Source organism: Aethalodelphis obliquidens, unplaced genomic scaffold, assembly GCF_003676395.1.
Source record: "Aethalodelphis obliquidens isolate GAN/ISIS:26980383/991018 unplaced genomic scaffold, ASM367639v1 scaffold132, whole genome shotgun sequence".
NCBI classification, from domain to species: domain Eukaryota; kingdom Metazoa; phylum Chordata; class Mammalia; order Artiodactyla; family Delphinidae; genus Aethalodelphis; species Aethalodelphis obliquidens.
Genome location: NW_020838076.1, coordinates 480570 through 552658, shown reverse-complemented (window position 1 = coordinate 552658; position 72089 = coordinate 480570). Strand labels below are relative to the sequence as shown.

The following is a 72089-nucleotide window of genomic DNA, read 5'->3' as shown; positions in this document are numbered from 1 at the left end:
GCACCCAACTCCCCCACCTCCACATCTGCCTCGCCTGGGCTGACCTGCTCTTCCACCTCAACCTGCCTAGATGGCGCTGTAATCTTTAAGAATTGTTTTCTTGGGCTTCCCTGGTGGCGCAGTGGTTAGGAATCCGCCTGCCCATGCAGGGGACACAGGTTCGAGCTCCAGTTCAGGAAGATCTCACATGCTGCAGAGCAGCTAGGCCCATGCGCCACAACTACTGAGCCTGCACTCTAGAGCCCGCGCGCCTAGAGCCGATGCTCCGCGACGAGAGAGGCCACCGCAATGAGAGGCCTGCGCACGGCAATGAACAGTAGCCCCCGCTCGCCGCAACTAAAAAAAGAAAGCCCACGCGCAGCAATGAAGACCCAACGCAGCCAAAAATAAATAAATTAATTAATTAAGTAAAAAAAAAAAAGAATTGTTTTCTTTTAGAAACAGGGGTCATGCTATGCATTTAAACTTTTCTAATTTGTTCTCACTTAAAATATGCCATGAAAGTCCCTCCAGATCAATAGCCATATCTTGTATTACATTTTAAAATTCAACGTTCTAACCCATGAAAATATATTGAGTGTAAATTGGGAGGTGCTGATTTAACAGTTTAATTTTTCCACAAATATCTAATTTTCCCACAGCATTTAATCTTAGTACTGTTTTCAATTCTGTCAATTCTTGATCCAAAACCATATGGTTTTAATTTGGTAGTCTTATAATTCCATTTTAATATCCAGTAAGAGAAATATCTCTCATTACTCTTTAATTGCATTTTGTGAATGAATTACCCAAAGCTGACACAGGTGACTGTTTAAGTTTGAATTTATTTTAAACTAAACGAAATGTACTTCCATCCGGAGATGGTTCAAAGCCAGCCACCTGTGGCTAGTGGTTGCCATCTTGGGCAGCACAGAGGTAAAACATTTCTAACGCAAATGAAATAAAAATCAACATCTTAAATGCATAATCTTGCTGTACAGAAATGGAGATATATCCCTTGATTCAAAGCTTTGCTAAATCCCTCAGCAACACTGTAAAGCTGGTTCTTTGAGAAGATAATCAAAATTGATAAACCATTAGCCAGACTCATCAAGAAAAAAAAGGGAGAAGACTCAAATCAATAGAATTAGAAATGAAAAAGGAGAAGTAACAACTGACACTGCAGAAATACAAAAGATCATGAGAGATTACTACAAGCAACTGTATGCCAATAAAATGGACAACCTAGAAGAAATGGACAAATTCTTAGAAATGCACAGCCTGCCAAGACTGAACCAGGAAGAAATAGAAAATATGAACAGACCAATTACAAGCGCTGAAATTGAAACTGTGATTAAAAATCTTCCAACAAACAAAAGCCCAGGACCAGACGGCTTCACAGGCGAATTCTATCAAACATTTAGAGAAGAGCTAACACCTATCCTTCTCAAACTCTTCCAAAATATAGCAGAGGGAGGAACACTCCCAAACTCATTCTATGAGGCCACCATCACCCCGATACCAAAACCAGACAAGGATGTCACAAAGAAAGAAAACTATAGCTTCTTGAAGGTACTTTGTTGTTGTTATTCAAAGAGCGGGTGTTATCTGATTTTTAGAGGTGGGAGAATTTGAGATCTGCAGAAACTGAGGGGCTCGGTAGGAACACACATGTGCATTCACATTTATCTTGCTGCGTATTTTCCTTGATATTTTACTTACGTTAGTATCACTTGCTCATCCTAAGGGATGCAATGCTGCAAAGATGCAGGAGCAGACATACGGTGGTCTCCCCGACCCTGGTCGTCCACGGCCGCCCATCCCTCACACCCAGTGTGATCTGCTGCTCCGGCCTGGCCTTCCCTGCTGGGCAGCTCCGTGGTCTCCAGCTGGGAGCGGGGATCTCCCGCTGGGAGCGCGGATGGGCAAGGCCTGAGTCACGCTGGGCGTCGCGTCCTAGTCTGCAGGCTGCTCTATGACTTGTTCTGATCACTGAGGAGAACCCCGTGCACCACGCTTTTATGCTTCATGTTGTAAAGTGCAACTCCTGATCCTGTGCCGAATCTTTTCAGACGTCTCAAAACACTTTCCGGATTTTTTTCTGAGAATTTTGGTGAGACATGGAGATTAACTTGTCCATTCCCCCCTCCCCCCGCGTCAGCCACAAACATTCCAAATGATTCCATATGCCTGTTGTCCACTGAGTTCCATTCTGATCCATTGTCCGTGTCAGCACCCATGTCTCCCCAGTACTATCTTCACTGTAGAGCACAATTTGCCACGGTCAGTGCCCCTCATTCCTTTGCTTTTGTGGCCAATTTCATGAATCGTCTCACCACCTTCTTGTGGCAGGCAGGGTTTAATACCGTTTGGCACATAAATCATTTGGAATGTCCTGCCTGCAAGAGCAGAATTCCAGTTGAGAGCCGTGGGCGCTGGGCTGCCTGGACCCACGCCAGGCAGTGGGGCCACGTGTGTTTGTTCCCTCCTTTCAAGCCCTCGTGCAAGTTCGAGGGTGTCTTCATTCTTGCTCTGGACACATCTGAGCTGGCTTCTCACTGGGGTTTTACATCCTTTCTTCCTGTTGTGAACGGCTGCTCTCCACGCTCTTTGCTGTGTCTTCTCTCCTGTCGGCCCACCTTGCTGGACCAGCTTTTGAGTTCTCAGGGAGTTTCACTTGATGTTCTTGAGTTTTCAGGGGGTAAGTTTATCCTTTCCGTGGGAGGCATTTGGTGACCTGATCCTGGAGAAAAGCCATCTCTTCACAAACAGGAGGGTCTGGATGTGGCCAACCTGGCAAGTAAGGCAACAGCCCTACTCCGGGGAGTCCCCAGCCCCCAGCACTGCCCCCTTTCTGTGCACCTGCGTTTGCAGCTCCTTGGTTGACATGATAGGGACCTTCCTCCACGGGATTGGCACTTGGGGAGGGGGATGGTGGTGGCCCCTGGCCCCCCAGGTACTCAGGGCAGCAGCGAGAGACCCCAATGTACTAGTGACCTGTTGGTGAAAAGAACTGTCACTAGACCCTGGGGGTGAAATGGAGCCTGTAAGGGGCTCATCTCTGGTGCTCAGAGCCTGGCAGGTGGGCTCTTAGTGAGAAAACATGGTTGTAAAGTGGTTAGTTAGACCCCAAAACAACACTATAATCATCCCTCACTTTTTTTTTTTTTTTTGCGATACGCGGACCTCTCACTGTTGTGGCTCTCCCGTTGCAGAGCACAGGCTCTGGATGTGCAGGCTCAGCGGCCATGGCTCACAGGCCCAGCCGCTCCGCGGCATATGGGATCTTCCCGGACCGGGGCACGAACTCGTGTCCCCCACATCAGCAGGCGGACCCTCAACCACTGCGCCACCAGGGAAGCCCCATCCCTCACTTTTTTATGTCAGTTCCCAATTTACAGAACTGTTTTCACACTTGTTGGCTCACTTTGTCCTCACAATGAAAATTAAGTTAGAAGTAATAACAGAATCCACTTATGCACATGTACATTAGAGTATAGTGCAGTGTTCAGGTGTATTCAGTGAGCATCAGATGAGATCATCCTGGTCAAAGCGCTTCATGCAAAGTCTGATACTTCAGCAAACATGGGACAAATGCCTCATCTTATGGTTATTTCTCCGCTTCTCCTCCAGCCCCCTCCCCTCCTCTCCTAATGTCCTCCTCCTTTCTGTCTCCCTTCCTTCCATCCTCTCCTCTCTTCTCTCCCCTGCTCTCCCCTCTCCTCCTTCCCTCCCTCTCTTCCTTCCTTCTTTCTTCCCTTCCTTCTCTCTCCTCTTCCCTCCCCTTCCCTCCTCTCTCCCTCTCTTCTCAAGTCCTCTCCTCCCTTCCCCTCCCTTCTCCCCTCTCCTACCTTTTCACGCTCCTCCCTTCCTTTCCTCCCCTTTTGTGAACCTTCCTTCCCTCCTTCTCTTTCCTCTTCACTCCTCCCCTCCCCTTCCCCCTCCTCTCCTCTCCTCTCCTCTCCCTTCTCTGGTTTCTTCTTCACTCTGGTCTCCTCTCCTTCCCTCCCCTCTTCTCTCCTGTCTCCTGTGCTCTTTCCTCTCCCCTCTGCTTTCCTCTCCTCCTGTCTCCTGTGCTATTTCCTCCCCCCTCTGCTTTCCTCTCCTCCTGTCTCCCCTTCCCTGCTCTTTCTCTTTTATTCTTTCCTTCCTTCCTCCAACCTCTTCCCCCCTTCTTTCTGCTACTCATTCTCCTCTCCTCCCACTGTCATTCCTCTCTTCCTCTTCAGCATATTCAAATATATCGATGATTTTATTTTGTCCTGCTATGAGGTTCAACATGTTGTTCATAATGATATCTCACTTAATATTACTCCAAAGCTATTACCCTTGGAAAATACTCTTTCATGTTTTAACATTCAATTGATTAACCTATGAGGAATGCATTTGAGTATGTGAAGAGAAGAATATTTTCTGGCCTTTTCCCCACAAATCTAGTATTTCCCTTATTCCATTGTAACTACCAGTTCTGTTCCAATGATATCTCTGAATTCTTTAGTCAACATTTTTTTTAACTTTGTGATAAGCATACTTAACATGAGATTTACCCTCTTAAATGTTTATGTACACAATATTGTTAATTATAGGCACAGTGTTGTAAGCCGATCTCTAAAACTTATTCATGTTGCATAATTGAAAATCTATACCTTTTGAACAGCAATTTCCTATTTCCCCCATTCCCAGCCCCTGGTAACAATACCTTATATAGTACCTTGATTCAGAATTTACTGTCTGGTATTGAAAATGCTCATCCATTGACTCAAAATATCTTTTTAATTTTTTTGTAAAGTTTTGATTTTTTCAATATTGTCACTGAAATCTTAATGACAAATTTATTCTGAGTGGAGTTTTTCCCCTTTGTGTATTCTAGTTGATTACTGCTGGTATATAAGAAAACTATAGATTTAAGTGTATATTTTTAATTTTTCTGTCCAACTTTAAGAAATGGCTTGCTAGTAGTTCTCATTGTTTTGCAATGAATGCTACTGAATGTTCTATATTGTTAATGTTACCTATGTCTTAGACACGTAGCCAAGAAACATACTGGATCATCACATTCAGTAAATGCTGTCTATGAGTTCTGAAACTGAAAATTGTTTCAATCTCCTTGCTTTTGGGTTTATACGACATTTCTCATCCCACCACCCCAACCATTTCTTTTACTCCAGATTGTTTCAACTGTGTTCCGAGAAGGGCCTCAGGTAAGTATGCTTTGGGAGGATTTAGGTGCCAACTGATCAAGGAATGTTTCTAGTAACCACATGAAAACCAATCTCACTAGGAACAATTCTGTATAAGTGTCACTGTCTAATAGAAACCTGCAGAGACACACACACAATTTTAAATTTTCTAGCAGCCACATTTTAAAAGTACAAAAGGAGCAGGTTGAAACAACCTTAGTAATCTATTTTTATTTACCTGGATACATCCAAAATATAATTTCAACGGGTAATCAATATAAAAGGCATATCCACAAAATATTTTCCTTTCTTTTTTCACACAAAGTGCTTAAAATCTGGTTTGTATTTTTACACTGAACATCATATCTCCGCTTGGACTGGCCACGTTTTAAGTGCTGGTAGACACATGTGGCTAGTGGCTACCATACTGAACAACATGGTGGCACTGTAGTGGTGATTAAGCTTAGCTAATGGGTTGGATTGTTCACAGTGCTCATAAGCTAAGAGCCAAGTATATTAGTTCTCAAGGACTGAACAAACTACTATCAATAAATTTGTTCTGTTAGATGTGTCACTGCATATTAAAATTATGTCTAGATTGTGTTCGGTTTATAGCAGTATTTTCATGTGTGTTGGCTCTTATTTAATCCTCTTAACAGATCACTGAGGCAGAAGTAATAACATTATCTGTCATGACTTTTATTATGCAGATTAAATGAGCAGAACCACATAAAAGCTCTTAGCACAGTGCCTGAAATGTCACTGAGAACTTGGTAAATGTTAACAATTGTCATCTTAATTGTCATTATTAGTCATAAGGCCAGAAATTATCCCTTTTTACAGACTGGGAAGCTTGAGACTTGAAGACTTTAATTTGTTTAATGTGGTAGAAGCTAAGTTTAATTTTTTAAAATGCATGAAATTTTAATTAAAAGACACTACTTGCTTATTCTAATATTTGAGACAATTCACAACTATATAAAGGAAAAATATTAGTAATCAATTCCTAAACCCAGCCTCAGCCATTACCAAAATCCGTGTACTCATCTGTCCACACTGTTTTCCTTGCTCACACAACGATCTACTAACTCATATGTACACACGTAAGGCTTTTTTAACCCACCTCATTTTTGTTTGTGCAAGTATGTGCTCATTCTATAAGAACATTTCTCTGCAACTTGCTTTCTTTCCTTAACAAGAGATATTGTATGTCCTTCTTGGGATCAATGGGATTTTATGGCTCATATTTTATACTCTATCTCTTTAACCCATATGGAATTTATTTGGGTAAATACTACGAATGTGAGATTTTTTAACTTTACTTGTGTGAGTGTGTGCGTGCGTGCACTAATATGAAACTGGGCTTTGTAATATTTGAGCTTTCGATTTTGTTATATTTATCCTTCAGTCACTTCTTTTTTGTCCAGTTTCATTAAGACATAATTGACAGGGCTTCCCTGGTGGCACAGTGGTTGAGAGTCCGCCTGCCGATGCAGGGGACACGGGTTCGCGCCCTGGTCCGGGAAGATCCCACGTGCCGCGGAGCGGCTGGGCCCGTGAGCCATGGCCGCTGAGCCTGTGCGTCCGGAGCCTGTGCTCCGCAACGGGAGAGGCCACAGCAGTGAGAGGCCCGCGTACCGCAAAAAAAAAAAAAAAAAGACATAATTGACATACAACACTGTATAAGTTTAAGTTGTACAGCATACTGATTTGACTTACATATATCATGAAATGACTACTGCAATAAGTTTAGTGAACACCCATCATGTTATATACATACAAAATTAAAGAAATAGAAAAAAAATTCTCCTTGTGATGAGGACCCTTAGGATTTACTCTCTGAACAACTTTCATATATAATGTACAGCAGTGCTAATTATATTGATCATATTGTACATTACAGCCCTAGTATTTATTTATCTTATAACTGGAAGTTTGTACCTTTTGACTATCTTCCTCCAGTTCCCCCTCCCCTTCAGTCACTTCTTGAACCAGATACTCATTGTTTTAATTATGATAGCTATACCCTGCCACTTGGTATTCATTCAACAAATATTTGTTGGTGCCAATTACATGCCATCATTAAACAAAAGAACCAAGAATACTTGTCCTCAGAGAACTTGCATTCTACGAGGATGGAGGTGGCACAGGTATAAGTAAATTATCTACCATTAGAAAGTGATGAAGGTCAAGGGGAAAAAATACGCATCCACGTTAAAGGGGATGTGGAGTTCTGGTATGGGGACTGGTTGTAAAATGAAGGGAAGTGATCAAGGGAAGTCTTGAAGGGTAAGAGAACATGCCACTGCAAACTATGCCACTTTGATATTTTGATTATTTTGAGCTGTAGGCTTTTGAAAACAATAGCAACTTTAGGAAGAGGCTTTTTCTGAACTCCCCTTATCTGCCTATTGACAGATCCTCCAAAAGGAACTCAACTGTCATAGACCCTCTCCCTCGGAGTTTCGTCAACCAGGTAAGACTGACTTTTATCACAGGATAGGAGGCTAGAAGTCAACACTACAGCCAGACACACGTTCTCACAAACCATCATACTTCCCATCTATTCTTCTAACGGTCCCTGCACCTTTCTTAAAAATTATTTACTCTCCCCTAAGAGGCCTACATACCATCTCCGCCTTCCCTATTAAGATGGTATTTAAGTCTGAATTCTAAGCACGTCTGAGTTACTCTCCCTGAGTATCTCGGAGGTATACATGTTAATAAACTTGCTTGCTTTTCTCTTGTTAATCTGTCTTTTATGCCTTGGGTCTCCACCAAGAACTCAGATGGGTAGAGAAAAAATTATTTGTCCTCCTCTATAGTCTCAATGAGAAGGTGATTTCTGAGCAAATATCTAGAACATGTGAAGGATGTGAGAGAGGAATAACATGAGCCAGCATAGAAGAGCACACCTAAGGAACATCCTATGCAAATGCCCTGAGGAGAGTGGCTGCCCGGCTCTAAGAACACCAAGGCCAGTGTGGCTGGAGTGCACACTGGGAGAGTCTTTAGGGATGAAGTTCAGGAAAATAAAGGGAAGCTCGTTAAACAGGGCTCTGTAAGCCACTGCACTGACTGGCTTTTAATCCTAGTTCAATAGGGGAGCCACTGCAGGTTTGGTGCTGCAAAGTATTTATCTGACTTACTAGTTAAAACAATTATTTTGTATATATTTTTAAAAGGAGTGCCTACAGGTTTTACTAATGAATAGAATGTCCAGTATTTCAGATAGAGAGGTCTCCAGTTCAAGGAGAATGTGGGACTGGTTAGGAGATGAGTTAAATTTAATATGATTGTTAGCCATGCACATAGACATGCTGAATAGGCAAGGGTGTCCTCTGGAGTTCAGGAGGAAAGCTTAAGTTGGAAATATAAAATTAGGTGTCATTAGCATACAGATGGTATTTAGAGCCATGAGGCTGGAAACATTCATTCAGGGTGTGTACGGAGAGAGAAAAGAGGTGGGATCCCAGAGCCGAACCCAAAGGCATTCCAAACTTATGACAACAAGGAGGAGAGAATCCAGCGAAAGAGACTAAGAAGGAAAAGCCAGTGACTTAAGCAGAAGACTAAGAGAAAATAAGTGCCTTGGAGGCCAAGTGAATAAAATGTTACCAGAGGGGATACACCTTAGCATTAGGTTTCTTTCTGAGTTGAAGGCAAGGCTGTAAATTTGATTGTGGTGATGGGTGTACACCTCTAAACTGACTAAAACTCACTGAATTGTACTACATGAAACCAGTGAATTTTATGGTATGTAATTTATACCTCTAATTTTTTTTAAAGACCAGGGCTGCCATGTTCAGCCACACTACCTGCAGTGCTCTACTCAGGAAGGTGGCCTTGCATCGATGACAATGTGAGCTGCAACTTTCTGAGTGGAGAAATGCTCAACAAAGTAACACTGGGGGTGGCCTTGGGAACACAGTGGGAGTAAAGCACAGAGCTGCTCTCGCTTGAGTCCCTGGTAGAAAAATTAATAATACAAATGAGTGAGTGCATGCATTGGGGTGAAACATTTTTTCCTTTGCCTCAGGCTATGCTATGGCTCCACAGAAGGCTGGCTGACCCCAATTTTTTAATATTAATTTCCCGTCTCTATGTGTTTCCCTCTGTCTGAAACTGTATCGGGATTTCTCCCCAGAAACAATCCTGAATCCGTAAAAAATGACAGAGGATGCTATGAATTTGACCCTTAAAACCCTTCAGTGGGGCTTCCCTGGTTGTGCAGTGGTTGAGAGTCTGCCTGCCGATGCGAGGGACGCGGGTTGGTGCCCCGGTCCGTGAGAATCCCACATGCCGCGGAGCGGCTGGGCCCGTGAGCCATGGCCGCTGAGCCTGTGCTCCGCAACGGGAGAGGCCACGACAGTGAGAGGCCCGCGTACAGCAATAAGAAAAAAAAAAACCTTCAGTGAATGGTTAATTGTGCAAATTAATTCCTGGTAAAATATTATATGAGAAAGTAAAGACTAAAGCATCTGGAAACATTCTAGAAAATACTCACTATCTGAAAAACGTCTGGGAGAAACCGCAGCAAGGCCGGCTTCTTAGCAGTTGCAGCCGTAACAGGAAGCTTATTCCTTTCTATGGATGGGGCAACAAGTTGTCTTGCAGGCGCGAGGGCGCCTCCTTGGTCCTAAGAAAACTAACTTATCGTCGCCCTCGCTGTGGACTAGGCGCCGACATTGCGGAAGGACCATGCATGCGCTCCGACCACGCATGCGCTCCACGCCGGCCAGCAATAGCGGGTTCGAGCGCTCCCTGCTGGCCGTTTGGGCACAGCGCAGGAAGCTTGAACCTAGTTGTTCATCGGTGGTGGTGTCCCTTCTTGGTGGTCCAGGTGAATCACTGAAATTCAGTATTCAGATGATTCAGTGCCATGATTTGGGAAGTTCAAGAAGAAATGGAGCCCATTGTTCTGTTAGCGATAACATGAAGCTAAGTTCAAAGTCAGTAAACAAAATTCAGTTGATTTTTCTATATACCAGTAATAAATAACTTGAATATGAAAGAAACAATACCATTTACAATACACCAAAAAAGAGAAAATATCCTCAAGTATAAATCCAATAAAATATTTACAAATCTCTGTGGAAAAAAATATGAAACACTCTTGAAAACAATGAAAAAAATATTAATTGAGGTATATTCCCTTTTTTTTTTTTTTCTTTTTGCAGTACACGGGCCTCACTGTTGTGGCCTCTCCCGTTGTGGAGCACAGGCTCGGGATGCGCAGGCTCAGCAGCCATGGCTCACGGGCCTAGCCACTCCGCGGCATGATGGGATTTTCGCGGACGGGGGCACGAAGCCGTGTCCCCTGTATCAACAGGCCGACTCCCAACCACTGAGCCACCAGGGCAGCCCGAGATATATTCCCTTTTAATGATTGAAAACCACAGTATTATTAGTATGTCAATTCTTCTTAAATTGATCTAAAGATGCTGTGCAATTCCGATGAAAATTTCAGCAGGCTATTTTGTAGATATTGACAAACTCGTTTTAAACATTGAGTAGTCTATACAATACTGATGAAGAACACACTTCCCAATTTCAAGATTTATTTCAAATCTACAATAAAAAAGAAAGCATGATAATTAAAACCTACAATAAACAAGAAAGCATGATATTTAAAACGAATAGACATATAGACAAATGGAACAGAATAGAAAGCCCACAAATAAACCTATGCAAACACAGACAACTTGACCTTGCCAAACCCAGAAATGATAGTCTTTAATCTTTTAGTCTTCAGTCATCATCAACAAATGTTAGTGTAATTTTACAGATGGGATTAGGGGTATGCTGAGAGTCTCTGAATAACTACAACAAGGGTGGGAATTGGGTAGTAGAGTTGGTATAGTCTTAAAGGCAATAGATTCATAACTGGGGTTATAAAGCATGACAGGGAGAGAATGGTAGGCAAGTGGCAATGGGAGTGTGAGTCATGAGATGCAGGAGTAAGGAAGAGCAAACACTTGAGAAGGATTTAAGAGAAGCAGCATTCTCAGCGGAGAACCAGGTTTTAATTAGAGCACGAAACACCAGGGAATAGCATAAGGATGTTCACTTTGATTGTTCTGGGACAGGTTTTTATTTTAAAATGCAGTGACTTTCATAGGTTTGTTGAATTTCTACAGTTTGGTTATATTTTAAGAAGGAATTACCCTTGGTTGATGTAGACAAATGGGTTATATGAGCCTTTGAGTTTGCTTTTGTAGGATTGTGTGTATATGGCAAATACCATTGTGTACATTTGAAACAACTAAAACTTGAAATACAGACAAATTCATAAACAGAAATTCTTTCGTCATCTTGATAGCAACATAATTATATGTGAATTACCTAGTAGCCATAATGTACTTTTAATAAAGTAGTAATTGTTATGACCACAGAGTACAATGGAAAAATACAGAGTAGGAAAACCTGACCCTACAATATATATTTTTATTTATTTTTGGTAGAAACCATATTTTTCATCATCCCTTTATGTATGGAACAGGGCAGAGTTTTTGACTTTGGTCATTTCATTTCTGCTGCTAACTAGCTTTTAAAAATATTCACAGCTTTTTGGAGATAAAAAGGATATATAATAAACTGCACATATTTAAAATGTGAACTATGATAATTTTTGACATTTATACACACATGGGAACCTATCCATCATCTCCAAATTTTCCTCATGCAACTTTGTAACCCCGTCTGTCCTGTTAATCCCTGCTGCCCTTCTCCAACCTCAAACCAAGGCAAATACTGATATGCTTTCTGTGACAATAGATCAGTTTAAATATTCTGGAAATTTATATAGATGGAATCAAACAATATACATTGTTTTCTGTCTTCTTTCTTTCACTCAGCATAATTATTTTGCGATTAATCCATGTAGCTGTGTGTATCTATAGCTTATTCATTTCTATGGCTGAATCGTATTCCACTGTATGGATATACCAAATTTTGTTTATCCATACCCTTGTTGGTGTACATTTCTGTTGTTTCTATTTTTTTTGCCATTATGAGTAAATCTGTTATGAACATTTGTGTATAGTTCTTTGCATCACATATGTTTTCATGTCTCTTGGATAAATACCAAGGTTTAGAACGGATTGATCATGTGGTAGTAAATGTTTAGCTTTTTACGAATCTGCTAAATTGTTTCCCAAAATGATTGTGCCATTTACATTCTGACCGGAAGTGTAGTAGTGCTCCAGTGACCCACATCCTCACGGACACAGTATCAGCAGTATTTTCAATTTTAGACCTTCTAATAAGTACACAGTAGAATCTAATTGTGATATAGCATTTCCCTAATGACTAAGCATCTTTTCATGTGCTTATTTGCCATCCCTATATCTTCTTTGATGAAGTGTCTGTTCAAATCTTTTGCTTGTTTTTTATTGGATTGTTTGATTTCTTATTATTGAGTTTTGAGAATTCTTTATATATTCTTGACACAAGTCCTTTATCAGATATGTGATTGGCAAACCTTTTCTCACCATCTGTGATTTGTCTTTTCATTCTCTTTACAGTGTTTTTCAAAGATTGTAATTTGAATTAAACCCAATATATCTTTTTATTTCATTAATAGATTGGGTTTTTTGTACATAAGAAATGGTTTCAAAGCAACAAATATTTTCCCTGGGTTTTCATATAGAAGCATTATTAAGGTCTATGATCTATTCTGAGTTAATTTTTATGTGGTGAGATGTAGAGATCAAAATTAATTTTTTTGCATGTGGATATGCAATTGCTCCAGACTCAGATTTTGAAAAGACTATCCTCTCTAATCTATCTTTGGATCTCTGTTGATAATCGATTTGTCTATATATGCATATGTATGTATAGTTCTATTACTGGAATCTCTATCACATTCCAGTTATATATTTTTATCATTATACCAATACAGCACTGTGTAGATTATTGTTACTTCATAAAAAGTCCTTGAAATCAAGTAGTACAACCCCTCCAACTTTGTTCTTTTTAAAAGTTCTTGGGACTTCCCTGGTGGCACAGTGGTTAAGAATCCACCTGCCAATGCAGGGGACATGGGTTTAAGCCCTGTTCTGGGAAGATCCCACATGCTGTGGAGCAACTAAGCCCGTGCGCCACAACTACTGAGCCTGCGCTCTAGAACACGCGAGCTACAACTACTGAGCCCACGTGCCACAACTACTGAAGCCAGTGCTAGAGCCTGTGCTCTGCAGCAAGAGAAGCCACTGCAATGAGAAGCCCGTGCACCGCAACAAAGAGTAGTTACTGCTCGCTGCAACTAGAGAAAGCCCACGCGCAACAACGAAGACCCAACGCAGCCAAAAATAAATAAATAAATAAATAAATTTTAAAAATAAATAAATAAAATAAAAGTTCTTTTGGCTATTCCAGGTCTTTTGCATTTCCATATAAATATTAGAAGCTGCCATCAGCTTGTATTATAACAAACCTTTGGGTTTTCAGAATGATCACCACAATAAGTCTAGTTAATATCCATCACCATACAGTTACAAAAAAAATTTTTTTCCTGTAATGAGGACTTTTATGATTTACTCTTCTTAGCGACTTTCCAATATGCAATAAAGTATTATTAACTATAGTCACCATGCTGTACATTACCTCCCCATGACATTTATTTTATAACTGGAAGTTTGTACCTTTTGGCCCCTTTCACACATTTTGCCCACACCCCACCCACCACCTCTCTATCTATGACCTGCTTCTCCTCCTCCTCCTGCTCCTCCTCCTCCTTCTCCTCCTCCTGCTCCTCCTCCTCCTCCTGCTCCTCCTCCTCCTTCTCCTCCTCCTGCTCCTCCTCCTCCTCCTGCTCCTCCTCCTGCTCCTCCTCCCCCTCCTGCTCCTCCTCCTCCTCCTTCACCTCCTCCTCCTCCACCTCCTCCTCCTCCTCCTCCTCCTCCTCCACTTCCTCCTGCTCCTCCTCCTCCTCCTCCTCCTCCTCCTCCCCTCTGTGGTTGCTCTCAGCTTCTCAGAACAAAACCGTACCTCCAGCCTTTGCACACTGTTCCCAGTATTGCACACAGGGATCTATTATTTTCAGCTCAGGCTCCTGTCTTCAAATTCGAGAACTGTACATTGTCAGATGCCTCTGGGATCTGCATTTGTGGCATATCCTCTACTTACTCCAGGTCATACTATTGTCCTATATCTGCTGCGTATGGCAGCACAGACATCATTTCATTATTTAAGGTTTCAGCTGCTCCTAGCGTCATATAAGAGGTATGCATTTCTGTTGCCTTATTCTCCTTGTGAATCCCAAGAGGAGAAGGAAGATAAGTGACTTTAAACTAATGTGCTCATGCTAAAAATCCTCTATTATGGTATTTCATTTCAAGTATCAAAATGATGAAAGCAAATTTATAATCCTCTTAAATCAGAGCAAGACACAAGGGGAAAATACAGATTGCTTATTTCTCCTCTAACTCCTTAAGACAAATTGTTTTTCTGTACATGAATCCCTATGAAAAATGACTTTTTCTATGTGTACTAGTTATGGTCTTTTATTTGCTCTCTATCTCAATGTAGTCCCTGAGACATTTACTACTTTTAAATTATTATTTCCTGTGGAACCAGAATTTATTTTATCTGCCTCATACCATCCTCCCCAAATTTGCACTCTTCTCCCTTCTACCTAAGTTGACTACATATTCATTAACATGATGTCTCTATTTTCTCTCACAATACCTGGTAATTATCATTCTAAATATTAACTAATATGTTCTGAGCAAAGAGATACAGGTGAGAAACAGTTTCTGCCATATAACTGGAAGGAAGATTTGGGAGTATCATGTTCACTGTAATATTTTATATAGCTGTTGACTCACAATAGTGTATGTTTTCCTAATTCTGTATTATTCAATGGTAGGGTTGTCATATTTACCCAAAAATAATAGAGGATACCCAGTTACATATAAATTTTAGATATACCAAAATAGTATCTATTGTATAATATATATTTTATAATATATAGTATGTTACATATTTTATAAAATAATTATGTTTTATAATAGATAATATAAAATAATATATAATTATATTTATATAATATATATTGTATAATGTATAAGTATATTCTTTGAAATATTTAACTATTTAATGGTAATTTTTCTTACCATTTTCCACATTAACTTTACAAAAGTAGGCATGCTTTGCTTAAAGAAATAGGTGAAACATATGTACTAATTCAACGCAGGCTTTTGATCTAAACAGAAACATTAAGAATATGGAGCTGAATTACAGCCTTATTTATCCAACTGAAACCTTTTATGTAGTCAAAATGAATAATTTATGTAGCAACGGAAGCATTTTCATTATTATATTTTACAGGCATAAAATGACCTCAAGTTAAATAAGTAAACATTTATATCTATTTATAATTTTAAACACCACTATCTGCCTTATATATACAAGTTTAAGTAAGTTATTTAACAGCACATTTATTTATCTCCCAATTTTATATTAGTGAAAACTGATGCTGAAAGAATCCAAGAGCACTGAGTAATGCCTGATGTCACGTAATTATTTCACATTGAGCTATTTCCCCATAATCCCATTAATAAATATAATATGTTCTTTTCAGTAATATGAGGAAGATATAAAAGATCTCTAGAGAAAACCTTTGACATTTAATTTTCTATTTACTACTATTACAGTGTCAATGAATAACAATCTGCAAACTCAAAAATATTTGAGATTATTAGTTTCTATGAAGGCCTTTTTAAGTATATAAATATTCTTAAAGAACATTATAGATAATTTTCCTTTTTTAAAAAAACTGACTCTGGTAATTTTGAGTTTATATGGTTCTTTAAACTTATTATTCTAATAAATTACTCCATATTACTGTGACTATAATTCTAACCAAAAATCCTAAAAATGCTTATGGAGGATTTCCTTCTTAATAAATTATTTCAATAAAATCATATCTTTTGTATTTACTTTGCACAATGTGTAGTAGTTTGGCTGAGATTTTAATATTAAAGAGATTAATATCTCATGGTTACTATGGGGACTGCAGAGATTAATATATGACAGCTATTTAGCTTCTAAAATTAACATGAAATTATCATGTAATATAGGCTTGGAAGTCTTTTTTCATTAGAAAAATAGCAAATTTTATTAAAATTATTTAGAGTAGCAGAAACCACAATTAACATATATCTACTTGGTATTGTAGGCAAACCTATGCATAAACTGTTATAAATACATAAAAATTATTACATTGGTATATAAACAAGTTATCAGGATATAATATATTTGTAAATATTAACAGGCACATACAATTTCCATTGCATGTTTTATATTAAAATAAAAATTAACTCATTAAAAATGTAATTAAAAAGTCATGTTTTTCTTACTGAGTGAGTGTCAGGGATCACAGTTTATGTTGTAACTTAACAACCATAAATAAGTCATTTATTTACACCTGAAACTGGGTGTACAGGAAAGTAAAATATTCTTTACTCCTGGGGGAGAGATAAAACAATGATCTGGGCTCAGATCATTAGAGGTTTCCTACAGGTGGGGGAGGGACAACATTGCTGAGAAAGGCCTGCCCACAAGAACCTAATATCTCACCTACCTAAGATTTAGCTTGTACCAGGGAAACAGAGAAGATCCCCAACATCGGGCTAGCATGCAGTGAGTAACAAGCTACAGAAGTCTACTGATAGAAGGTGAGCAAGATCATGTATAGCAGGGATTGGCACTCACAAGAAAACACCACGAAAAACATGGTGTATAATGATGAAAGACTATATGCCTTCCACTTGAGATCGGGAACAAATGAAAGATATTTACCCTTACCACTTTTATTTAACATTGTACTCGTAGTTTTAGCCAGTGCAGTTAAGTAAGTAAAAGAGATGAAGCAAAATCCAGACTGGAAAGGAAATATTAAAACTGTCTTTATTTGCAGAAAACATGACCCTGTATGTAGAAAATCCTAGGGAATCCACACACACAAAAACCAAGAACTAATAAACAAGCTCAGCAAGGTCTCAGCACCCAAGGTCACCATGCAAGCGTCATAGTATGTGTAAATGCTAGCAATTAACAGTCCAAAAAGAAAATGAAGGGAATTCCCTGGTGGTTCAGTGGTTAGGACTCCACAATTTCACTGCCTAGGGCCTGGTTTCCATCTCTGGCTGGAGAGCAAAGATCCCACAAGCCTTGTGGTGTGGCCAAAACAACAACAAAAAAAAATGAAAATGAAGAAATTCCATTCACAATATCATCAAAGAGAATAAAATACTGAAGAATATGTTTAACAAAAAAGTCCACACCTTGTACAATGAAAACTATAAAACATCGCTGAAAGAAATTAAAGGACATCTAAATAAATGAAGGAACATCTCATTAATTGGAAGAATCAATAATGTTAAGATGGCAATACTCTCTAACTGATCTATAGATTCAACACACCCCTATTAAAGCCCAGCTGTCTTTTTCACAGCTACTGACAAGCTCATTCTAAAATTCATATGACAACACAAAGGATCTATAGAGCCAAAACAATATTTTTTTTAGAAGTCAAAATGTATGTTTATTTATTTATTTTTTTAACATCTTTATTGGAGTATAATTGCTTTACAATGGTGTGTTAGTTTCTGCTTTATAACAAAGTAAATCAGTTATACATATACATATGTTCCCATATCTCTTCCCTCTTGTGTCTCCCTCCCTCCCACCCTCCCTATCCCACCCCTCCAGGTGGTCACAAAGCACCGAGCTGATCTCCCTGTGCTATGCGGCTGCTTCCCACTAGCTATCTATTTTACGTTTGGTACTGTATATATGTCCATGCCACTCTCTCACTTTGTCACAGCTTACCCTTCCCCCTCTCCATATCCTCAAGCCCATTCGCTAGTAGGTCTGTGTCTTTATTCCCGTCTTACCCCTAGGTTCTTCATGACATTTTTTCCCTTAGATTTCATATATATGTGTTAGCATACGATATTTGTCTTTCTCTTTCTGACTTACTTCACCTGTATGACAGACTCTAGGTCCATCCACCTCACTACAAATAACTCAATTTCATTTCTTTTTATGGCTGAGTAATATTCCATTGTATATATGTGCCACATCTTCTTTATCCATTCATCTGATGATGGACACTTAGGTTGCTTCCATCTCCTGGCTATTGTAAATAGAGCTGCAATGAACATTATGGTACATGACTCTTTTTGAATTATGGTTTTCTCAGGGTATATGCCCAGTAGTGGGATTGCTGGGTCATATGGTAGTTCTATTTGTAGCTTTTTAAGGAACCTCCATACTGTTCTCCATAGTGGCTGTACCAATTCACATTCCCACCAGCAGTGCAAGAGTGTTCCCTATTCTCCACACCCTCTCCAGCATTTGTTGTTTCTAGATTTTTTGATGATGGCCATTCTGACAGGTGTGAGATGATATCTCATTGTAGTTTTGATTTGCATTTCTCTAATGATTAATGATGTTGAGCATTCTTTCATGTGTTTGTTGACAATCTGTATATCTTCTTTGGAGAACTGTCTATTTAGGTCTTCTGCCTATTTTTGGATTGGGTTTTTTGTTTTTTTGTTATTGAGCTGCATGAGCTGCTTCTAAATTTTGGAGATTAATCCTTTGTCACTTGCTTCATTTGCAAATATTTTCTCCCATTCTGAGGGTTGTCTTTTGGTCTTGTTTATGGTTTCCTTTGCTGTGCAAAAGCTTTGAAGTTTCATTAGGTCCCATTTGTTTATTTTTGTTTTTATTTCCATTTCTCCAGGAGGTGGGTCAAAAAGGATCTTGCTGTGATTTATGTCATAGATGTTCTGCCTATGTTTTCCTCTAAGAGTTTGATAGTTTCTGGCCTTACATTTAGGTCTTTAATCCATTTTGAGCTTATTTTTGTGTATGGTGTTAGGGAGTGATCTAATCTCATACTTTTACATGTACCTGTCCAGTTTTCCCAGCACCACTTATTGAAGAGGCTGTCCTTTCTCCACTGTACATTCCTGCCTCCTTTATCAAAGATAAGGTGACCATACGTGCGTGGGTTTATCTCTGGGCTTTCTATCCTGTTCCATTGATCTATATTTCTGTCCAAAACAATATTTAAAAGAAGAATAACATTGGAAAACCTACACTGATCGATTTTAAAACTTACTACAAAGCTATAGTAATCAAGACAGTGTTGTGTTGGGAAAACGATAGACATACAGATCGATGGCATAGAACTGAGAGTCCAGATATAAAACCATATATCTATGGTTATTTGATTTTTGACAAGGGCACCAAGACCTTTCAATTGGGAGAGAATAATCTTTCCAATAAGTTATTCTGAGACAACTGGATAACCACATGTAAGAGGATTAATGTGGACTCTTGCCTCAAACCAAGCCTAAAAATTAACTCAAAATGGATCATAGATGTAAATTAAGAGCTTAAAAGTATAAAACTCTTAGAAAAAAGCTAATGGTACATTTTTAAACCTTGAGTTAGACAAATTTTTCTTACCTATGACACAAAAGCACAAGAGATTAAAAAAATGTATATTTTACTTCATCAAGATTAAAAAACATTTGTACTTCAAATGACTTCATTAATAAAGTGAAAACACAATTCATACAATGGGAGTAAGTATTTTTAAATGATGTATTCAATAAAGAGCTTGTACCCAGAATATATTAGAAGGCAAATAATCCCATTAAAAACAGGCAAAATTGTAAATAGAAATTTTAACAAACAGGACATAGGAATGGCCTGAAGTACATGAAGTGACGCTCAAAATCATTAGTCATTAGGGAAATGCAAATCAAAACCACAATAAGATACCACTTCAGACCTAGCAAAATATTACATATAAAAGTCAGATGATAACAAGTGTTGAAAAGGATGTAAAGAAACTGAAACTCTCACACATTGCTGTTGGAATGAAAAATGATGCAGCCACTTTGGAAAATGGTATAGCAACTTCTTAAAATGTTAAATGTTCATTTAGCATTAACTTGGCATATAATTCCACTCCTAGGTATTTACCCCAAATAGTGAAAGCATGTGTCCATGCAATGCGGTGAATGGATGAACAAAATGTGATATAGCCATACACTGGAATATTATTTGGTAATGAAAAGGAATGAAGTATCAGCATATGCTGCCAGTGGATTAAACTCAAAAACATTAAGTTAGATGAAAGCCAGACAGAAAGGCCACATGTTGTATTACTGCTTTTATACAAAATGTCCAGAAACTCCAAATCCATAAAGGAAAAAAAGTAGATTAGTAGTTGCCTTAGGTTGTGGTGATAGTTGCCCAGCTCTGTAAATGTATTAAGAATCTTTAAATTATACACCATTAAAATGGGTGAATTTTGTGGCATATAAATTATATCTCAATAAAACTGTTTCTTCTACCAAATTATCTTAGCGAAGGTCATCATTCTTTACTGCATTTTCTTGGATTTACTAAATGTTAAGTGCTGCCCCAACTGTTTACTGCATTACTATAATCAGCAAATTACATGTACAATAGTACAGAGCAACTCAGACTGTATTCATGCTTTAGAGACTGGGTCTTCCTAACCACTCCTTACCCCATGTTCTTTAGACCTGGGATCTTCATCTCTATTCCGAAATTCTGGTCTTCACGTGGTCAGTTCAGAGTCACATGGCAGCCAATACACAGTGTTTACCTGTGGCAGTTCCTTGAACTGAGTTTCAAGTTTCTTGAACTCCAGTTTCATCTGAGACCTTGAGGCATAAAATGACAATTAATGGAATAGGGGTGATTAAGCATAGCTAATACGAAGGATTAGTCTGGATAATCACATCCTGATATATAGATAATTGGCTTCTAAAGAGGATATCAAGGGAACATAATTATATGTGTATTTTGGCTTTGAAGCAAATGTGATAATTTAATAGCTTGTTTCTATCTCTTCTCAATTTCCAAGAGGAACTGAATCATCAGAATTAATAATATCATCTGTATCATAGAACTTTTACAAGGTTCAAGTGAGATTATCCACAAATACACACCAAGCAGTCAGCCTGCCGTGTAAGTAGTCTGTAAATCTTAATAATCATCATCAGTGCTGTTACTTTTGTCCAAATTTAATATTAAGTATGGTTAATATCTTTGGTTTACAGAAGAGAAAACTTATAGTTTCTAGAAGGTAAGTGACTTTTAAAATTTTCTTGTGAATTGATTTGCCTGTAGAACCTTTCATTTTTATCTCTATTGACTATTTTAAATAACAAAATAGCTCCTTTTCACTATTTCAAATGGAACTAGCTAAGGATATATAATAAAAATTAGCAATCCTTCTCACCCACACCAACCTTCTCTGCCTCATATCTCCTATAGTAAGAAGTATTAACAACGTGGTATATTTCCTGATTGTTCTCTTAAAAATACATATGCCTGTATGTATTTAAATATACACAGAAAAACAAGATTTTTTATTGCCTTTTTTTTTGCAAATTGAGGATGACTGTAAGTTACTTTCCAAAATTGTAAGTTGATAATGTGATTAACTTTAGTAAAAATTCATAGATTCTAAATAACATTTCAAAAGTCAGCAGTGAAAATGTTTTTATCTATTTTATATTTATTTATATTTAATTTTTAAGGATGGACCTGAACATTGTAAGCTCTTTCAGTGATAATTTTCTCATGTACCAATCTCTTTAGTCACTCTGAGCAGTCTATAATGTAGAACTAACAACTATACTATATTTTTGTATGTGTGTAAAGACTGAACAAGGTAATCCACTTAAAAGCACAAAGTGTACTGCTTGTCAGTTATAGAAGAATTAAGCAAAGTTTCCTTTCATTTTTAACCACATTGCGTTTCCTTTTTAGATTGTATCTTAATTAAAGAGAAATATTTGCTCATTTTGAAATAGTAAATAATGTAAAGACATAAAGAAAGTGCAATGATCTCCCATCACACCCTATATATTTCTCCAGTCCTTTTATAAGCAATGCAAATTGTTTAGTGTATTTCCTCGATACCTTTCTGTATGCTCAAAAGAAATCCTAATATATACATGCATACACACACATACACACAAACTCTAAGATATTTGAGAGTTTTTTTTAACAATGGGAAATATTGTATAAATTTATTTTTTCATGTTTCATCACACTATAAAAACTAAGTACATCACAGATGTCTAAGTCAGATTGCTTCATGAATTAATGTCTGAAATGTTTGAAAATTATGAAATTTAAATTTTAACCCATGTGGGTTGAATTCAGGCATATGTTTTAAATTGAGGATTTATGTGTGGTTTTCTGACAGATATTGACTTTGTGCTACAGCTACCTCTCAAATAAGTTGCAATGACCAATGACTGACCCAGCAGCAAACTGTCTAAATTATTATAGCTTTATAGTAGAGTAACCATTATTCAATTGCTTTTCCTATTCTATTTATCCATTGCTTCTGTGTCATATACCACCAATTTATTTTTGGAGATTACCATTACCTCACTTAATTAAACTTACAAAAATTACGTTAGGCTATATTAGGACTTTTAATTCTAAAATGACTATAAGTTAATTCATGAAATATTAACAACTTTACAATATTGAACCTTTTTTCCATATGTTTATCATTTTTGAAACTTCTTTTTTAAATCTTTCTGTGAAAAAAATGTTTTTCATCCTAAGTGTCCTTGAAAATACCTGATAAGTTTATCCTTTAGAATTTTAGATTATCTCTTCATTTTGTTTTGTTTTTCCCTTACTGATGGATTAACTTTGATAATTGGTAAAGCTATTGGTTATTATACAATTGCTGTCTGCCTGCCTCCTTCCAGAGCAAACTATAAGTTCTCAATTTTTTTCAACATGAATTTCTTGGTTTTCCTAAGTGAATGGTAATAGCTCTCTTCATGAATCACAATTAAAATAATCCTCTACACACATCATCCCAAAAACATGTGCCTTAGGTTCGTCTCTCAAACAATTCAGGTGGTACTTATTTTGGGATTATGCCTAATATGAGCCTCTTAGACATTTGATGCTCTTCTGTATTTTGGGATCCAGGTCCTCACAAAACAAGTTTGTAGAGACTTTGGTGCCAACTCACCCAGGGTTGCACTGACAGCCACCTGAAAACCAAACAACACTGAGATGTCAACTTAATAATGGGACTTAATATTAGCTAGTTAATAGATTTACTCAAGTTACTTATATGTTGGTAAGTTCTAAGTAAGTATAAAACTTTAAGTACAAAACTAAGTTTTTAGCATCAAAACTATATATTAACAAACGTTCAAATATATTGCTATTTTGTTGTTTTGCTGTTAAAGATACAGGATTACTCTTAAACATTTCCTCCATTATTTTTCTATCTTAATAACCCACAATTACCAAATTGTTCTATTTCAATGTCCCACCTAGTGGGTCAAGAAACCAATTAACTTGGTTGCTGATAGCTTTTTTTTTTTTGCGGTACACGGGCCTCTTACTGTTGTGGCCTCTCCCGTTGCGGAGCACAGGCTCCGGACGCGCAGGCTCAGCGGCCATGGCTCACGGGCCCAGCCGCTCCGCGGCATGTGGGATCTTCCCGGACCGGGGCACGAACCCGCGTCCCCTGCATCGGCAGGCGGACTCTCAACCACTGCGCCACCAGGGAAGCCCCTGATAGCTTTTTTTAATAGAAAAAATTTAAAGGTATCACAATTGGTATGGGTAACTAGTGTTTCATATAACTTAAGAAAACTAACTCTGGTATTTGGAAATAATGTATAATATGTATTTTAAAGTAAGTAAAATGCTAAAGTGTTGGAATTAACTTCTCTATCATTATATTATTTTATGATTTTCACATTACACATTTGATAAATAATGAATGGATTGAGTTGCAATGGAGAATATACCCTGATACTTCCATTTAATTATCAAACAGTGGAAGCCTAACCTTAACAATTACTAATAGCATGCAAGAATTTCTCGTCATCATTTTCCTCCCATAAAATTATATATGCTCACCATTAATATGTAAACAGAGAGACATTTTTAAAACTTTTTTTATTTCACAGAAAGGAAGTCATAACTTACACACTCATCTGCTAATTGTTTTCCTCATTCAACAAATCATTAAGGATGTACTTGTTAGTAGATTTTTATTTGGGAGATATTTTCAAATACAACCTTTAAAAATGTGTGTAATGTATCCATTTAATGGTGAGAATTGAGTTGCAAGTGCTGAATTTCCCCATATCCATTTGAGCTATTGATCTAATGGTTGTTTTAATGATTATATCTTTATAGTACAGTTTAATGTATTAAATATTATTCATTGGCATTATTTGGTTTCTTATTGGTATTCACATTTGCTTAGACTGTAATAATACTATGTCCACTGCCTAAAAAACAAAATCACTTTCAAATTATAATTTGATTAGCTATTTTCAGTAGGTTGTTTTTCCATCCAGGATCTATTGCATGTGGGAACACACACACACACACACACACACACACACACGCACACACACACAAGAGGACAGTATTTATATACAACCAGGATATTTTGTATGCTTAAATTTATTCATTGACATCTTTTAATATTTTCTTTCTGCTGTGGATAGATTCTTTTATGAATTGTTATTTTTAAAAGATTTATTGCTGATACATAGGGAAGCCACTGGTTGTATTTACTTCCTTAAATACTGCTTCTCTCACCAAACTATATTACTGATTTTTAAAATTTTTCAGTGGATTTTCTTCATTTTTTAAGGTGATTAATAATATTCATTTGTTTGGGGCATTGGGATATTAAAACCAAACTACACACTACATCATCATAATCAGAATGTTTCATGAATAATCACATGAAACAAGATAAGCAGAGCTTTTATTTTAGGGACTATATGACTAACAACCTACTTCAACTTCATATCTCATAGATAGCAAAGTGAATTCTAAACAAATCACACAAGATTTAAAAAAACATTTTTTTCTTGCAATGGCAATTTTATTTTCTTTTGTGAAAATAAACTGGGAGTTTGAATTGTTCCCAAAACCCCCATAAAAAGGAAAGGAAATACAGAAGAAGTGTGTGAGGTGATGGGGGAGGGAGGAGGGTCTTTAGAGCTTTGGCAGATTGTGTTAGCACGGACCGACCCAGGTGACAGGAGCCAGACCTCAGAGCCAGGTCCTGTCTGACACTCCGGGGCTGTGAGGGGACATCTCGACTGGTAAGCAGGTGGAGCACAGGCTACTTCGCTGAGGAAGTTGCAGGCACCTTGAGTCCCTTTAAATGCGGGGAAGAACCATTGCAGAGGACCTCTTCCCCCCAACAAAAGCTGGAGGCTGGGGCATTAGGGCCACTGAGGGAAAGGGGACGCTGGTGGAGACAAACGAGGCCGAGGTGTCTTCTCACACGGTGACAGCCTTACACTGGGCAGAGGACGAAGGTGAAGGCAAGAACCCACGGAGCTGAGCAAAGGAGAGAAACGTGGGCCAAGTAAAAGGGAATGTCCAGGAATGCGATGTAGATGAAGAGGCTACGGGCTAGAAATGGCAGCAACGGCCAACATGCAGGCTGGGTGGCGGAAGCCGGGACGCGGGGGGTGGGGGTGGGGTGATGGGAAGAGGGAGGAGGGCAGAGAGTCCAGGAGGTAGAGACAGAGGTGCCTTCTTCCCAGGTCCATCCACCGCTGCACATATAGGAAGAATAACACACTACTTTTCAGTTCTTGTTTTTTAAAGGTTTTTGTTTTGTTTTGTTTTGTTTTTTTAAAAAGCCTTAAGATCAGCTACTGGTTACATCTACAAAACGTAAAGTACTGCTGTTACCAGTCACTTTGCAGAACAGTCTGAAGTGGTCAAATATTGACCAATAAAGTTCCTTTTTTTTTCTTCTTCTTCTTCTGCTGCATCATTACTACTCGATGAGTCACGTGACAGCCTGCATAGGTCAGGGGGCAGCTTAGTGGGCAGGCTTGGTGACCAAGGAAAGAGGCTGGGCCTGGAGCACGGGGAGGGCCTGGTGGGCATGGAGCGTGGCTGGGAAGGAAGTGGGGGACGTCAGCAGAGCTGTGGGCACGGACCCCAGGGGGAGGGGCCGGGACAGGAAGGGGGGCTGGCTGCGCATCTGGCCAGAGGAGGTGGCGGCAGCCTTCGCTGACAGGAAGGCAGCTGAGTGGAGAGCCAGCTGGGCCCGGGTCTCTGGCTTGGTGGTGAGGGAGAGGGGCTGGGCTTGCTCCGAGTGGGTGGCAGCCGCGGCAGCCGGGGAGGCCAAGGCCGCTGAGGCGGTGGCCGGGGAGTCCAGCATGCTGCCGAGGGAGGAGGCAGGGCTGTCACAGGGCTTCTGGGGGCAGGTACCTGACGCATGGCTTCTTCCTTTTGGAGGCCAGAGCACCTTCTGCCTCCTGGACTTGCTGCTGGGAGGGGGTCTGGGACAGCTGCTTTTCTCACTTCCTCTTCTTTTTCTTACCGTAGTTGTCCCGGGCTAGTTCAACTTCATATCTCATAGATAGCAAAGTGAATTCTAAACAACAAATCAAATATGATTTTTTAAAACATTTTTTGGCGGCGTCGTGCTGCTTGTGGGATCTTAGTTTCCCAGTGGCAGTGAAAGCGCAGAGTCCTAACCAGGGATCACCAGGGAACTCCCTCAAATGTGATTATTAAATGTGTATTTTTAATGAAATTTAATTTTGTGATAGTATAAATAAAACCGTTTATGTTTCTGTTACTACTTTTCAGATTCCAAAAGGGTCTTTACATATGTTGCCTCACTGAATTCTCATGAAAATTCTGTGATATACAATTCATAATATTTTTATAGAGTAAGATTGTTGTGAGGGTCAAGGGTGATAATCTACATATAAGCACTAAGCTCTCTGCCAGAAAATGTAAGTAAGCATCAAGTGTTAATGATTATCATTATTATCATTTTTTTCTTATTTGCAACAGCATATCAAATAACTGATCTATGGTATCAATTATTTTATTATTTTTCATAATAATTTTCTTAATAACATTGCAAATTATTTTTCACCATTGCTAGTGACACCAGGCAAAGGAACATAAAAAAACAAAAGTTATACCTTCTCCATTACCCTTCATTTCATACTTCTTCTTTAATCAATATTAATTGCCTAGTTCATTTTATTCAACATTTGCCACATTTAGAAATATATATAATACTCCAAAATCGCATGTATTCATGCAAGTCGTTGTATAGAATCAAATATTGTGATGATAACAGCATTTATGTTTCTCTGTCTCTTCAAAGCCAATCCATAAAGTTTGGCCTTGGTAGCTTCTGAAAACATGGGATCATGTGTGTTTTTCTCACTGACTTCAACACCTGTCCATTAGCTGGGCTGTTACCTGAGCTTTCAGGTAATCAGTTTGGAGTAATTTTCCAAGGGAGGTTATAGAGTTTGACTAAGGCTACGTCTTGATCCGGTGACCCACTGGAGACCTTGAAACAAAATAGCATTTTTACCAAGTAGAATTAATCTTACATAATCCATCTTTTTCATTAAATAACTCACCATGAACCTCCATCTGGGTGAAAGTAAGTAATGCCTTTTATTTTGTGGGGGGGGGGTGTTGAAAATTATTTTATTTTTCCAGTTTTACTGAGATATAATTAACAAAGAGCAGTGTATAATTTCAAGACGTACAACATAATGACTTGACACACATATACTGCAAAATGATTACCACAAGAGGTTTGGTTAACACTCATCACCTCATATGGTCATAAAAAAATGATTTTTCCTTGTGAGAACTTTTATTATTTGCTCTCTTAGCAGTTGTCAAATATACTACACAGCAATGTTAAATATAGTCATCATGTTTTATATTAGATCCCCAATACTTATTTTATAACTGTAAGTGTATGACTTTTTACCACCTTCATCCAATTCTCCCAATCCCATCCTCTGCCTCAGGTAACCACAAATCTGATCTCTTTTTCCATGAATTTGGTTTTATTTATTTATTTTTAGCTTCCACATATAAGTGAGATTATTTCTGTCTGATTTATTTCACTTAGCACAATGCCCTCAAGATCCATCCATGTTGTCACAGATGGCAAGGTTTCCTTCTTTTTTATGGCTGCATAATATTTCATTGTAGATATGTACCACATTTTCTTTATCCATTCATCTATCTGTGAACACTTAGGTTGCTTTCATGTCTTAGCAATTGTAAATAATGATGCCTTTTTTTAATTTTATTTTTTTAGAATCTAAATTTTAACACACATGGACTGAGTTTGGCTATGTTATAAATTGACAATATATCTGTGGATGTTTACTTCTGTTAAATACCTACTTTATGCAAGAGCAATTCAACTCTCAGTTAAGTATATTGATCTTTGTCATTAATTGAGCCAATAGTACAAGGTTTTCATGATTGTAGCATTACAATATCATTGAGGATCTGGTGTTTCAAATGCCTGCTATACCCTCTTTATTTAAGGATTTCATGAAATATTTTAAATTTAGATATTAATCTAAATATTGGCTTTCCATATTTATGAAAGTGTCACTTTGTGCTTTTGTTGAAAATTTAGCTAAGCTACTCCATGACATTGCTGCCTTGGCATCCATTTTGTTCAACCAGATGGCCTGAGGGGGCCTTACACAGACACTAGTCCTTCATGCAAGCACATGCCCTACATAGCAGCTGGCAAAGTTATAAGTAAATATAAGTTCCTGATACAACTTCCCCAAGCGTCCTTGTGATCAACAGTCTCCCCTCTTACGTGCCCTTTAGATAAGACACCCATGGGGCTTACCAAAACTCCACTCTTTTGACTTGAATTGATCAATCCCACTGTAACCTGGAAACCCCAAAGCACTCCACCCATGGACCCTAATAAAGGCATGTGCCCTAGATCCTGTCTCTCCCTCTGGCTGCACTCTGCCTTGACCTCCCTATGTGACCCCTCAAGGGGTGCCCGGTAATTCCTCCAGGACCTGTGAGTAATAAACTTCTCTATTTCAAATTCTGCTGTGATCCAACACTCTGTGCTCCACTTAACAAGTGTTAATCTGACAAATTCATGACAGCCTTTTATTCTAGGATGACTAAATTAAAGGAAATGCAAGATCTTTCCAAGACAGGGTTTTCTCCTTTCTGATATGTGAAATTGGCCATTTTGATTTGTAAATGTGTCTATATAAGTGTGTGTGCATGGCTGTGTACTGTTATAGGGGATGTATACAAAAATTTGAGATGTGTTGTGATAATATAATGGCTTATAATTCTATGCTGCTTTTAATTTTCCAAAAGACTTCCTCATTGACACCTCATGGCAATCCTGTGATGTAGAATTAATAATATTTTCTAAATCATAGGATTGCTGTGAGGATCATATGAGATTATCCATCAATTAATACTAACACAAATTATCATTATTGTTCTAATTATTTTCATTATTATTCACTTTTATTTAACTTTGTATGTTGAAGTAATTTTACATTCATAATGGATTGTGAAAATAGTACAAAGAATTCCTGTATCCTTCATTCAGCTTCCCTTTATGGTAGCATACTACCATATGGTAGGTACTATGGTAGCGTAACCATAGTACATTATCAAAATCAGGAAATTGACTTTAGTAGAATACTATCAATTAGATTATAGACTTTATTCAGATTTCATTAGTTATTGCATGCACTCATTTCTCTCTCTCTCTCTCTCTCTCTCTCTCTGTGTATGTGTGCGTCTGTAAGTTCTATGAAATGCTATCACATATATGGATTTGTATAACCACTACCACAGTAAGGATACATAATTGTTCCATCACCACAAAGGAACTCTATCATATACCCCTTTACAGTCACACACTCCTCATCCACCTCCATGTCTAGACCCTGGGAATCTGTTTTCCATCTCTACGTTATTTTCATTTAGATAATGTTATGTAAATGAAATCATAAATATGTAATATTTTGAGGTTCTATTTTTTTTTACCCAGTGTAATAACCTTAAGCTCCATCTAACTTGTGTGAGTATTAATAGTTCATTAATTTGTAATGCTGAGTAACACTCCATGGTATATATGTACCACAGTTTGTTTAACCATTCACTCATTGAAGGACATTTGTGTTATTTCCACTTTTTGATTATTATAAATGGAGCTGCTATGAACATTCATGTACAACAGTTTTTGTAGACAAATTTTTATTTCTGTGGGATAAATATTGAGGAGGAAGATTGAAGAGTCATGTGGTAAGTGTATATTTAGTTTTAAAATTATCTACCAAACTTTTCCAGAGCAGGTGTACAATTTTATATTCTCCTCAGCAATATATGAGAGATCCAGTTTCTCTGCATCCTTGCTAACATTTGGTATCATCACTGTTTTTTAATTTAGCTGTTCCAATAGTATGTAATGATATCTTATTGCAGTCTTAATTTGCATTTCCCTCATGGCTAATGATGTTGAACGTCTTTTCGTGTTTTTGTTTTTGGTTTTTTTTTTTGGCTGCACCACGCGGCATACAGTGTCTCAGTTTCCTGACCAGGACCAGGGATGGAACCCATGCCCCCTGCAGTAGAAGCACAGAGTCTTAACCACTAGACCACCAGGGAATTACCAATACACAAAGTTCCAGTTGTGCAGGATGAATAAATTCTGAAGATATAATGTACAGCATGGTGACTATACTTAACACTATATTGTAAACTTGAAATTTGCTAAGAGAGTAGATTTTAATTGTTCTCACAGAAAAAAATGGTAATTATGTGAGGTGATATGTTAATTAGGTTGTTTGTGGCAGTCATTTCGTAATATATACATATATCAAAGCATCACTTTGAACACCTTAAAGATATAAATTTTTACTTGTAATTAAATCTCAGTGATGCTGGAAAAAAGTAATTCTCCTAAGATGTTTATTAAACATGTCTTTTTCTCTTACACTTATTTATTTTCAAGATATCTGGTTATTATTGCTAGAGACACAGTAGAAAACTAGGTTCAGAGAAATTATTGATGTCCCTCATTACCCTTCTGATTGCAGTTTGCACCCCAATGTTCTTATGGCAAGCGTTCTCATACATACCCTTCCACAACCTACTCCATGCTCAAAAAAACCCAGTCACGTTTATTTGTACATAGACATTATACCTATTTACACAGCCAAAAGAATTTTTTATTTGTTGGTTTGCTGTACAATGAAAGCATCAAAATATTTGGTTCATTTTGTGCTGTATACAGTCATTATAAAGTGTTTAATAGGGAATTAGTACGTTTCGAGAATATAGCTTTGTTGTGAAAATGAAGTGAGCATAATCTATCTGAAACTCTATGTATGGACATTCCTTTGGAATAATTGCAGACTAGGAAATCTGTGCCACTCTTCTCAAAGAGCACCGCTAATATTACCAAATGAAACCAAAATTGAACAAAACAAACCAACAAAAAAATCATCTAACAAAGCAGGGAGATATTATAGAAACAAGATCTGGAAGAAGGAAACTTGGGGGAGCTCCTGGAGAAGGATGTGACTGCTGCTTGACCCGTGAGCTGGTTCAGAGCAATCAGAGGTTCCTCTCCCCTCCCCGCCCTTGGAAGATACGTTCTGCCCAGTGTTCCCACAGTGGGAGCTGTTCCAAGGACACAGCCTCGAGAGAGCGAGGTGTTGCTGAGACCATCTGGACTGAATATATGACTGAACCCCGTTAAGTCCTCTATATGAACTTTTAAGATTCAAGCAAGTGGGGATGCAGCCCTGGGAGACAAGCCTTGTATGTAAATTCCCTTACTCAGTAAATTGCCGCCTACCAATCTGGGGCGGCCTACCTCTTCCTTCCCTCTCTCCTTGCCCTCCATGTAAGGGGACCAGTTCTCGAACCAACAGAAACCCAAAGAGGTAAGCCTGGCATTTGGAGCTGAATTTTTACCAGAAACGTGATCATTCTCTATGTCTCCGTAGTTCCTCCTCTCCTTCTCAGACGTGCATACTTGTGCCTTTGGGATGCCATTAATTTTTTTCTGCTCTCTGCCTTTCTTACTGAAGTATTCATCCAGTAGACCTCATCTTTTAGTCGTTTGCTTGGATTTTCTAAGTGATATATATTATATAACACCTAAATGTAGTTACTAAGCCCCTGCTTGATATGTAACCATTAAGTAAAACTTAATTTTTTTCTTATTTAATTTCAAGAGCAATTACTGGATTTTTACAGAAGGCACAAGTGTGGCTTGTGGGGGTTAAATGACTGCTTTAAAGTCTTACATTCAGTGTCTGCTCTAAGGTTAACACACACGCATACACAAATACATCATATATGCTTACATACATGTGTGTTTATGTTGATATTATAAATAACAAGTGTAATCTTTTCTCACAAAAATATGCAAACTTATAAAAAAAATAATCCTCAATCCCCACAGGTACATATCTTTCATACTATACTTCTTCCATAATCAGTGCTAACCTGCCTGGTGAATTTCATTCAGTAATATTTTATGCATTCATGTTCTCTCAGTGATCTCTCTCTCTCTCTCTCTCTCTCTCTGAATTTCGAGCCAGATGTGCCTCTTTTTATTCACTGCAGTTTTGCCATACGATTTCCTGCCTGATATATCAGAGATTTTCATTCTTTTTGTTTTGTTTATCTTGATTAACCTTATCCATATTCATGCAGGTAATATTTTATCAAACAACTTTTTTCAAATAACCAATAAAGCCTCATTGGAATTTTAACTTATATATTAATATAAATTAATTAAATATCAAACTAATTATGTAGAATTTACCCCAGTCTCACCTAGATTCATCCTTTCCAGGAAAATGATTGTTTTTCCACCTAAATTTACATAGGTTTTAACCATTCATGATAAACCTATTTCTCAGCATTTTGCTTTTTCTTTCTATTGTAAATGGCTTCTTAATTCTGTTGCCTTTTATGAAAGATTATTACTAGTATATAGAGATTCTGTTAAATGTTTGTATACCTGTTTTCTGTCTATATACTTTTCTGAACTACTTTGTAACTTATCAGTTTTCCTAATGATCCTTTAGATTTTTCTAGGTAGATAATTATAATATCATCAATGTGTTTGAAGCTTTGTAGTATTGGAAACAATTCACATTTCAATGAATCGTATTCAGTTTATGCTATATTTGGTCATGCAGAACAAATGTGACAGCAGATATACTTCTGGCACTGATTCCCTCTTCTCCACCCAGACAATTCCTTTCTTATATAACTGTGTTTTATGTCTCAACCATGCTATAGGTTCTCAGATAACGTACTTAGTGTGCACTATAATGCCTACTCATAAAACCTAAACTCACTAGTGATCCTTCATTATGGCAGAATAAAAGGAATTTTGTAGCAAAAGGTAAAGGCAACAAGTTAGTAGGATGGTTTCTAACATTATCTTCTTATGCAGTAAATATGTAGTCCTTACATAAGCATACAACCTATTATCATGTATTGTTATGCTGTAAAGTACTTTCATGATACTTACAACCCCTCAACTTATATACTGATTATCAGCTTACATGATTAAAACACATATATGTGGGGGGTGATGAATTGGGAGATTGGGATTGACATGTATACACTAATATGTATAAAATGGATAACTAATAAGTACTTGCTGTATACAAAAATAAATAAAATTAAATTTAAAAAACACATATATGTGAGCATTTATCTTTTCAACAACCCTTTAATATAGTAATAGTAGTTTCTATTATTATTATTGTGCAGTAAATAAAATTAGACAATCCATATAACTGCATGAAACATAGTAGCTGAGTCCTCATAAGTAATAAATAAATGGAGGCTGCTATTGTTCTTTTTATTAGTAATAAATTTTTTCTTTTGCTTACATACAAGGACACCTGAAGAGGAAAAGTTAAATACCTTTTGTAAGATCACAAAAAGTGAAAAAGTGATAATCTAATATTTTTCGTCTTTTAAGATATATTTTCTTATTTAACACTGTTATTTCAATAGGAATATATGGTCATTGTTGCTAGAGAAACTGCAAAAATAAATACAGATAAGTAATGACGTTCCTCCATTATTCTGCTTCTGGTCAAAACTTTCCCATTACTACAACCCACTATATTCACCCAAGGGTACTACTCAATGTTAATAGCCTGGTACATATCCTGGGATATCCTTCTCCATGTTCAAACAAATCAGTGCACAGCTGTGCAAATATATACACACATGAATGTAATTTATTCTCACTTCAGTACATAGAAATTTTGTTGTTCATTCTATGTATAATAACAAGATCATTGTGTGTGTTTGTGTATTATTTTGCAAATTAATTTAATCTCAAAATCTTATGTTTATTTCTCTAGAAGAAATTTTTGTCTCTGCAGTATACATTGCATTTATATATATATTAGTTTTTCCTCAAATGTAAAATTTTCTCCAAAGAATCTGAGCCACATATTTTGTCTTCTTATATATCTGTTAGGTGTTTTTATCTCATGCTAAATAAAAGTTTGATCTTTCAGTGGTGTTAATAATGGCTTTATTATTCATCTCTTTGGAATTTATCTCAGTTTTACCTCTTTTTTGCATGAGCTCTAACAATTGATTATATTCTACTGACTTCAATAAAGAATAATTATTACAATGGATTATAATATATGGATTAAAAGAAAACATGAGTCTATCATGATACCTTAAAAAAAGGGAGAGAAGGACAAGAGGGAAATCTCCTTTGTACCAATGCCAACTAATAATTACGTAAGAAATGATGATAGAATTTTTTAATTGCCACTGTGCAATTCCCAATGTAATATTTGATTCAATCAAGTATATTCAGAAGATTCCAATTGCATGAAAGCTTATTGAGCAATGAGGTATTCACATAGCCTTGAATATTACCCCAAAGATTACTTATTAATTACAAAGAAACAAAGATACTATTAAAATGGAGAGAATTGGCAGTCACTCTTCTAATCCAGTATTCAAAATTATTACCACCAATATGGGACATTTGACATTATATGTCTCCTGATGTGATATAAGAAATATAGGAAATCATATAAAGTCCTTGTCAAAATGTTTAACCTGAATCTACTAATGTAGAAACAGACAATTGAGAACATGAGACATTCTAAAGGGCAATAGACCTGGGTTCTTCAAAATTATCACTATCATAGGAGAAATAAAGTCAGGAACACTAGTCTAGATTAAGAAGCTAAAGAGACATAATAATCAAAGACAAAATATGACCCTAGATTTGACCTTGGATTGAAAATTAAATACCTATAAATGAAAATTCCGAAGATAATTGAGGAAATACAAATCTAAACCGGATATTAGATGATGTTGAATTTATAGTAACTTTCTTACTGTATGTAAGAAAGTATTCTCATTATTAGGAATTACAGGCTGAAGTATTTAGGGGTCAAATGTCAAGATCTATGTAATTTATTTTCAAATGGGTCAGCAAAAAGAGAAAGTATGGTATGATGTAATGATTGGTGAGTCTAGATTAAGTTATACAGGTATTCATTGGAGTATTTAAAAATTTTTTCAAAATCAAAAGCTGGGGGAAAATATAATGCTGGGATTTTTAGTCTCTCCCTGTTTACTTGCCTTAAAACTGTAATGCATTTGGGGGGAAAATGAACATTTTTACAACAGTAAATCTTCTCATAAAGAGAGTTAAATATGCATACACTCCTGGATTCAATCCTTAGGCATTCCATTTCACTCTCTTGGCTTTACTTCTACCTTATTGGTCATTCTTTCTAAGTCTCTTTTGTTAGTTCTTCCTCGTCTCTCTGTCTTCTAAATTTTGAATATATTGAGGCCTTGGTCCTCATCTCTCCTCTCTCTTCCTTGATTATCTCATGTAGAAGCATAGCTCTACGATACCAACTCCCAAATTTACATCCCTCAGTCTACTTTCTCCAACTCTAAACTATAATAGTATATCAACTGTTTACGTCTCCACTTGGATATCTAATAAGCTTCTTTAATTCAGCACATTGCAAATTGAACTCCTAGTATTTCCCTTATGAACCTGCTTCACCCAGAGCTTACTCCGTCTCAGCTGTTAGCAACTCCATCCTTCTAGTTGCTCAGGCCAAAATCTTGGAAATTGCCTCCTAACAGGACTCTCTGCATCTTACCCTTGCCTCTGTATAGTCTGTGATCAACACAGTAGCCAGAATAATCCCTTTAAAACTATATTATAGGGCTTCCCTGGTGGCGCAGTGGTTGGGAGTCTGCCTACCGATGCAGGAGACACGGGTTCGTGCCCCGGTCCGGGAGGATCCCACATGCCGCGGAGCGGCTGGGCCCGTGAGCCATGGCCGCTGAGCCTGCGCGTCCGGAGCCTGTGCTCCGCAGCGGGAGAGGCCACAACAGTGAGAGGCCCGCGTACCGAAAAAACAAAAACAAAAACAAAACTATATTGTATTAATCTTCTTCCCCAAAATTCTTTAATGGCTTTTCTTTTCAATCAAAGTAAAGTAAAAAATTCCACAAGGTCTTACAAAGACCTATTTGATCTGATCCCCTGTTGCCTATATGACCTAACCTTTTATTTCTCTCACTCTTCTTCAGCCACATTGAACTTGATTTTCCTAGAATGCCTGTGCCATGTTTCCTCTGCCATGAAACATTATCCCCCAGATATCTGTATTACTTTATGCCTCAAGACCTCCTTCTATTTTTTTGCTAAACTCTCAACCTCACAACGAGGCTGACTCTGACCACCCTGTGTTGTATTAAACTTGTAGCCATATCCCTACTCTTTTATCTTTCTCCATATTTCAATTTTCCATAGCAGTCATCAAATTCTAATATACAATTTTCTTATTATATATGTTGACAGCTTATTACCTCTCTTCTTCAATGTAATGTAAAGTCCATGGGGGCAGAGATATTTGAGTGTTTTATTCTCTGCTATAACCCAAGAAATTCTAATGGTGTCAGACATATAGTAAGTACTCAGTAGATGTTTGTTAAATGAGTTAATTGTTTTCAGTGTAAATTTTTGCATTTTACTTAATACTTTTCCTGAACTTTTCTTAATAAATATTCTTTGGTACTTTATTATTATCTCTATTTTCAATGGATTTTTGTACTCATTATTCCAGTTGATTAGTACTACTATAAAACAGAACCGTTACCTTCATCTTTCTTTGTTTCTCTCCAACCTTTCACGTGTCCAAAGCGTTGTATAATTAAAACCAAGACAGACTCCCCATCATCATAATTGAAAGTTCTATGTATGTTCATTGGGATCAATAGCTATGGCCCCTTTTTTCTTTTTTTAACTTTCTCTCTTTGCATCAATTTTATTTATTTATTTATTGTTTTGGGGTTATTTAATTTTTTTTAACTTTTTTAATTGAAGTAGAGTTGATTTACAACGTTGTGCCAATCTCTGCTGTACCCCTTTTAATTTCTGATATCGGTGTTTGGCATCTTCTTTCTTTCTTCTTGGTGAGCATGGAAGATGTTTATCAATTTTACTGAACTTTTCAGAGAACTAGCTTTGATTTATTTGATTTTCTCTGTTATTTTGCTATCTCCAGTTTCATTTACTTCTATTCTAATTTTTATTATTTCCTTTCTTATACTTGCTTTAGGTTTAAATTGCTCTTCTCTCTTTAGCTTTCTATGATGTAAGCATAAGTTATAGATTGTAGATCTTTGTTTTTCTCTAATATATGCATTGAAGACTATGAACATCCTTGTAAGCACTGCTTTCCCTGTATCTCACAAATTTTGATAGGTTGTATTTTCATATTAATTTAGTTCAAAATATTTTAAAATTTCTCGAGACTTTTTCTGTGGCCCATATGTCATTTAGTAGTGTGTTGGTTAACTTCCAAATATTTGGGACTTTTCCAAGTATTTTTCTGTTATTGATTTCTAGTTTAATTCTACTGCTCTCTGAGAACATAATTTGCATAATTCCTATTAAATTTGATAAAGTAAGGTTTTTTAAAATTTTTATTGGAGTATAGTTGATTTTAAATGTTGTGTTAGTTTCAGGGGTACAGCAAAGTGAATCTGTCATACATATACATATATCCACTCTTTTTAGATTCTTTTCCCATATAGGCCATTACAGAGTATTGAGAAGAGTTCCCTGTGCTATACAGCAGGCTAAATTTGGTAAGGTATGTTTTATGGCCCAGGATGTGGTCTGTCTCGGCAGATGTTCTGTGTGAGCTTGGGAAGAACACGTATTCTGTAGTTGCTGGATAGAGTATTCTATAAAAGTCAATTAGATCAGTTTGATTGCTAGTGCTGTTCAGGTTAACTATATTCTTACTGAAAGACAGTTGTTGAAATATAATAGTTGATTTCTCTATTTCTCCTTGCAGTTCTAACAGTTTTTGTCTCCCAAATTTTAATGCTCTGTTGTTAAGTTACACACACGTCTTTTTTATTTCCCTGGAGAGTTGACATTTTTATGATTATGATCCTATTTATCCCTGATAATTTTTATTGTTCCAAAGTCAGCATCATTTAAAATTAATATAGCTACTTCGTCTTCCTTTTGCTTAATGTTTGCATGGTATATTTTTTCCATATATTTACTTTTAACCTCTGCCTTTAGAGTGAGTTTCTTGTAAACAACATAGAGTTGGGTCTTGGTTACTTCCCCCACCCTTGTTATAGAAATGAAAGAATTTTTCTTGGCTTTTTAACATGAGAACTTGGTGGGATCCCTGGAGGTAAAACTCACAAGTGTGGACGCCTCCCTAAGACTGCAGTCCCTAAGGATTCCTCGCTTTCAAACTAGTCTACACACTGCTTCCAGTAATTTCTCAAAGTTATGGTTTAAGTGTTCTTATCACTTTATGACTCTACTGGCATCTAATCCAAGTAAATTGATCTCAACTCTTCTTCTTTCTCTCCAGATTTTGGGACAGTGGTTTGCCCTACAACTTTTATTCTCTAATGGTTCCAAGGAAAGTCACTGGTTTTCAGTTTGTTCAGTTTTTTTCTTGTATGTATGGCAATGATGATTTCTAAGCTCTCTACATGTTGAAGCTGAAATAGGAAGTTGTCCTTGTTTTTGAGTATGGTACGCTTATATTTGTTCGAGGTTTGTGTGTGTGTTTTTATTCTCTGAGGTTCTTGCGTCTCTGGTTTGCTGTCACTAATTTTGGAAAATTCTTCACCAGTGTTTCTCCAAATATTTATTTCTGTCCTTTTCTGGCTTTCTTTTTACAGTCCAGTTGTACACACTTAAGACTTATTTAATAAAGTACCACATCTATTGATACATTCCAAATATCTTAGCTCCTAGATAACTAATGATTAAGACCAAATATCACTTTTGGAATAAGGCATAATTTTGCAGAGTAATTTCACAGATTTAGGCTTTGAAAAAGAAATGAGATCAGAACTGGTGAAAAAGTGGAGGGAAAGCATTTAATAGGGGATATTGACTTGAGCAAAGTTATCAGCGTGTAACTGTAAGAAATTTTTAGGGATCAGAGAATAGAGCAATCTGCATATAGTGTTCATTTTAGAAACGAATAAGGTTTATGCCTTCTTTTTGCTGAGTTAATACCTACTCACCCTTCAGAACTTGCTTTAAATATCAGATCTAGCATTTTCTGACCTCTCCAGAATAGATTTAGTCCTCCTACTTTATGCTTTCATAGCACTATTCATTTGTTTGTTTTTATATCATCAATAGTAGTAGTACACATTTATTGAATGAGTACTATATGCTAGGAATTGTGTTAAGCACTTAAGAACGATATCATTTGAGTGTACGTTTAAAATTTGTCTTTTACCCTCCACTGTATGTAGCATAAAAAGACATGGCAGATATGTCTTTTCTTTCACCATTGTATCCCTAGTGCCTAGTGTAGAGCTTGCCACGTATTAGGTGCTTAATATATCTTTGTTGACTGATTAAGTAGGTAAAGATGTTATTGCTAACTTTATTATTTACTCCTAACTAATGAAGGTATTCTTCTTTCTAGTCCATTGGATTCATTTGTTGAGATTGCTAAATTACCACTTCAGTCAATACTTAAGGCTAGTAATTCTGAAAACGCCTAGAATGGCCCTGTGGTACCTTGAAGGATTTTGGAGTTGGATGAGAGAGAAATAACCACTGACGAATTCACTGTATTCTGTTTGGACCACATAATCATGTGTGAAGTAGCTGCCACTTTGAAATGATTGGAATTTGGAAGTCATTTTATTTGGGATTTTAAAGTTAATTTAACCACAAGTTCCTTATTCAAAACCGATCTAAATGCATAGTATTGTCAAAATTATTTTCTTGCATTCTGTTCATATATGTATGTAGTTCCTACTTGGTTGAAATAATCTTGGTATAATAATAAAAATTTCTGAATCCATTTAATAACCATGTATAAGAAATAACTATATTTCTCTTATCTGTCAGCAAAGTGCTACAGTCTTTTTTTTTTCTTCCAGTGACCTAGATATACCCAGAGCCTGTGAGATTTGCTCTGAATTTATCTTAAAAATCAGTATCAGTTTTCCTTTGCCTATTTCTATAGGGAATATTTTCTCTTTGCCTTCCATCCATCCGCAGTAGAATCTTTAGTCAGAGACAAATAATATGACAAGCTTTCCAGATTCCTCTCCCAGAAAAGAAAGGAATTTTTTACATTGGTTCATTAAGTAGAGATATCCTATCCTGAGCAAAGTCCCAAGCTAGCAGTTGCTAGCTGATGTTCAAAATAGATAAAAATAGATAGATTTAAATCATCTAGTATAATATTTGCATAGAAGATCTTTTTCTCAGTAATTAATCATTGAATCATAATGTGTGTTCACTAACGTACCAAATAATACTTCGTTCCAAAAGATGAACATAATAATTCCTTACATGTGTTTAGTACTTTGTAAATTCTAAAGGTCTTCAAATCTGACAGCACAATTGATCCTCATAACAACCCTTTGGGGTAGGTAAGGTGAGTGTACCTGGCATTGTATTGGCTCATACAGTGTTCATTCCTCAAGCATTTCTCTTTTACATTCTTCTACTCCAGAGGCTGGAAAGATGAATTCTTGTTTTCCAGTCTCCCCTGCAACCAAGACTGACTTTGTGGCATAGTTCTTGCCAAAAAGATGAAAGAAAGAAAAATCTAAGTAGTGTTCTGAGAAATCATTTTGATTACTGATGAAAAGAAGGACAGATAACATGTGTTTAGCCTCATTCCTTTACCCTCTTTGCCTATAACACACAGATGTGATGCCTGGAAGTACAGGAGCCATCGTACAGCCACATGGTAATGTTGGGGAGGAAGAAATTTTCCTCTACCCTTCTAGGTTCTTCTGGCTAGTCTAAATTGACATGAGACAGATTAGCAGGAGGAAATCAAACAAAGTTTAATAATATGTATGCATGGAAGAGACCCAGGAACACTGAGTAACTCACCAAAATGGCTGAAACCCTCACCTTATCCTCAGCTAAAAACAAAAGAGGATGTTGATGTAGTTAGTGGTTTGGGATTTCACGGGGGAGAAAGGCAACTGACATGGAGATGGAAAAGCAAATGTTTGGTAAATAAATGTTTGCTGGCCAGGCAGAGACATTGGGCCACAGAATTTTAACCAACAGACTTAGCTAAATCCGTCCCTGTCCACACACCTAGTTCGTAATTGTAGTTATCTTTAGGGATAGCTCCCTTCCTGGAACAGGTCCTCTATCTACATTCTTTTAGGCACTTAGGGGGAAAGTCAAAGGTTCTTCCTGAGTCTTTTGGGCCTTGATTGTTTTCAGCTCCAAATAATCCGCATGCCAAAGAGACATTTTGGGGTGGCAAGTTTTACTCCCCTACAGTAATGATGGTGAAACACAAAAAGCCTTAGTCCTTTAATTCAAAGGACTAAGTCTTTTAATTCAAAGACAATTTAATTCAAACAATGTCTGCTCATTTTTGGATTTCTGTTATTGTGAGAGAAGATAACTCCTATTTGAACCACTGTTCTTCAGGTATTCTGTTATTTGCTAATACATTTCTAGCTAATGGAATTGGCTCATCGCTATTTAATAGGTAAGGACAATAAAACTTAAAATGAGAAATGACATGTCCATTAACATAACAACAGCAGGGGAATGCGTCTTTAGCTTTCTGTACATTTTAATATGCTAATACACTTAAAATATTTTAAATGGAATCTTAAGCTAAGAAAATGAAAATTGTTATGCTTTTAAAAATAGAGCAAATCTGGTAAAAAGATCTCAGTTACTTCTAGACTAGAGCACATTACCATTCTCTGGAGGCTGCTCTGAGCTCTAACATTTTCCATACTTATTAAGAAAACTGATGCATATATACAAGCACTTTTCTATGGTATTTACTCAAGAGTGGAATTGCTGGGCTACGGAGTACGTGTGTCTTCAATTTTATTAAATAATTCCTAACTGTTTTCCAAAGTGGTTATATTAATTGCACACGTCCACTGATAGAGTATTAGAATTATATGTTTTTCACCACTGGATATTATCAGACTGTAAAAATTTGCCAGTCTGGAATGTGGGTAATGATCTTGTACTGTCGGGTTTTTTGTTGTTGTTTTTTAGTTTTTATTTCATAATCATAAACAACTTTGCAATCCAGCTAAACTTGGAGGGGGATAAGGAAAATATGGAACTGAAAGAACTGCAGTAAGAACACAAAAATTGTAGGATATTTCGAGCAGATGGGGGTGAAGGGGTGTTCCCCTGAGCTACAGAAGGAATGTCTGGTGGTTAAGATAAAACACAATTCAGATTTATAAGATTTGTCCACAGTCAGCAATGGTGATCTTCTTGCTGGTCTTGCCATTCCTGAACCCAAAGCACATGGCTTCCACAATATTCTTGCCCTCTTTCACCTTGCCAAAGACCACATGCTTGCCATCCAACCACTCAGTCTTGGCAGTGCAGATGAAAAACTGGGAACCGTTTGCGTTGGGGCCAGCATTTGCTGTGGACAAGATGCCAGGACCCATATGCTTCAGGATGAAATTCTCGTCATGAAATTTCTCCCCATAGATGGACTTGCCACCAGTGCCATTATGGCGTGTGAAGTCACCACCCTGGCACATAAATCCCAGAATTATTCTGTGAAAGCAGGCACCTTTGTAACCAAATCCTTTCTTCCCAGTGCTCAGAGCGCGAAAGCTTTCTGCTGTCTTTAGAACTTTGTCTGCAAACAGCTCGAAGGAGATGCAGCCCAAGGACTCTCCCTGGATGGCGATGTCGAAGAACACGATGGAGTTGACCAAGGTGTGCAGCGCGGGAGGCTCAGGGCGGCGGCGTCTGCAAGGCCTCTGGTACTGTGGTTTTAATTTATATTTTCCTGAGTTGAGTACCATTTCAAATGATCTTTGGACATGTGGAATTACTCTGTTTTGAAGGAACTGTTCAAATCTTTTGTTCATTTTTCTGTAGAGGTCTTTGTTGTCTTTTCCTTATTGATTTGTAAGATTATATATAAATATATATACCTGATTCTCATTATTCACAATAGTTATGTTCTACAAAGTCACCATAAACACTGAATTAGCAAATTATGAACGATGCTCTTAGGAAAAATACAGGATTAGGTTCCTACGGGTCTCTGGTGACATTTTCACCGACTGAAGTGTCATTTGTGTTGTATAGGTTCTTTGCCAATGTCCTTTTAAAACAAGCCAGTCTCATCGGCATTGTAAATCTTCTCTTCCCATTACTCTTTTCCTGTACAACACTTAGTGGATACTTTTAAAATTCTTCCACAGCCTCCTGACCTGCAGAACCTGCCTCACCTACAAGTTTAACGTTTTTCACACTATATTGCCTTTTGAAACAAGCAAGCCAGTCAGCCAGGATTAGTCAAGAGGGTTTAATATTTTCCTAACCCTGAGTAATCTGACTGTAAATTTCTTTGGCTTTCAGCCTCACAACATTGAGGCCCACTATGCTTTTATTAATTGGTTATCATCTTATAAATCCACAGACTTAACCACTCTTCCATCTTTTCCATAGCATCATCACACACTATAGCTGTTACTTTAGCACTTTCCAGAGCTGCCTGATGTAAAGATGGACAAATTTCCTCTTCCTTTTTCTGGATATACCAAATCGTTGGCTCATTAACTGCGAACTTGTGAAATGTGAAATAAAATGGAGTCACTTATGTTAAGGGGTCTTAAAATAGAGCTGGGAGGCCATTACCAAGGTGGACTTTATGCATGTCCCAACTGGGTGGAACCCCAATCTGGGTTCTGGCTGGGTTCGAGTCCCAGCGTGTGGGTTCAAGTCCCAATTTGTGTTGCACGGTTTCAGAGCCATGAACTTTTGAACTGGGTCAAACTACAAACCAAGGACTGGGAGTCGGCAAGAACACCTGCAACTTGTCACAGTAACGAACTTTACCTCCCTTCTGCCTCTAATTCCAATTAAAATTCTTTGTAATGCAAAACCCTCTTCTTTGCCTTTAAAAGCTCCTGACTTTTACGCCCTGGTGAGACACTTTGGGTTGCAACCCGAATCTGTGCGCCCCAGTTGCACTTCTTTGATCTCAAATGTCAACTACGAATTGGCACTCACCATTGGCACTTGCCATCTATCGCTACAAGGATTAAATCAGGTGCTGCTGCAGCTGCTGACTCTCAACACCCCTGAAAGCAGTTCAGGGTGGAGAGCAGAAATGAGGCACTCTGTGCTCTGGGAAAAACTGGCAGAACAGGTCTTCAGATAGTTAGATATTTCCAGGAGCTGATTTTATGAGCCCAATTTTTGCATCTCCTCATATCTAGAAAAGCACTAAAAGCCTTCATGGTGACGACTGCTCCTTGTGACTAGCAGTAACCTGCACGAGACAAGCAGAAACCTTCTGTAAAAATATATGTGCTCTATTGCATGTACTCCCCCTTCACCAAAATCACATATATACTGGCCTTCCGCCCTGCCTCTTTGGAGCAGTTTCTCAGAGCTATCTGGGATGCTGTCTCCCGGGCTCCAGTCCTCATTTTGCCCCAAATAAAACTTAACTTGCAACTCTCACGTTGTGTATTTTTTAAGTCGACACAAATAAATGCTTTCTACTTGATTATTGCCTCCTAGGTTTATTTAGGTTGACAAACTCATGGCCAACAGCACTGTAACTCATGCCTGAACAAAGTTTATTAATACTCATAAAGCAAATCATAGCCTGCTTAGGAACACTTGGACAGTACTCCAATGCTGTGCTTGGAGGCCATTTTAAACAGCAAAATCACTGAAAACAAGCGAAAAAAAATGCAAGAAATATGGCGCTAAATAGACCTCGAAAAGAACACTTGTTTACAGTATGAGAGCTGAAATAAGGCAGAGCATTGCCTTATTCGACCTCAGCTGGCAATGTCTGTGTTGAAAGACTTAAATTCACCACTCAGTGCATGATCACAAATGACCACAAAAACACGGTAGGTATTGATTTTGGGATTACAATGAAATTTTGTGAGCAAATGAATCCACAAGTACCAAATCTGTAAATGATGAGGAGGGATTGTGTATATTGATGTATGTGTGTGTGGTGAAATCAGGGTTAAATTTCATTTTTTTCCCTGTGTATACCCAATTGTCTCAGCACCATTTAAGAAGAAAAAAAACCTGACCTTTCCCCACTCCTCCGCAGTGCTACTTCTGTCAAAAATCAAATATCCATTTATGCAAGGTTCTATGTGATATTATGATTTATAATGAGAAGTATGTATTTGGTCTTTGTCCTGTTTCTGGCTCAGAGCTCCTAAAACACTTGGAATTTCCTAAGGATGAGAGCCATAATGGTGTTTTGTTATGTTAATGAGGTGACTTTTGGAGAGCACTTAAGAAACCTATGGGTGGGGGCTAATAGCCATGAGAGCCAACCACGTGATTAGAGGGTTGGAACTTTCACTAACCTCCCCCACCTCTGGGGAGGGCCGAGGGGCTGAAGGTTGAATTCAGTCTGCCAATGATCAATGATTTAATCAATCATGCCTGTGTAATGAAACCTCCATAAAACCCCAAAAGGACGGAGTTTGGAAAGATTCTGGTTTGGCAAACGTGGAGATTTGGGGAGACTGGTGTGCCTTGAGAGGGCTTGGAAGCGCTGCACCCCCTCCCACATGACTTGCCTATACATCTCTTCCATCCTGCTGTTCCTGAGTCATGTCCTTTTATAACCAACCGGTGATCCATCCAGTAAGTAAAACGTTTCTCTGAGTTCTGTGAGCTGATGTAGCAAGTTAATCAAGCCCAAAGAGGGGATTGTGGGAACGTTTGATTTGTAGCTGGTTGGTCAGAAGAACAGGTGATAACTTGGACTTGAGACTGGCCTCTGAAGTTGGGGTCAGGAGCAGTCTTGTAGAACTGAGCCCTTAACCTGTGGAATGTGATGCTGTCTCCAGGTAGATAGTGTCAGAATTGAGATAACTTGTAGGACACCCAGCTGGTGCCCCAAAAATTGTTGGTATGGAAAAACCCCTCTCACCACATTGGAAATTGGTGACCCAAACAATTATAGCAACTCTATTTCTACCTTCTCCTGTTCTGCCCATTTTACTGTCCCTATACCAATATCACACTGCCTTAATTACTATAATTTTATAATTATTTTTTAATTTAATTTAATTTTTGTCTGTATTGGGACTTCGTTGCTGCACGTGGGCTTTCTCTAGTTGTGGCTACTCTTCTTTGCGGTACACGGGCTTCTCATTGTGGGGTGGCTTCTCTTGTTGCAGAGCATGGGCTCTAGGCACATGGGCTTCAATAGTTGTGGCACGTGGGCTCAGTAGTTGTGGCTTGCAAGTTCTAGAGCACAGGCTCAGTAGCTGTGGCTCACGGGCTTAATTGCTCCACAGCATGTGGGGTCTCCCCAGACCAGGGCTCGAACCCATGTCCCCTGCATTGGCAGGTGCATTCTTTACAACTGCACCACCAGGGAAGTCCCAGATGTTATCTTTTTAAATGTCACTTTCTATCTGTTGTTGATGGTACATAGAAACACCATTCTCTTTTATGTGTTTTTTTATGGAGAACTTGCTAAACTTACTTATCAATTCTAATAATTTATCTCTATATTATTTTGTATTTTTATGTGCATAATTATATATATAATGTGCACATATATATATATATATATATAAAATGTCATCTTCCCCTGCACCCTTTCTGATGAATATAACTTGACCATGCTGGCTAGGACTTCAGTACAAATGTTAAGTTGAAGTGGCGGTAGTGGGCCTCCTTGTGTTGTTCCACATTTCAATGGAAATTGCTCAGTGTGTCACCATTAAGTACCTTTTGTAACCGTCAGTTTTCAATTAAAGAAAGTTTAAAAAATTTTTTTTTTTTTTGGTCACACTGTGTGGCTTGTGGGATCTTAGTTCCCCAACCAAGGATTGAACCCAGGCCCTCAGCAGTGAAAGCACACAGTCCTAACCACTGGACTGCCAGGGAATTCCCTTAAAGGAAGTTAGTTTTCTTATAGAAATTTAGCCAAGTCTTTCTATTATGACTATGTTATTAATTATATCAAGTGATTTAACTCCACCTATTTTGATGATCCTATGATTCTCCCATTTTAATATGGTAATATGGTACATTACATTAATTAAAATTTTAAAGCAAAACAGAACAAGCATTTCTGAAATAACTCCACAATCTAATGATATATTATCCTTTTTTTCTGTTGCTGATACTTTGTGAGGATTTTTGCACGTACACTTTGGAATGAGATTCACAAGTAATTTTCCTTTCTTATACAACTCTTGTTAGAGTTTTTAACAAGCTGTTAGACTCACAGAATGAGTTGCAAACTGTACCTTCTTATTCAATTATTGGGAATGATACTTAGTGTAATGCTCGAATTATTGCTGTCTTGAATGTTTGGTAGAACCACTAGTGAAGCTCTTTGTACCTGCAGCTTTCAATGTAGGAAGATTTTCATTACTAATGCAAATGCTTTAATCATTAAAGAACTATTCAGTTTTAAATTGCTTCTGGGTAATTTTTGGTAAATTATAGTTTTCTAGAAATTTATACATTGTATCTAAATATTAAGTGTATTACCATAAAGTTGTTCATGACATTCCCTTATTAATATCTGAAAGATCTGTGACAATCTTTTGTTGTTCATTCTTTCTTTTCTTTTTTTTTTTTTTTGCGGTACGCGAGCCTCTCACTGTTGTGGCCTCTCCCGTTGTGGAGCACAGGCTCCGGACGCGCAGGCCCAGCGGCCGTGGCTCACGGGCCCAGCCGCTCCGTGGCATGTGGGATCTTCCCGGACTGGGGCACGAACCCGCGTCCCCTGCATCGGCAGGCGGACTCTCAACCACTGTGCCACCAGGGAATCCCTGTTGTTCATTCTTAATGTGTTTTGGCAGACATTTATTGAATTTTTAGAATAAATGTTATTTTTAATTTTAATTAATTGCAGAAAAATTGCAAAATTTAATTACAGAAAAATTTTAATTACAGAAAAATTGCAAAGACAGTACAGACTTCCTGTATACTTTGCACCCAGTTTCCCCTATTATTAACATATTATATTAGTATCATAAATTTGGTAACAAGCCACCAATATTGGTATCCTATTATTCACTAAAGTCCATACCTTATTCCAATTTTTTTTAACTTTTCACATAATGTCCTTTTCCTCTTTCAGGATCCCATCAATGATCTCACATCACATTTAGCTGTCATGTATCCTGAGGCTCCTCTAAGACAGTGACAATTTTTCAGACTTTCCTTGTAGTTTCGGTGTCAACATTTTTAGGTATTGGTGAGGTATTTTATAGAACATCCTTAAAGTGGGATTTGTCTGATGCTTTTCTTATAATTAGACTGGGGTTAGGTTATACACTATCAACAAGACTTATGACTTTTAATGACCTTGATCACATGGCTGAGGTAGGGTTTCTCCAGGGTAAAGTTACTTCTATTCATCTTTTCTTTTTTTTTTAACATCTTTATTAGAGTATAATTGCTTTACAATGGTGTAACAGTATCTGCTTTATAACAAAGTGAATCAGTTATACATATAAATATGTCCCCATATCTCTTCCCTCTTGCATCTCCCTCCCTCCCACCCTCCCTATCCCACCCCTCTAGGTGGTCACAAACCACCTACCTGATCTCCCTGTGCTATGCGGCTGCTTCCCACTAGCTATCTATTTTACATTTGGTAGTGTATATATGTCCATGCCACTCTCTCACTTTGTCCCAGCTTACCCTTCCCCCTCCCGTACCCTCAAGTCCATTCTCTAGTAGGTCTGCATCTTTATTCCCATCTTGCCCCTAGGTTCCTCTGACCATTTTCTTTTTTCTTTTTTTAGATTCCGTATATATGTGTTAGCATACGGTATTTTCCTCTTTCTGACTTACTTCACTATGTATGACAGTCTCTAGGTCCATCCACCTCACTACAAATAACTCAGTTTCGTTTCTTTTTATGGCTGAGTAATATTCCATCATATATATGTGCTACATCTTCTTTATCCATTCATTTCTCGATGGACACTTAGGTTGCTTCCATGTCCTGGCTATTGTAAATAGTGCTGCAGTGAACATTGTGGTACTTGACTCTTTTTGAATTATGGTTTTCTCAGGGTATATGCCCAGTAGTGGGATTGCTGGGTCATATGGTATTTCTATTTTTAGTTTTTTAAGGAACCTCCATACTGTTCTCCATAGTGGCTGTATCAGTTTACATTCCCACCAACAGTGCAAGAGAGTTTCCTTTTCCCCACACCATCTCCAGCATTTATTGTTTGTAGATTTTTTTTTTTTTTTTGCGGTACACGGGCCTCTCGCTGTTGTGGCCTCTCCCGTTGCGGAGCACAGGCTCCAGACGCGCAGGCTCAGCGGCCATGGCTCATGGGCCCAGCCACTCCGCGGCATGTGGGATCTTCCCGGACCGGGGCACGAACCTGCATCCCCTGCATCGGCAGGCGGACTCCCAACCACTGCGCCACCAGGGAAGCCCCTGCTGAGAGTTTTTATCATGAATGGATGTAAGTTATTGTCTGATGCTTTTCTGCATCAATTGATCTTATCACATGTTATTTTTTTCTTTAGACTATTGATATGGTTTGCATTGATTGATTTTTGCATGTTGAATGAGCCTTGCATATACACTTTATCATGGTGTATATTTTTTAATACAGTGCGGGATTCAATTTGTTGATATTTTGTTGAAGATTTTTGTATCTCTGATCACGGGAGAATGGTCTATAGTTTTTCTTTCTTGTGATATCTTTATTTGGATTTCATAAAAGGGTAATGTTGGCCTCATAAAATGAGTTAGGAAGTGTTCCTTCTGTTCCTATTTCCCAAAAGAGATTATAGAGAATCGATATTATTTCTTCATTAAGTGTTTGGTAGAATTCACCAGTGAAATCATCTGGATCTAGTGCTTCCCTTTTTGGAAGGTTATTAATTTTTATTTTCTGTAATAGTTTTAGGCCTACCCAGATTATCTGTTTCTCTTTGTGTGACTTTTTGTAGTTTGTGTCGTTCAAACAAATGGTCCATTTCATTCAGGTTATCAGAACTGTGGGCATGGAATTGTTAATAGTATTCTGTTGTTATCTTTTAAATTTTCATAGGATCAGTTATATGATCCTTCTTTCATTTATGATATTTGTATCTTGTACTCTCTCTTTTTCTTTTGGTTAGCCTGTCTGCAGGTTTATCACTTATTATTATCTTTTCAAAGAAACTGCTTTAAGTTTCTTTGATTTTCTCTATTTCTGTCCTGTTTTAAATTCTATTGATTTCTGCTCTAATATTTATTATTTCTATTTTTATTCTAGTTTTAGACTTAAATGTATTTTTTCTTTAGTTTCCTAAGATATAAACTTAAATTATGGATAATAGATCACTGTTCATTTCTAAAATATGTATTTTATACCACAAATTTCCTTCTAAGCACTACTTTCCACTCATCTCACAAAATTTCTAAGTTGTATTGTATATTCATTAGGTTCAAAGTATTTTTAAAAATTTCTCTTGAGACTTTTTCTTTGTTTGTTGTATTATTTAAAAATGTATTGTTCAATTTCCAAATATTTGGGAACTTTAGAGCTACCTTCCTGCTGTTTATTTCTCATTCAATTGCTTTGTGGTATGAGAATATACATTGTGTGATTTCTTTTATTAGGATTGGTTTCTGGAGAATTGCCTTGTTCTTTAGACTTGACTGGTTTAGGATATCTTTTTCTTCATTTTCCTTGACTCTCTGTGTTGGTGTCTGTGCATTAGACAAAGCAGGCACTTCTCCCAGTCTTCATGGGCTGGCCACGTATAGGACAAGACTCCAACAAATCAGTCCTGCCAGAGGTTCTGGGGCCTCTAATAATTCTTTCCCTCCTCAGGGGGAAACTGAGAGCTTGGGCTTTTTATCTGCTCACTGTGTGCTGAGCAAGAGAAGGCATCTACTAGCCCAAGCTGTGTGACTTCTGTCTCTCCTGGGGCTGGTAGATGGTGCTGGACCTGTTTGAACTCTAGGACTAGAGAGATAGATGCTAGGTCTTTGGGCATCTCAGGAGAAGTTGGGAAGCTGGCTGCAGGGATCAACTCTTTCCTTCCCCAGGAGGAAGCTGAAAGCTGGGATTTTCCATCTGTTCATTCTGTGCTGAGCAGAGGAAAGAATCTATGGCATCTACCAGCCCAAGCCATCAGTTCAGCTCTGCCCCTGGCTGCTAGACTATGCTGGACCTGTCAGAAGTCCAACTAGCAAGACAAAAGCCAGTACTCTAGGGAGCCCCTTTGAAAAAGTTGGGGTGTTGGATATGTGAACCAACCCCTTCATTTCCCTGGGTGAAGTTGGGAGCTAGGGGATCTCTTCCGGATCCTATGGAGCTGGGCTGGGATCAGGGACCCCAGTAAGAGGTGTCCCAAATCTCCCTACCCGCTTCAGTGAGTCTGGTTTAGCTTTCCTTGGGTGCAGGAGACTTTCTCTTAGTTTCTAGATTTCTCACAATGGGAATTTGTCCATGAATTGTTGCTGAACCAGTTTGTTTGTGGGAGGAAGGAGGATCCATGGTTTCCAACATCTTGCTGATATCACTCCATACGCTTTCCTTTAAAGGGGTTAAGGTGTGTTTTATGGCCTAGAAAGTGGTTTATCTTGGTGACTGTTCTTGAGAAAATTCATGTGACTTGAGAAGAAGGTGAATTCTACTCTTCTTGGCTGGAGTATTTCATAAGTCTCAATTAGACCAGTTTGCCTGATAGTGCTGTTTAGGTCATTTACATCCTATTGATTTTCCACCTGGTTGATTTATCAATTACTAACAGGGGAGTTTTGACTGACCAAGTGTCCACAGTTGTCTATTTCTTACTCTGTATTCTGTCTTGACCAAAATTTAGTCAGGTTTCTCTCTTCCCTAGGGCCCCTGAACTTTGCTTGTCCCCAAGTGTGAGCAAGTACTAAAGTGCAGAACATCTTCCCTTATCAGTTTATATTGAGAATTGGCTGACCACAGTGTGACACGTGTCCTGTCAGACCCTGCTGGGCATTTCTTCTAATTGGCAGTACCAAAGGTACTGCTTACGTTTTTGTTTGATTTTGAGATGCTTGCAGATTTCTGAGATGGGGTAGATCTCCCTGTTACAATAGTTTTTCTTCTGAATAAAATCTCTCCTTATCTAAGTCCAGATTTGTTTTTATTTGACAAAAGTTTCCAACCCCAATAGATGATTTGTCTATTTCTCCTTAAATTTCAATCAGGTTTTGTTTCATGTATTTTGGCACTCTGTTGTTAGCAACATATGCGTTTAGAATCATTATGTCTTTTTATAAAATTTAACTCTTTATCATTATGTAATATCCCTCATTAATCTGTTTTTTTTTTTTCTTTTTTGCCGTGCCACACGGCATGTGGGATCTTGGTTCCCTGACCAGGGATCAAACCCAAACCCCCTGGAGTGAAAGCAGGGAGTCGTAACCACTGGACCACCAGGGAAGTCCTCTCTGGTTAATTTTTTTTTTTTTTTTTTGCGGTACGCAGGCCTCTCACTGCTGTGGCCTCTCCCACTGCGGAGCACAGGCTCTGGACGCGCAGGCTCAGCGGCCATGGCTCATGGGCCCAGCGCGGCATGTGGGATCTTCCCTGACCTGGACACGAACCCGTGTCCCCTGCATTGGCAGGCAGACTCTCAACCACTGCGCCACCAGGGAAGCACCTCTCTGGTTAATTTTAAGTGTCAACTTGGCTAGGGCCCAGTACTCAGATATTTGGTCAAACACAAGTCTAAATGTCACTGTGAAGGTATTTTTTTAAAGGTGAGATTAGCATTTAAATCAACAGACTTTGAGTAAAACAGATTTTCCTCCATAAGTTGAGTGAGACTCTTCCAACTAGTTGAAGGCTTTAGAAAATAAGAGAGGCCCCCTAACCTTGTTATGTGTTAACTTGACTACACTAAGGGATGCCCACATAGCTGGTAAAACATTATTTTTAGGTGTGTCTGTGAGAATGTTTCTTAGAGAGATTAGCACTTGAATTGGTAAACTGAGTAAAGAAGATCTTCCATCGCTAATGTGGAAGGGTATCATCCAATTCCTTGAGCCCCTGAATAGAACAAACAGGTGGAGAAAGGTGAATTTGTTGTCTTTGCTTGAGCTGAGACATCCACCTTCTCTTGCCCTTGGACATCGAAAGTCCTAGTTCAAATATTCTTCTATTTTGTTCTCTTTCTTCGCCTTCTGATATTCAAATTATTCATGTGTTACACATTTTTGGAATTCTTAGATATTTTGTTCTTTTATTTTTCATTCTTTTTTCCCCTTTGTATTATAATTAGGAAGTTTCTATTGACACATCTTTGAGTTTACTGATTCTTTCTCCAGCCATGCCCATTCTTCTGACGAGCCCATCAAAGGCATTCTTCATTTATGTTACCATGTTTTAGTTTTCCAGAATTTTCTTTTGATTGTTTCTCATAGTGTCTGTTTCTCTGCTTATATTACTCATTTATTTTTTCATATTGTCTACTTTTCCATTAGACTCCTTAACATATTATCATTGTTATTTTAAATTTCCTGCTTGATAATTCCAAAATATATGTCACATCTGAGTCTTATTTTGATGCTTGTTTTGTCTTTCCAGACTGTTTTTTCTTTTTGTTTAACATACCTTGTAATTTGTTGTTACAACTAGGCATGATGTATTGAGTAATACAAACTAAGTTAAATAAACTTGTAGTGTGAGGTTTTATGCATTTTGGTTAAGTTTGCCTATATTTAATGTTTGCTGTAGCTGTAGATGACAGAGGTTTCAAATTCTTGTCATGCCTTTTTTTTTTTTTCTTTTTTCTTTTTGAATCCCCTGTTGTCTATTGGCTTCCATGAAAATAATTCCTCTCGGTCTCTGCTTCCATCTGTGAATTATATTGGTATGGTGGTGGTGTGTGTCAGAGGGTAAATGTTCTATAATCTTACAGTTAAAATTTTAGTGGTCCTATGTCCCTGAACTGTGAGCTTCGGAAGCGCTTCTCAGATATCCCCCTTTTAGGTGACACACAGAGGGTGCCGGCAGTCAGGCACATGCTCTATCCCCCAGGTGGGATAAGGCTCAGTTAAAGTCTTTTCTGCTGGAGGGTAGGTCTTTGTTGTGGAGAACTCTCTGGGAATATTTCAAAGAGGTATGTTTCCCCTCCTGCTAGAAACAGAGGGAAAATTTTTCCTGGATCCTTACTTGGAGAACATGGTGTGTTCCTGGAGTGAAAGCCCATGAAAGCATGGGATTCTCCCTGAGGTTGGGTCCCCAGAAGTTTCTCATTTTCTGGCTAGGCCACACTCAAACTCCAACATTTTGTCTGTTACCATTTAAGTGTTATCTCCAGTGCCTTTTGCTACAAGTTAGCTGTTCTCTGTTATGAGTCTCTGTATTTGCCTGTCATTGTAGACTTTGGGGTGGCAGTTTGCTCTGATACTTTGATTCTCTGAAGGATCCAAGAAAAGTTGTTGATTTTCAATTGTTCAGCTTTTTTCTTTTTCTAAGAAAGGAAATGGTAACTTTCAAGCTCTTTTCCTATAAGTGCTGAAACCAGAAGTCTATCAATTTTATTATTTATGTCAAAGGACAAATTTTTGGTTTTGTTGACCCTCTTTTATTGTATATTCATGTACTGGTTCGTTAATTTGGCTCTCATCTTTAATATTTTCTTTTTTATCTTCTGGGGGTTAATTCTTCCATTTTGTTTCTAAACTTACTAAAATAGACTATTACTGCATTAATCTTCATCCTTTATTTTTTTCTCTGATATATGTATTTAAGGAATAAATTTCCTGCTAAGCATGGCTTTAACTTCATCCCACACATTTAGATATAGCATTTGTATTAACTTTTATTTCAAAATAGTTCTAATTTCCATTAAGACTTATTTCTTCACCTAAAGATTTTTAAAGCATATTTAAAAATTTTGAAAAGCAAGAATTTTCATTTTATCTTTGTGATGTTGATTTCTGACATTGTGATCACAGAGAATATGCCATAACTGAAATTGTTTGATTTTTATTGAGATGAGCTTTGTAGCCAAGGATATAGGCAATGTTTACAAGTGTTCAGTGTATGGTTTTTAGAATATGTATTCTTCAGGAATTACACAGCAGTTATAAAGTTCAAATTGTTAATGGTTTAATTCCAGTTTTCAATATCTTTACTAATATGTTTGTCTGCTCAACCTATCCATTAAGGAGACCAGTATGCAATGTTTGAAAAGTTTTCAATTTTATTATAATTCTACTAATTATCCTTTTATATATTGTTGGCCATATTTTTAGCACAAACAAAATGATGGACACTTTGTTATATATTCATGATTAATTAAGCCTTTTATCATTCTGAAGTTAAAGTCTTTCTCCTTACTAATTGATATTGCTGTAATTCTATTTTATTTCATGTTAATGTAGCTATACCAGTTGCAATTGCATATTGTGTTTTTATCTCCTGCCTCTGCTTTAATGAAGCAAGCGCCCCAGAGCTCACCTGACCAGACTTTGTTGACCTGAAGAAAAGAGCTTCTTGTTGCCTATCCTCAGTGAAATCAAGAATTGTTTCAGCACATGGGCTTCCCTGGTGGCGCAGTGGTTGAGAGTCCGCCTGCCGATGCAGGGGACACGGGTTCGTGCCCCGGTCAGGGAGGATCCCACATGCCGCGGAGCGGCTGGGCCTGTGAGCCACGGCCGCTGAGCCTGCGCGTCTGGAGCCTGTGCTCCGCAACGGGAGAGGCCACAACAGTGAGAGGCCCGCATACCGCAAAAAAAAAAAAAAGAATTGTTTCAACACATAATGACAAGCTATGAATGCCCCCCACCCTATACACACATTCTCTTACCCTTGGTCTGACATCTGCATTAAACTAAAGGAATGATTGATGTCCAGTCAAAACCTTAGGCAGACTGGACTTGCCTTTTAAGTATCTTTTCTGTGGCGCATATTCTAAGGTGGGCTGTTGGATTTTTCAGTGTCTCAAAACCATGAGGCAAAAAACTCACCTGTGAGAAGAGTGGGATGAGGCACGGATGTGGCAGAAATTTACCTGTCACTTTCCTAGGTTCCTTGTTGTCATGGAAACGATTGCCTCGGTCTATACTGCCTGTGTGTGTTTGGGAGAACCCCTCTTGTATTATGGATCTCAGAGCAAGCCTTCTATGAAACGAGGAGTCATCAGAGTGAAGCTGTCTTAACACATTAAACTCCAGCAATGGGAGTGGGCTAGCATTTGGGCCTCCAGAGGATGCTAAGTGAAGTGAGAGGCCACCTGGTTATCGCTTCTAAATCCAGTGAACCAGGAAGAATGAGTGCTTAGCTCACACCTGGCTGCGCTTTACATCGTTTTAAGCTAACGTTTATGGGCCGCTTCCTATTTGTCAGGCACTGTGATGTACCTTTTAGCTTCATGTCTTGCTTAATCTTTAGAATGAGCCAGTGGGCTGTACTATTATCCTCATCTGCACTTTACTGATGGGAAATTGGGGCTGAGAGAGGTGAGGAGACTTTCCCAGGTTCGGCCTGGCTCCTTCTGTTGCTCTACCTGGCCGTGGGCTTCCTGGGACCTGTTCTGTTTGGCAGCAGTGGACGTCTTGCTTGTTCTGAGATCCCTCTGACTCACGCTATTGGTGAATGAGTAACCCTAAGCCAGCCGAGCAGCCAAGGCAGGGAAGGGTCTGTTCCAGGGAAGCATTTGTAGACGAGGCTGAAGTTCCAGAACTCCTTTGGTTTTGTGTTTGCGCATGTGATCAAATGGGTCTATACCAACGTTTCTGTTTTTCTTTCACATAAAATGGAAAGGATTTGAGGACTGGACCCTCTACATAGGATATCATCATTCACTATTTTTCTGTTCTGTTTATGGGTAGTAAGGAGAAGACCAGCCCTTAGAAAACCGGTTCAGCTTGGACATCGTTAAGAGTGGAATGGTATCCTGCAAAATACGCATGTTGAATCCTAATTCCCAGGACCACAGAATGTGACTGTATTTGGAAACAGGGTCTTTACAGAGGTAACCAAGTAAACACCATGAGATCCCATGTGACTGGTGTCTTATGAAAACGGGAAATGTGGACACAGAGGCATGGATAGAGGGGAGATGATGTGAGAGACGGGGGAGAAGACGGCCATCCACAAGCCAAGGAGAGAGGCCTGGGGAAGATCCTTCCCTCACAGGCAACTGATACTCGTGTGGTGTGCGCGCCTGTAAAAACACATGCACAGGAAAGGAATGGGGTGGGGGTGAGCTGTGTGTGTGTGTGTGTGTGTGTGTGTGTGATTGAGGGGGCAGAAGGGAGGAGGGTCAGGGAAGGTCCTCTGGAGATGGTGACACGTGAGGTGCGGTTTTAAGGGGGAAGAGAAGTTTCCCTGGTGATGGGCTGGGGTGTGGGGGAAGGGCATCCAGGTAGAGGGGACAAGTCGTGAAAGGTCACGAGTGGGGCAGTGAGAGGCTGGTGCGCTCACGGGACTCCTGACGCTGCCTGTTCCTGCTTCTCCCCCGACCTTCCTGAGCATCCTTCTCCTCTCACTGCCAACAGCACGAAGCACTCGAGGCCCAGTCCTTAGCCCGGGGCCTTCCTCTTCCTACCACTTTCTGAGAACGGTTATTTTCATACCATAACAGGAAACATCAGCCATGCGGGGGCTCCCATGTGTGAATCTGCAGCTGGGACGGTCCTCTTCTCTGGAGTGTCACCTCGTCTGCAGTGTTTACATGTGCACAGCCCAGCATCAGCTCGGGCCCAAGAGAGCCAAGTTACATTCTCTTTCCTGCAAAAGTGTGGCCCAGGCTTCTATGTTAGTTTTTGATGTCCCCACCATCAATCAGTGACCTGGTCCTAAGCCCTGGAGTCGCCTCTGACCCCTCCTGCTTCCAAACACCTTGTTAGGATGCAGGGCCAGACTGACAGTGTTATTCTCTAAGTCCCCATTTGTTTCCCTTGTCTTGAAATTCTCAGCAACCTTTGCCCATCCCCAATCTCCTGTCACCTGTCTCCTGTTCTACAAGTGATGACAAAATTTACTGACAGTGACTGAGATGATACCTGTGTGGTCCTTCAGTAGCAGGAACATCAGTCGTTAGGCTGACCAGAGGGCCTGTATGTGTTGTAAATGGTTAAATAATCTCCTGCCGTCTCCCGATTAACCTGTGGCTGCCATTCCCTCCTTGAACTGTCTGCTCTGTCGTTTCGAATGAGAAGAACATTATCTTCCCTGGATAAAGTGGGTGCACAGTAGAAAATTAGTGGTCTGGACTTTTTCAAATAATCCATGAACGAGATACTTTCTTCTTCGCCGTTTTTTCTTCCTATAGGAATGTTTGCAGTCGTTGGCACTGTGACCACCCTCTTCCTGATATGCTTTCTTCGTGGGAAACCATTCTCTCCTGATTGCAGTCCTGAGTGCAATCCTTCTTCAGACTCTGCCGGATAATCCTCTTTCGCTACTCACCCTTTAAAAGTTTATGTTTCCTGAACCTCTGTCCTGAGTGCACTGGGCATTCCTGCTCTTCAGACGTGGTCAGGGGCCCTCATTCATCCTCACCCTCACTGCCGACACCCTCACACCCGGATCCGCCGTGCACACCTATCTTCTAGAGACGCAGCTTCCTCCTTGGCGTCTCCACTTGGATTTCCCCATAGATCCCGGAACCTCATCCTGTCAAACACTGACCGAGTCACCTATTCCTTCTTCTGTGAGGCACTCACATTGCTGCTAGGGGTCCTCATGAGTTCGAGCTGCTGTAACAAAGATGCCGCAGACTGGGTGCCTCAGAAACAGCAGACATTTGTTTCTTACAGTTCTGGAGGTGGGAAGTCCAAAATCAAGGTGCCAGCAGGTCTAGTGTCTGGTGAGAGCCCTCTTCCTGGTTTTCAGAAGGCCGTCTTCCCATCTTGGGAGAGAGAGGGAGCCATGTCCCTCTTGTTTTTCTTCTTATAAGGACACTAATCCCATCCTGAGGGCTCCACCCTCATGATCTAATTGCCTCCCAAAGGCCTTACCTCCTAATACCATCACATTGGGATTAGGGTTTCAACATATGAATTTTGAGAGGACAAAAACATTCAGTCCATAGCACTAGGGTTGGGGAATTTACATCAGATTTTGCTGTCTGAGACGTTAAAGCGATTCATATCTGGGTTTTTTTAACATCTTTATTGGAGTATAATTGCTTTACAATGGTGTGTTAGTTTCTGCTTTATAACAAAGTGAATCAGTTATACATATACATATGTTCCCATATCTCCTTCCTCCTGTGTCTCCCTCCCTCCCACCCTCCCTATCCCACCCCTCTAGGTGGTCACAAAGCACCGAGCTGATCCCCCTGTGCTATGTGGCTGCTTCCCACTAGCTATCTATTTTACGTTTGGTAGTGTATATATGTCCATGCCACTGGTTTCTAGCCTCCATGTTTGATGTAGGTTTAGCAATATTACCAAACAAGTCTCATAATAGGAAGAGAAGGAATAAAAGCATCCATAGTAGACTTGGATCTCAAGGACAGTTGAGACTGCCAGCTTAGGGCTGGAATTTATACCATTGGCTCTCCTAGTTCTCAGGCTTTTGGACTCACACTGGATCTCCACATCAGAGCTCCTGCATCTCCAGCTTGCTGACCGCTGGTCTTGGGACTTCTCATCCTCCGTAACCACATGAGCCAATTCTTTATAATAAATATATCTATTTGTGTATCTATATATCTATGTATCTGTCATCTATCTATCTCTCTACCTGTCCATCCATCCATCCATCCTTCCATTCTATTGGTTTCTTTCTCTGGAGAATCCTGACTAATACCACTATTTTTTTTCACATACTTAACTCTCCCCAACTCCAGTCTTGTCTCTGTGATTGTTTTAAATTAACATATTATAAAATTAACTTTTTTTGATGCGTACAATTCTATGAATTTTAACACATGCATAAATTCACATAAGTACCAACACAGTCAGGATGCAAAACAGTTCTATCACCCCCTAAAATTTTCTCATGTCGCCCTCTTATTGTCAAACTCTCCCCCAGCCAGGAAACCTGACAGTCACTGATCTGTACTTCTTTCTATAGTTTTGCCTTTTTAAGAAAGTCATCCTAGAGTGTATAATCTTTTGAGATTATCTTTTTTTCTCTCTCAGCATAGTTCTCTGGAAGATCATCCAGGTTGCTTATATTAGTAGTTTGTCCCTTTTTATCACCGAGTAGTATTCCATTATATAGATGTACCACTTCTGGGTGTCCATTCTCCCACAGAAAGACATTCCTGTTATTTACAGTTTTTGATGATTATAAATAAAGGTGCTATTAAGCATTCAGTTACAGGTTTTTATGTGAACATAATTCACTTGGGTAAATGACTAGGGCAAATACATTAGGAGTAGGATTGCTGGGTCATATGGTGAATATATGTTTAACTTTATAAGAAACTGCAAAATAATTCTCAAAAAATGTCATACATTTTGCATCCCAATCAGTAGTTTATGAGAGATTTAGTCGTTCTGAATCCTTGTCAGGACTTGGTATTGCCAGATTGTTATTTTCCCGTCCTAACAGGTATAGTGGTAGCTCAGTGTGGCATTAATTTGCATTTCCCTAATGACACCTTTTTAATGTGTTTATTTGCCTTCTATATCTCTTTGGTGAAGGGTCTGTTCACAGCTTTGCCAATTTTTAAAAATTGTTTTTTAGTTGAGTTTTAAATGTTCTTTACTCTGTATACAAGTTCTTTGTCAGATATAAGATTAGCAAATATATTGCAGGGCAGGAATAGAGACGCAGATGTAGAGAATGGATGTGTGGACACGGTGGGGAGGGGGAAGAGGGATGGAATGAATTGGGAGATTGGGATTGACATATATACACTACCATGTGTAAAACAGATGGCTAGTGGGAACATGCTATATAGTGCAGGGAGCTCAGCTTGGTGCTCTGTGGTGACCTAGATGGGTGGGATGGGGTGGGGGTGGTCCAAGAGGGACGGGATATATGTATACATATAGCTGATTCACTTCGTTGTACAGCAGAAACTAACACAACTTTGTAAAGAAACTTACCCCAATTAAAAGATAAAAGATATATGCACACCAAAAAAAAAGATTAGCAAATATTTTCTCCAAGTTTGTAGCTTGTCATTTAATTCTCATAATAGTGAATTTCTCAGAGTAAAGGTTTTTTTTTACACATTTTGATTAAGTTCTGTTCATTCATTTTTTTCTTTTATGGGCCATGCTTTTGGTGTCATATCTAAGAACTCTTCACCAAGCCCTAAGTTCCAAATATTTCCTCCTATGGTTTCTTATAAAAGCTTTATAGTTTTAAAATTTACTTCTAAGTCCATGTACAAATTTTAGTTAATTTTTATAAGGTATGAAGTTTAGGTTGAGGTTTAATTTTGTTTTCCGTATGGATGTCCAGTTGCTCCAACAACATGTGTTGAAAAGTCTATTCTTTCTCCATTGATTTGCCTTTGTTGAACATCTGTTGTCTATGTATGATTATCTACTTCTGGACCATCTGTTCTCCTGAGTGATTTTTAACTTTGCTAGTAACGCCAGTCTGAAGGTGGGTTCTACTGACTGGTGAGACGTGAGGTGCCCTTATTCTGCCAGAGGGTGGCCTAACAGGTGGAGCTGATTTTCATTGGATGTACAGTTCTCTAATCTGATGTGGGGCTGGGATTTGAACTAAAAGAGGATTCAAGAACAGATGTTCGGTTGGCATTGAGCCGTGAGGGATCAAATTCTTCACTCCATCCCCAACTCCAAGTATATGACTTGAGTTGTTTGGACCTGTTTTTGCAAGCATATAGATCTGCCAGGGAAAATTGACTTCCTATATTGTTACATGCTATGAAGAATTTTAAGGAAAAAGATGATTGACTCTCTTTGTCCAGAGTAACTTTTCCCCCTTTATGTGCCCCCACTGACTTTCCACTGGGCAAAGGTGTAGTTCCCTCCATCTTATCAGCCTCTCCCTGCTGTCTCCTGGCTCCTCAGGAGGTTGAGGGGCTCCTTCCTCCGTCCTCCCACAGACTTTTACAGAGTTTCTTTGAGCAGGAAGGGGTCCTGTCTGCTCCATCTCTACTCCACCAGCACTCAGGGCAGTGTCTGGCCCTCTGGAGATACTATGTGTTTGTTGTTCTTGAATTTGTTCCTGATTATTTTTGAACAAAATAAACAGTATGAGACATTTATAAAACCTTTTCTAGAGTGAGGGGGAAACTGGACGATGCTGTATGGGATTTGGACTGAGAGTCAGGAACCTGAGTTTTAACCCCACCCACCACAAAGCAGTTGTGTGACTTAAGTAAGTCCTTTCATTTCCTTCTGGGTTGCTATGTTCTTATCTGGAAAAGGAGGAGATTGGATGAGAACAGGCGTTGCAAAGTCAAGGCCTGCGGGGGTCAGACAGGCAACATAAATTAATGAAATATAATGGGTATAAGAAAAAGTAGCTGCAGAAACTCATTGATAAGTGACAGTTGGCAGCCCCTGGTAACCACCAGCCTACTCTCTGTTTCTACGAGTTTGGCTCTTTTAGATTCCACATATAAGTGAGATCATACATATTTGTCTTTCTCTGACTGGTTTCACTTAGCTTAATGCTCTCAAGACTCATCCATCTTGTTGCAAATGGCAGGATTTTCTTTTTTCTCATGTCTGAATAGTATTCCATTGTGTGTGTGTGTGTGTGTGTGTGTGTGTGTGTGTGTGTGTGTATCTTCTTTATTCATTCATTCATTGATGGACACAGGTTGTTTCCACATCTTGGCCATTGTGAATATATGATCTGCCCTTCTTTGAGCCCCAACAATGTCCCCTACCCCTCTTTAACTGTCTCTCTTGCTCATGCCATATCACATTTCCCATGGAAACTACATGTCAGTTCATCGGGGTGTCCCTCACAGCTCAGTGCCTGGCCCAGGGAAGGAGCTCAGGAGATGATCAGGGATTTCAATGGGGAACATGCTGAGGAGTGGACCCTGGCGTCCCCATGAGCTTCTCTGGTGCGGGCATCCAATGCTGGGCTCCTAGGGGCAGAATGCATTCTGTCTGCAAGTGCGTCTGGATGTCCAGTAATATGACACGGATGTCTTCATGACTTTGGCTGTTTCTGGGGGTGACCTCATGGGATTCTGTCACCATTTGTAATCCTTGTTATCTGTCAGCAGTGCACCCACAATTTTTCTCATGATCAGATTGATCCTGGTGAAATGTAACCATCTTCCCACGTAAGGACAAAATAAATTTAACTGCAGACTTCTGTTGAAACAAACCATTATTAGTGAAAATCATATTTTTCCCTATCATTGCCAGTGGGTAATTGTCATTGATCCTAGAGCCAAGCTCATCCCGAGTGAGAACTTTGCTAATTCTAGGTCCAGTTTTTGGAAAACCGGACATCTGTCTGCCCTTACTTTCCTCCGTGTCCTGGAATCCCCCCAGCAGAGCATGTGGAATCCATGTTCTCCTCTGTGACATCCTGACAGCTTTGTAAACGACAGCTCTTGATTCTGATTGAACCGAAAGAGCTTCAGAGGGAGTGTGTGAACCTTAGGTGAAAGGTGGATTGTGTCCTCTGTGTAAGGAACAGAAGGGGTCTGTTAGAAATGGAGGTCTGTGTATGTTCGTCCAGTGGCCCATTGGAGCCCGCTGTTCTGTTGAATGTAAATGAGAAAGAACCGCCACCCATCCTACCTATACTTATATGTTCCTGTGTTAGAAATATATGCTTTATAAAGTGCAAATGTTCTATTAAATGTGAAGTGCTATACAACAGAAAATATCATACTTATGTGTAAGTAAATAGTAGGAAAAAGTTGCTTATAATGATTGGAAAGCAATTCTAAAACAAAGTTTTCAATGCATCTTAAATGTTTATGTTCCTGGGGTAGTGAACTCAATAGTCTCTAACCGAGGTAAGTATGCCTGGCCAATATGTTGATACCTGCCAAGTGCACCCATTCAGAATAGCCATCAGCTGGAGAGGAAAGTAAACCAGGGTAAGTGAGAAGAGCTGACTTCAAGCTGAACGTGGGCTGCACAGTAGTGATGTGGGTTATGCGTGGAGCCATGGGGATCATCTTTTATGCCAGCGAGGCTATTATTGGCTTTATGACATTTCTGCTTGGTACTATAATTTCCTGAAACTTATAATTTAATTAAGGCTATAGAAATTGATAAAATGATTTTTAAAATGTCAAACAGTTTAATCTTTATAGTAATAAAACCCCTTCTTGGTGTATTCACATGGGTTAGAAGGACAAGACACCTTGGGGTTCACTTTGGAGACATGTGTGGACTGCAGACCTAAGTACCTCTGTCTTTGAACTGCCCTTCAGGTGGTACTTTTCTGCTTGGAGTTCAGAAGGCCTTGGAAAGATTATTGAGTCTAAAGTATGAGTAAAACAGGAAGTTCTTCTCATCAGGATACACGTGGGGGTAAAGAAAAATGTGGGGCAAATTTCAATTCTGTACTATTCTAGGTTTTTATTTACATTGTCACTGGTAACATGACAAAATTAACATAGGGGCTTCCCTGGTGGTGCAGTGGTTAAGAATCTGCCTGCCAGTGCAGGGAACACGGGTTCGAGCCCTGGTCCGGGAAGATCCCACATGCTGTGGAGCAACTAAGCCCGTGCGCCACAACTACTGAGCCTGTGCTCTAGAGCCCGTGCTCCACAACAAAGAGAAGCCACTGCAATGAGAAGCCCGCGCACGGCAAAGAAGAGTAGCCCCTGCTTGCCGCAACTAAAAGAAAGCCCGCGCACAGCAACGAGGACCCAACACAGCCAAAAATAAAATAAATAAATTAAAAAAAGTAAAATAAGAAATATTCTAAATATTGATAGGCAAAAACGTTTTTTTTTGTTTTGTCCTCTAATCAGATTTAATAAATGTTGACATTTAGCCACATTTTTTAAAGTTTTTTTTTTTTTTTTTTTGCAGAAAATGTTGCAGTTAAAGCCTCTTTTCTACCTCACCCTGATCCCATTCCCCTGCAGCTTTCCTAGAGGGAGCCAGTCTTCCAAAGTTGTGTTGTTACATACATGTTGTTGCATTTGGCTCCCGGGTATGTGTCATGAACAATAACTAGTATTATTTTGTGAGTTTAAAACATTTATGGTAATGTTCTTACTCAGTAATCCATCTTTCTTCAGCTTGCTTTATCACTCAAAGTTACGTTTTTAGGATTTATCCTAATTAATTGATGTAGAGTTAGTTTCCTTACCTGCTGTATTATTCCTTTCAATGAATATATCATAATATATCCATTCTCTAATTGATGGGAGTTTAGATTGTTTCCACCTTTTCATTTTACAGACAGAGCTGTTGTGTACTTCTTTTTTTCTTTCTTTAATAAATTTATTTATTTATTTTTGGCTGCATTGGGTCTTCGTTGCTGTGCGCGGACTTCCTCTCATTGTGGCGAGCGGGGGCCACTCTTCGTTGCGGTGCACGGGCTTCTCATTGCAGTGGCTTCTCTTATTGCGGTGGCTTCTCTTGTTGCGGAGCACGGGCTCTAGGCTCGCGGGCTTCAGTAGCTGTGGCTCGAAGGCTCTAGAGCACAGGCTCAGCAGTTGTGGCGCACGGGCTTAGTTGCTCCGAGGCATGTGGGATCTTCCCAGACCAGGGCTCGAACCCGTGTCTCCTGCATTGGCAGGCAGATTCTTAACCACTGCACCACCAGGAAAGCCCCTGTTGTGTACTTCTTTGGGCTTGTTTCCATGTGGACATGTGAGCTTCCCAAAGGTATAGATGCAGACGTGGATTTCTGGGTCTTAGGGGACAAACATCATCCACTTTGGTAGATGTTGCTGAATTGCTCTCAATTTACACTTCCAGAACCGTGTATGAGAGTTCTCGTTGCTCTGCATCTTCTCCAACTTTTGGCATTATCAGGCTTTTACATTTTGCTAATCTGATAGATTGAAAGGTATCTCATTGTGGTACTGATTTATACTTCTCTGGATTTCTGGTGATTTATGCTTTTCTTTCTCATGATTGTTGGTCATTTGGGTTTCTTTTTCTATGCATTGCCAGTTTATAGATTTTGCTCATTTTTTATAGTGGGTTATTTGTGTTTTTCCTTACAGTTACCAAATGTTCACTATATATCCTGGACACTTAAAAAACAAAAACAAAACTACTCTTTCCATTTCTGTTTTGTTTTGGTTTGGTTTAAAATAGAACAAATTAATTTTCTTACAGTTCTGGAGGTCAGAAGTCCAAAATGAGTCTTAAAGAGCTAAAATCAAGGTGTCAGCAAGCCTGGCCTCTTACAGCTTCCAGCTCTCTCCATTTCTTGCCTTTAACCTTTGTTTTTTGCTGTCTTGTCACATAAGTTTTAAAATCATGTTGGTCAATATTTTCTTCTTTTTTTGCTTCATGGTTTGTGCTATTGTGTCATTGCCTAGTCTGGGATTATAAAAATAGTGTCTGTATTTTTTCCTAAATCTTTTAAAGTTAACTGTAATTCTCTTGGAACTCATTTTTGGATACAGCATGAATTAGGGGTCTACTTTTTTCCCCTGTAAATAACCAACTGTCCCAGGACCATTTAATATATAGTTCAGTCATTTCCCGCAGTTCTGTAATGCTACCTCTGTCACATCCCAAGTTCCTATACACAGAGGGGCTCTCTCTATTATGTTGGTCTAACCCTGCACCAATCCTATTGTGTCTTAATTATAAGGCTTTAATAAATGTCTTCATATCTGGTAGGACAAGTGTCCATCTTACACTTTTTCAATATCGCCTTGGCTGTTTTTTGACCTTAATTCTTCCATATGAATTTTAAAACCAGCTAAAAATGTTCATGAAAAACCTTTCTAAGGGGCTTCCCTGGTGGCGCAGTGGCTGAGAGCCCGCCTGCCGATGCAGGGGACACGGGTTCGTGCCCCGGTCCGGGAAGATCCCACATGCCGCGGAGCGGCTGGGCCCGTGAGCCATGGCCACTGAGCCTGCGCGTCCGGAGCCTGTGCTCTGCAACGGGAGAGGCCACAACAGTGAGAGGCCCGCATACCGCAAACAAAAACAAAAACAAACCTTTCTAGGACTTTAATATGAATTACATTCAATTTATGTATTAACTTAGGAGGAACTGATGTGGATGTTGAATCCTCTCATCTCTGAGCATGAGCTGTATCTCTGTTTATTTAGGTCTAGGACTTTCAGTGAAGTTTCATAATTTGCTTTCATTTAACTCTTGCACCTCTTTCTTTAGATTCATTCCTAGGTTTGTCATAGTTTATTGCTATTGTTAATGGGATCTTTTAAAAATTACATTTTCTAATTCGTTGTTGCTGGTAAGGATGCCATGGATGTTTGTATATTAATCTTGTCTCCAGCATTCTTGCCAAACTCTCTTATGACTTTTAATTGTTTGTAGTTTCTCATGGATTCTCTATGTAGACAATCTTATGTGCACATGATTCTTCTTTTTTTTCTCCATTTCAAATCCTTATTTCTCTAACTCCTTTTCCTTTGTTTACTGTGTCAGCCAGATATGTCACACAATGATGAGTGGAGTGGTGTTAGAAAAAACATATTTGTCTAGTTCCTGACTTTAAAGGAAATATGTTCCTAAAGTTTATTGTAGGTTTTTAGTAGAAACTGCTTAGTAAAAACTTCCTTCTATTCTTGGTTGGCTAGGTATTTTACTGTACTCTTAAATTATGAATGGGTACTAAATTTTATGAATGTTTTTTTCTGCATCTGTTGTGATGATTAGTCTTTCCTTAATCTGTCAGTGTGGTGAGTTACAGTAAGACTTTCTAATGTTGAATCTTCCTTGAGCTTCTGGGATTAACCTTACTGGTCATCACAAACACACACGCATACCGTATATTTACCATGTGATAAATATGATATATGTGATAATGATATATATGATACATGATGTATATCATATCAAAAAACATATTTTAAAATAAATATACATTTATACACACACCACACTGCTGGATATGTTTGCTAATATCTTATTTAGGATTTTTGCATTGATGTTTTTAACTGAGATTGACCTTATTGCTTTGCTTTTTTGTACCGTCTACTTCTAAAATATAGCTTTAGACTGAACTTATAAAGATACATTCAGCAGCTTTTGTTCTTTTTCTATTTTTTGGTGTCAACTTTGGTAACATATTTTTCTAGGAGATTTTCCATTTCATCTGTTTTTAGTTTTACTGCTTTAAAGTAGAGAATCGAATTCTCATACTTAAAAAAAACATCCTCACTGTATTTATAGTTATGGCTCCTTTCCATGCCCAACAGTGTTTCTTTGTGCCTTCTCTTGTTTCTCTTGCTCATTCTTGTTGAATATCTACCTATTTTATTAGTCTTTTTAAAGAATCCACATTTGTTTTGTTCCTATGTATTGTCTCTTCGTTTTTATTTTATTGATTTGTTATTATGATAGGCAAAATCTTCTAACAGCACAATCTTCTGTTCACTCTCAAAATACCTAAATACCTAGCAATGATTTCCAGAAAAGTGCCCCCAAATAGCCTCTTTGGAATAAAAGAATATTCTTTCAAGTTGTCAGGCCACGGGGTAAAAAGAAATCAGAATGCTTTTTTCTCTCTCTTTGATATGTACAATTGAAGGTATTTCTTACTGCAAACTGATGTTCCATCCATCATGTGGCATTAAAGCATTTTTCATATTAGGCTTAGTAATAAAGGGTCACACTCCACAGCCTTAGGCATTTCAGAGGAAAAAAAAGCTTAAAGTGTTGAGCATTGTAGGAAATGTCTGAATATTCAGAATGTTTGATTTAAGAGTTCAGGTTTATTTTCTATTAGCATGGTAATGACTTTGAGACGTCTCTTCACGATGCCATATGCGGAAGTACCCATTCGGGAAGGCATGGAGCAGATACATTTTCTTCAGAAAGCGTGTGACGAGGACCACGTCTTATTGGTCTCTGTATCTCTGTGCTCGACAAAGAACACATGCTTCTTCAAGGGTTGTTGAGTGGCTTAACAGTCTTTGTTCTATGGCTTACCTCTGTCTAAAGCGCCCTCTTTCCAGGATAATCCCCCAGATTCAACCAGAGACCTTGTTCTTAGGGGCCGACTGGGTCTGGTGTCCGTCCAGGGATGAGTGAATCAGAAGGAGCAAGAGAGCAGCTCCAGCCGGGATGGCCCCTCGCTTGTCATTTTATACTTCCGGGTTGTAAGACCGGTTGGCTAGAATCATAGTGATGAAAATTTAGAGGAATCATAATATTATTAAAAGTGAGAATTATAGAACCATAGCACATTTTCTCAGGGTAGCATCAGTTATCCCAATTCCCTCGTCCCATGAATGGGGAACTGGAGCCTAGATAGGGCATGTGGTTTATCCAGATGACCAGAGAGAACACGAGACGCAGGGCCTGGAGAACCCGAGTCTTGGTCCTCCCTCACAGTGTAGCACAAGTTATTTGGCTTCTCTGAGCCTCAATTCCCTGAACTGTCAGTGGGAACGGTAATTGGTACCCACCTCCTGCGACTGCTGTGCATCTTGGATCTCTGCTAGGCATCTTCCCTCTGCACATCCAGATCCACTCTCTGCCCTTCTCGACCCCCTCTCTATCTTGGGAGGCGGTGTCCTGTGGATTATATCAAGGGGCCCCCGGGACCTCCATTGGGTTTGGCGCCTGGGGAGCCCCAAGGAGAGTTGGGGGGAGGAGAGTGGGGGCGGGGTGCTTCATCTCCCGGCTCCCTCCCTGCTAGTCATCGAGGACTGGTTCAGTCTCTTGGAGAGGTCACTGCTCCTCCCAAGATGGCCTTGTCCTCATGATAAGTGATCTTTCCAGGTTTGGGTGACCACTCCCTCTTCCCGTGTCTTTAGGTCTGAGGTGACAGCGGCTGGGCTGCTGCGAGCTCTGCGTTATTGCCCTCTCCCTGACAGTCTCCCTGTTCCCAGCTCCTTGTCTCTCTATGCGTCCTGTTTCCTGCACTCTGACTGGTACTGGATGCTTGGACAGAGCCTGTACGTGGTCGGGTCTTGGTGCAGGAATCTGCTCTAGCAGTAGGCGTGTTAAGTGGCGGGGAGCTTGCGGTGGAGGTGAAGGCTCTGGTGTTGTCCAAAGCCATGTGGCGAATCCTGGCAAAGTGTGTGGGAAGTACCCCTCCCATCGTCCTCACACAGCTCTTTCCTGTCTTTTGTGCTTGGACTCGAGAATGGATGGCTGACCTCCAACACCTGCCCTTTGTGGCCAGAGTGAAGCAAACGCTCAAGCAGATTCCATCCTGTATCTGGTGCCCTGTGGAGTGTCTAAACCTGCCTTCTATAGTTAAAACATACAAGACGGTGAAGGAAATCATTGCAAAAGTAGTTGAGGGTTATTATTATAATGATATGAGCGTCACTTTATATCACCACTTGTACAGCAGCCCAGAAAACAAGAACTGAAGAAGGAAGTAGGCGCCCCTGGTTCTGGGCTTGGATGTGTCTCTGATGTGCAGTGTGACGTGGGAGAGTCACCTTGAGTGTGCTCCTCAACCTGGAAGGTGGAAGAATATTCTTGAAAACTGAACATGTCGGAAATGGAAAATTTCAGTAAAAACGAACCCAGTGCATGCTGAGGACCTTTAACTTTTTGTCATTCATTTTGGTGGAAAATGTAAAAGAGAATCACTAAAGATATCAATGAGAGTTACTTTATAAAGTCAATTGCAACATTTTAATACAAGATATGCACTGAATGTGTTCCTAATACTTCGATAAATTTGCGTTGAGTAGCAGCAGACCCTTCAAGACATTTTTGGTAAACAAATTTAGAAAAAAATTATATAAGAAAATGAAAGGCTGTTACCTCCAACAATTAACATCATTTTTTGACCTGCCCTATTTGATGCAATCTGCTGATTTTTTTCCTAGAATTATCACATGACAGGGTGGTATGCTCACTACTAATTGTAGACAAGAGTCAAAACAGAACCCCTTAAAAGTACAGAGCAACCAACCACAGGTGGGGAACAACCAGCCACAAGGACTCAAGAAATGGAGAGGATGACCCCCTGTCCAAGTGCAGAGACAGTGCCAAGGTCAGGTGCCCCTACCCATGCTCCTCCTCGTCCTCATGGATCCCCCACCCCAGACGCCTATGCTGTCTGTGCCAGGCACAAACCCCATCCTCAGCCTGCACTCCGTGTGAAGCCCCCTCCCCATCCAGTCTCCATCTTCTTCCCCCAAACTAGTGCTGTGCTCCGTGCTCACCTGTTGCACCCCACCCCCCACCCAGTGCAGAAGGTAGCCAGGTGGGTAGAAATGTCCCTGCAAGAGTGTGCACTCCCAAGATCCCCTGAACCATCTATCACCTGTTCGGGAAAGCGCACGAGAGAAACAAGGGCAACGACCTCCGACTGTTACCTCCAGCTGATGAGCAGAAGGAATCAAAATCAGAGACCACGGCTGCAGCCGGAGCAGAACCAAGACGCCGCGGACAACCCGGCCCGTCCCAGACCGCCCTGTGTCTAGAGAGGCCTGGACACCAGCAGCTGTCTGCTGCGTCCCCAGAGGAGCCCGTGGAGAAACGGCCACCCTTGCA

The 72089-nt window shown here is 39.0% G+C and overlaps 2 pseudogenes; both read right to left on the bottom strand.

Moving 5' to 3' along the window:
* Window positions 1-25783: 25783 nt before the first annotated feature.
* LOC113616194 (transcription factor 7-like 1 pseudogene) lies at window positions 25784-26617 on the bottom strand (annotated as a pseudogene).
* A 16199-nt stretch (window positions 26618-42816) lies between these two features.
* On the bottom strand, window positions 42817-43424 carry LOC113616193 (peptidyl-prolyl cis-trans isomerase A pseudogene; annotated as a pseudogene).
* Between the last annotated feature and the right edge of the window lie 28665 nt (window positions 43425-72089).